At 47.0% G+C, this 72,089-nt stretch overlaps 1 long non-coding RNA gene across 1 annotated transcript; it reads right to left on the reverse strand.

The window, feature by feature from the left end:
* Positions 1-47,274: 47,274 nt before the first annotated feature.
* Positions 47,275-50,782, reverse strand: LOC119288936. Its single transcript, XR_005141363.1, has 6 exons — positions 49,890-50,782; positions 49,608-49,803; positions 48,079-48,171; positions 47,937-48,005; positions 47,796-47,857; positions 47,275-47,686 (listed from the first exon to the last, which is right to left on the reverse strand). It is a non-coding gene; the product is annotated as an uncharacterized LOC119288936 (long non-coding RNA).
* Between the last annotated feature and the right edge of the window lie 21,307 nt (positions 50,783-72,089).

Here is a 72,089-nt window from a genome sequence, read left to right on the forward strand (position 1 = left end):
CTCTGACTCTTGCCATTTTCGGCTTTAAGTTATTAGATTCCTTTCGTGGTTGGGTTTTGTCTTTCGTTTTGCATTTTTTTCATGTCATGCATTTCATATCATGTCATCATGTGCACCGCATTTGCATTCGTGTTCGTTTCATGCATCTGAGCATTTTCCCCGTTGTCCGTTTCACAATCCGATACTCCCACATGCACCGGCTCACCCCTCTTGTCTCTTTTCGTGAGCGGGAGTTAAACGTTCTCGGAATGGGCCGTGATTTGTCAAGTGGCCTTGGTACACCACCGGTAGACCGCCTGTCAAATTTCGTTCCATTTGGAGTCCGTTTGATGCCCCCTCGCGCCCAGCGCCGCCCGATCGCGCCACCGCCCGCCGCCGCCATCCCTCTAGGCCCGCGCAGGGCCCTCCCGGCCCGTGCCTCGCCCGCCACCGCCCGGTCGCGCCCTCCTCCCTGCGCCGCCACCTGCCTCGCCACCGTCCTCCCCTCCGGTGCCGACCCCCGCCGACCACCGTGCCGCAGCGCCATGCCGCCGCGCCGCCGCCTTGCTCCACCACGCCGCGCCGCCGTCCGCCGGCTCCGCGCTCCGCCACCGACGCCTCTAGCCAGATCCGGTCGAGGAGCGACCGGATCCGGCAACCACAAGCTCCGGCCACCTCCTCTACGCTTCTCTGGCGAGTCTCTGGCGAATCTCCGTCCCCGCCCCGATCCATGTGTCCGAAACCCTAGATCTAGGCGAGGTCGAATTTGTCCAAGTCCTTTTTTCTGCATTATTTTTATGCCTCCTTTAACATGTCACATCTCCATGCTCGGTGCTCCTAATCTTGCATATGATATGTCAAATTGTTCGTCTCATTTAGCTCTTCATGTTAGAAGCATTTCCGTGCATGTTTACTGTCCAGTATGATGCCATTTTCATCGATGCAATAGTGCTATAAAATGTTAACTGCTGGTACTTATCAGATCATGGTGATTTGTCATTTTTGTTGTATTTGATGTGTGCATCATATGAGCATGAGGTCTACATGTGTTTTTAACTACAACATGCCATATTTATAGAGGTGCAAGTCTTGTATATTTGTGATCTGTGTGGTTTCTAGAAAAAGCATGCAAACTAGGCTCCGTGATGTTGCTGTTTTCAAGGACTTAGGATTTTGCCAAGTCCTCTTCCTGCTATTATTTTGATGCCATTTAAACTTGATGCTACATTGAGATCCATGCTTATTTCGGGATACTTAAGTAAGGATGTTTTGAACAAGTGGCTATTTTCTATCCATCAATGCCCCTGTTTGCAATTATGGAGGGCCCTAGCATGTCCTTTTCTTGCTCTACTTTTGCTATAAATTGTTCTCGGCAGAATGTTAACATGTTAATCAATATTGCCATTGTTATTGCTAGTGATCCATGCATTCTATGAACTTGGTCTTGCCATGTTTAGCTTCACGAACATGTCCTCTTACTGTTGGTATGCTTATGTGTCATGCAATGCTCTGTGATGAGTGGCATGAGCTCACAAAGTTGCCGTCGCAAATCTGTTTATGTCATGCTCTGTTTTTCTTCAAAGTCCGAAACTATTAATAAAACTTGATATCTTTACATGTGGGCCATCATATCTTCTGTTACTTTTTGGCTCATGTTCACTAAGGGACTGTTGTTCAATGCATGTAGTAGAATCATGCCATGCCTTTGTTTGATATGATATGTTCTTGTAGCATGTTGTTTGCTTGCTCTAAACAGTGCTTCCTGATGTTGTTTTTGACATGTTAGTATTTTCACAGTATCTGAAGCTGATATCTTTTGCACTCTTTCCTTGCTTTTTTGAACCTGTTCTACTGTGATTTAGCCGTAGCTCAGTGTTCATGTTTTGTCGAGCATCTCTTGTACATCACTGCCATATGCTTTGTTGCTATGTTGGAGCGCAGTAGCTTTGTTTCTTGTTGCATTCTAAATCCCATCATGCTGTTAATCGCAGTTTTGCTTCATTCTTGTTTTGCTTGTCATTTGCAAACCGTGCATCCGTTTCCAGTGATCTTTATATCAATTTCAACCGGAATCATCTCATCTTTCCAGAGGCATACTTGGTTTGCCAAGTTGATAAATTGTTCATTATTTCCCTTCCGGAGCACGCATATGCATTGCATATCATATCTTTCATATCATGCCATATATTGCATCATGTTGCTTGTGCATTGCACCGTGATTGATTGTTGTTCCATTGCTTGTGTTCTTGCTTTGGGTAGAGCCAGGAGACGATTTCGCGAACGAGGAACCTTTTGTGTACGCTAACGAGGATCAAGCTTTCGACAACTCTGAGAATTTTGCAGGCAAGATGACCATACCCTCGAAATCACTTCTATCTTTGCTTGCTAGTTGTTCGCTCTATCGAAATGTCACGCTACCTACCACTTGTTATATAATGCCTCACATATTGCCATGTCAAGCCTCTAACCCACCCTCCTAGCAAACCGTTGTTTCGCTTTGTTACCGCTTTTGCTCATCCCCTCTTATAGCGTTGCTAGTTGCAGGTGAAGTTGATGTTTGTTCCATGTTGGAACATGGATATTTTGGGATATCATATTATCTCTTATTTTAATTAATGCATCTATATACTTGGTAAAGGGTGGAAGGCTCGGCCTTGTGCTTGGTGTTTTGTTCCACTCTTGCCGCCCTAGTTTCCGTCATACCGGTGTTATGTTCCTTGATTTTGTGTTCCTTATGCAGTTGGGTGATATGGGAACCCCCTGACAGTTCGCTTTGAATAAAACTCCTCGAGAAAGGCCCAACCTTGGATTTAACATTTGCCACCTAAGCCTTTTTGTTTCACGATGCCAAACACAAGCACAAGTTTAAACGCCTCCGTGAGGCATGGTGCATGTTGCAGGAATAAAATCAAGACGGAAGCCGCGAAAGGATCACTCTCCAGTGGCGCTGCCTCCTGGGGCCACGGAGCTGGCGGCACCGCGCCCGGGCAAGATGCTAAAGGCGCGGAACCTCCCCAGCAAAGCTTCGGCTCGGCCTTTCACGGCCTCAGCGGCAGCGGCGGCAAGGTCGCCGCTCACGGGCTCCAGCAGGCTATCGAGGTCGACGTTGGGGTCGCGCAGGTAGACGTGGCTGAGGACACGCGTCAGCGCCGCCGAAGACAGGGCACGCGGGGCCAAGGCCGTCTACGACATCTTCAAGTGCATGGACCAGGAAGGGAAGCAGCTTGGCAGGGCCGTCCTCCGCGCCGGCCAACGACTCCTCCAAGCCGCTCTCGTAAAGCGTCTTCAGCGCGGCACGAGCCCACTTCTCCATCTTTGCGAAGGCCACCCGATCCTCTGCCATGACCTTCGCCTTGGCGTCCAGCTCGGCCCTCTCCGCCTACAGCGACCGCTCCAGCGTCTCCAGTTCACCGTGGCGGTCATCGAGCTTTGCGTCCCGGTCCTTGACGGCAGCCTCCCGAGCCTTCATCTCCTTCTCTTTCTCCTGGCGGTCGTGGACCTCCTTGGCGAGCTCGTCACGCAGGCCTTGCAGCTTGACCTCCAGCTCCTTGCAGCGAGCCTTGGCAGCCACAGCATCGCCCATGGCAGCATCGCCGGCGGCCTTGGCTTGGTTGGCGGCCAGCTTCTCCCCATCGGAGGCCGCCACGGCCTGGCTCAGCGCTCCTCGGACAGAGGCAGCAGAACGGGCCCAGCTAGAAGCTAGCTCCAGGCGCCCGACCGCTAGGCAAGGGTCCGCGCTCAGAAGATCCTCCCGCAGCTGGCTCAGTTCGCTGGTGACCAGGTATAGGACGGCGGCAGAGGAATCAGAAGAAGCGGGAACCGGCGGAGCGGGCGAAGAAGGCGACAGCATGATCACGGCTTGGCAGGAAGGAATCCCCTGGGCCTTGGATGCCCCGGCTGCACCATCAAGCGCAGTCGACTCCAGGGTCAGCGGGGCCACGGGGGCTGACTCCTCGCTAAGGCGTCCCAGTCGGCCTCATGAGGACGATCGGAACAGGGAGGCGCGAGCCACGCCATCTTCCTCCCCAGCGGATGAAGGCACCGCCCCGGCAGACGGACTCGCCCCAACCAGGGCCGCAGAAGCCCCTCTCAACCTCTTCGCCACAGGCGCCGGCCTGACAAGAGAATATCGATGTCAAGCCACGGCAGCAGAAACCAAGCAAAGCGGGAATCAAGCACTTACTGGTCATCACCCGGGGACCCAAGCAACCTCTGGTCGAACTTGAAGCCCGAGATCCTGCAGCTTGGGTCAGCCTCGGGAGGCCCGGAAGCAGAAGCCACACTGGGAGGGCTGGGGCTGGCTTCAGATCGCCCAGGGATCGGAGCGGACCCTGGGGGAACCAGCACCGACCTACCCTTCCTTGTGACCAAGGGAGAGTCCTCCCCTCCTCGCCTGGCGCCGGCATCGTCGTCATCCGGCATGGAGCAGAGGACCCGAGACTTGAGACGAGGGAAGGACTCCCCCGACTCCTCGCCAGTCGCCTCGAAGACAGACTCTTCCTCCTCCGCCTCTTCTTCCTCCTCACTCTCGCTAGAACTGCCGGAGGACACGTCCACCATCGCCAGTGCCACAAGATCCTCGGGAGCTACCGCGGGCACCAACCCCTCAGCGTTGAAGGCGGGCATGGCGTTCACCACCTACTCCCAGTTGTCGCGAATTAACAGGGGGACGGGGGCGCCCACCGGCTTCGCCACGTCTCCCCAACAAAGGAATGGAGGGCCACGACCAGATTATCATCGGCCAGGGCCTCAGAGCTTAGGTGCAAGGCGGCGTCCGCTTCCCCAAGCCTCCACAACGGGAGCGAGTGCTCCTGGAGTGGAGCCACACGGTGCTCCAGGAACTCCCTCAGGAGCGAGGCCCCGGTAAGCTTCGCTTCCCCCAAGTTGCTTGGCCTCAGGTCCGTGTTCATCCTCTTCAGCACCGCCTTCGCATGGGGGTCGATGAGCTCCACGCGGGACCACGCGTCGACGGCCTTGGGCTGCCCCGTAGGCAGCACCAGACGGGGGTGGAGGCGCCCGACATCCACCATGACCCACTTGCTCCGGAAGCCTTTGATCCTCTTCCCAGGCTTCGAGATAGCATTGGAATTGGAGTACGCGATGAAGCTCGCACATGCGGAGACATGGACACCAGAAACCTGGAGGGAAAAATAGTGACGCAACAAGGCCACCGTGGGCTTTTACACTGACGTGAGCCTCATAGTAGTAAGCAAAAATCGCCAGGAGAAGAACGGAGTTGGGGTGGAGGTGCAGAGCCTGCAAGTTGTACCGGCGGAGAACAGCAAAGAAGAACTCAGAGAAAGGGGGCACCAGACCGGCGACAATGGCGCTCACAAAGAGCGGATAGAAGGTGCTCCCCTTGACTTTAGGCTGGTCGGAGCCGGCCTTGAGCACAGTCGCCCCCTTGCTGCCCTGCGCCACCGTCATCAAGCGCGTAATGGCGGGGTTCTTCTCTGACAGGTTTGGGGAATCTAGGGCCGGCGAGTACTAGGCCTCGGTCGGGGACTTGCGAGGCGCCATGGCGTGCCGGATGAGAAGGATTGAGATAGATCTGGAGGATTTCGGAAGCAAGAAGGAGGAGAGCAAGAAAGGGGATCTGGAGCGAGGCGAAGGAGAACAAAGTAAGTAAGTCTGGCCCGGGCACCTCTTTTGTCAGATGGACAGTTGCCGAGGCGTCGTGGGGAAGCGCAGACATGGTGCCCAAGGCCGCAGGCTGTTGGGGCCCGCGGCGCTTTGCACTTGCCCCTTCGCTTCCCTGCTGGGCCATGCCCGGGCGCGCCTTGGGCCCGGGGTCTACTGTCGGTGTTCTGGGAACGGGGGTCCCCAGACTTGCCTGCCTGCGGCTTGCGATGTGGCTCAAGTGGGGGCCCAGTGCGGACCATCTTCATCAGCTCAACCTCAAGACCCTTGCGAGGGGCCAAGCCTCGCGGGGCGGACGATGGAAAGCTTCCTCAGAGGCAGCCTCATCAGGGAGGCTCGCGAGGAGGCGGAGAGATCAAGGGAGGGGTACCTCACGAGGAACCCGTGACGCCAGCCATGACGACCGAGACCAGGCGGGCGCCGGCCTGCGCAGTGTCCTTGTTTCCCGTTTGGTGCAAAGGGGGCAAGCACAAGCCAAGGCATCGGGCAAAGGGTGCCATTCCGGTGCAACGAGACCAAGACTAGCAGAGCGACAGGACGAAGGTCAACGTGGAGCCCAAGACGGTGTCATCACGAGTGCTTTTGGCAGCCGAAGACCACCTTTGGTCAGGATAACTTGTACTATATGTTCCCCTTCAAAATGGCCAATTGTTGGCGCCCTTCCCGCTCATTATTTGGGGAGAGGCCCAGGGCCTCTATAAATAGAGCTAGCCACCACATAGTAGAGATATCGAGAAGACAACAAGAAAACACCCAAGAAGACATTGAGAGATCTGGTAGAACCCTAGCAGAGAGAGAGAGTGGTGACTGAACTCACCCAAGCAGTTCATCGCACCAGCTCAAGAACACCTCTCGCGAGGCTGTTCCTCCCTTGTACTGTTCGTCATCAGCCCCTGAGGCAATCCACCACACCACACACTAGAGTAGGGTATTACACCACAACAGTGGCCCGAACCAGTATAAACCTTGTGTCCCTTGTGTTGTTCGTTGTTTCTAGCTTAGATCACGCGAGGAGATTGGACGTAGATCGGTAGGGGAGAGATCTCCACTACACCCCAGTGTTCGAACCTCAAGGGTCTGCCGGAACCCAAAATCCGACAGGGTTGAGGAGCTTGACTCCATACTCTGGGGGCTGCGGACCACGCCCAACCGCACTACTGGATATACACCTTTCTTCATGGTGTATGGCGTAGAGGTTGTGTTGCCCTGCGATATTATTCATAACTCACCTCGAGTGTGCATGTACAAAGAGAGAGAGAGAGAGAGGCCAAGCTTGATAGACAGGACAGCCTAGATGCCCTGGAGGAAGAGCGCGATGTTGCAAAAGCCCGTTTTCACATTTTATCAACAACAGGCCCGCAGATATCAAAGCTGAGAAGTATGGGCCAAGACTTATAATGTTGGCGAACTCGTTCTACGCTTGCCGGACAAGAAAAAGGACAAACTCAAGCCCAAGTGGGAAGGTCCCTTCATCATTGACGAAGTTCTCACCGGAGGAGCGTACCGCCTGCGTGCTGCATCAGACAATCGCCTAGAGCCGAACCCCTGGAATGCGGCCAGACTCCGAAGATTCTATGCCTAGCACCGAACTATTTGTTCATCTCCTTCTCCCTGTTGTTTCCATTATTTTCCCCCTCTTTTCATTCATCTTTTTTTGTAAGCCTTAAAGCTTTCGCACGGCTAAACCATGCACCGGTGATGTACACATCCTCAAACATGTACGTCTTATTTTCCGAGCATCAAGCTCATCACATATGCGTTTTTTCCCATATGTACCTTTTCTTCGCCATTATATGCATCGATATGACTTAAGTTTTGGCCAAGATGGGTTACCTGGCTCCTGTGCTTATGCCCTACGTTCCCGTTAGTTTGGCTAGGGCATAAAGGGAGCACCTCTGTGACTGTTACTGCCGGGTCATCCGGATGTGTACCTCAGACTGGGTGTAGCCGAAACCTAGCATTCTTAAGGGAATGTTCGGTCGGCGGACTAAAGATGTTTTATATTCCATCCACTATGAACCCCCGGATGATTACCTATACTGTGATGTTCTCAATCACGGTTCGAACATGCATATTACCGCATGCACACCAAGGGAAAGGAACCCTTAACGGAACTATTCTCTCTGGAAGATGTTTCTTACAATCACAATGTAATATAACATAGCTAGCTGGATACAACTTGTGTGTTCAAGCAACTATGACCCCTACGCCTGGTTTCCACGCATACCCCGGTCTATTTTTACCGCTCGAGTATTTGGAAACACTCAGCACCTTCGGGTCTAGAGGTCGAAGCGAAAAGGTCGGCCATGGCAATCGTTTTACAATCCGACTAGGAAAAAAAATATTGAGGAAAGTACATAGTCACTTGGACTCAAAAACTTCATCCTCTATGCCGTCCAATAGGCTGCCTAGCTTACAATCTTGTTGGCGATATTTGGCAGCTACTTCTACTTGGTCATATACCAAATTAATGGGAATTTCTTTCCCATCTGACCCTAGCGGTCCGACCCAGGCCATATGATTCGGATCAAGCTTGGTATACCGCATTTTTACCATAGCCCAGGCTTCTCGCGCACCTTCCCAGCAGGATGATATCTTCCATAACCGAATACGCCGCCGTATCCCTTTGAACATCTTGACGAGCTCCGCCATACCTCCTAGAGGACATGCGGAGGGCCATAAGGCCTTGGCAAAACTATGCATGGCCTACCGAACTTGCTCGTGCATCTGGGACAGCTCTTGTAGCAGGTCACCTGAAGATCCGGACATCTCTTCCTCGGGATGGCCAATCAGCATACCTGTAGGCATAAATCTGTCAGTTCCGGCCCTCATACTGAATATGCCGCCTTGTAGCCTCTTATTCTCGTTGACGGCGTCAGACAATTGGGCTCGAACATCTTTTAGTTCTTCACCCAATTGGGTATGAGAGTCTTGCAGCTTGTTTCTCTAATCCCTGACACGCGTCAGTACACGCTCTCCTGCCGCATGTTGCATTTTGGCCTCTTGTTCACCAGCCTGGGCTTACTTTAGTTTCTCTATCAGTTGCTCTACTGATTCTGTCAACAGAAACACAACAGTATTAATACAATGGGTGTATGATTATAATTTTTTCTGACGAGGAAAAGCATTACCAGGTGGTGCCTCCTTGGATTTTTCCAATTCGGCGGTAGCCACAGTTAGCCGAGTCTGACACTTTTCCAGCTCTTGAGACAGCAGGCTATTCTTCTCTGTAAGTGCCTGATTATACAATGATCCTTAAATCGGTTGTATCAACTACTTTAAGTCTCGGGGGCTACTGGGCTATCGGTCGACCTGAAGGCATCAAATGCCTCCTTTCAAAAGCCGGGGTCACGAAGAGCGGCCCTCCGACAATGATGATTCATGGCGCTCTCCACTTCAGAGTTCGTGACGGGCATATCGTCTGAATCCTCCGTGGAAGGACAGTTCACCGCCACTCCCGTGTCAGCCCCCTCCTTAGGGCGGGGTCCGGAACCTGACTAGTGGAGGCATGTCCGGCTGGATCCCCGAACATAGTCCGGTGGACACTTTTCCTGATAGAATGCGGCAAATGGAATCACGATTTGATGTGGCGATCAGAAGATGTATTCTTGAAAAGAAAGCCTTACCTCTTTGATGAGGGTTCTACCGTGTTATCATTTGCCTTCCTCTTCAAAGATATGCTCGGCGCGGGTGCCGTCTCCTCGGAGACGCTTTTGGTGCACATTGTGGCATCGAGCACCTCCCCTTTGAGACACGAAATAGCTGGTGGGTGAGGCATAGTAAGGAAACTCTTTCGAAGAAGGTGCCTTTTAACTTTCTCAAATGCGAAGCAGGGAGGAGACCGGGGTAATCGGTGTGATGGGTATGTCCGTACCATCGTAACTCGTATGATAGAATACACCGTCCTCGAGCTCCAAAAATATGTGCGGATCTTCATCGAATCCGGGGTCAAGGTCCCGGTTGTGACCCTCTGGCTGGGGAGCGGGGCTATGGATCCCCTCGATATCCTTCTGCCATTCCTGTAGTGAGTGGATAGGTTACTGTCATCAAAAATGATTCAGGGAGAGGAGTAAAATGGTGGGATTGGAGCTTACCCAGCTAGGAGGATTATACATGGAAAATCCATCCCGACATTGGAGACGAGTGAACTCCTCCTTCTCCTGTTTGTACAGTTTGGGCAATATTTTGACCAAAGCGGCGGGGGTTTTCGGACCCTTCCAACCGTAGTGTGAGGCGTCATCTTCCCCATTATAGTTCCACATGGGAAGCCCTTAGTAGTGGAGTGGTTGGACCCCCCGCACAATGGAAATCGCCATTACCTTGATTATTGACAATCCAGACTGGGCGAGCATCTTAATCTTGCCCATCAACTAACTGACTTCTGCGCTATCCTCCTCCTCCAGGCTCCGAGGATGCCATCAATGGTGTTTGTTCAACGAAGCGCTTGAAAATTCGGGGAGGCCCATTCGGACTGGGTCGGGAAGAGGGACATCATCAATATAGAACCATTTGGAAGGCCACTCTTCAGAAGCCTTCTTCGGCGTGCCGGACAGGTATCCAGTCCCGGCGATATGCCACACTTCGGCTCCTCTCACTTTGAATATTGACCCCCCTTTATTACGAGGGACAAGGCAGAAAAGTTTTCTCCATAATTTAAAATGGGCCTCACAGCCTAGGAATAACTCGCATAGAGTAATATAACCCGCGATGTGCAGGATGGAGGCAGGAGTGAAACTATGCAGTTGGATGCCATAATACTGCAGAAGTCCTCGGAGGAAGGGATGGATTGGAAATTTGACCCCTCTTAGCAAGACGGGAACTAAGCATACTTGTTCCCCCCAGGACGGATTGGGGAAGTTCTCCGCTTGAACCCCACCATTTAAGGACGTCAACCCTGCTCATACGGGGACTAGATCCACGGGAGGAAGAAAGCCATGTTTTTTGCAGCTTCGACAGCTGACTGTGAGATACAAAGCATCTCTCCCAATCACCCTTTTCAGAGCCGTGGGGACGAGAGGAAGAGCTGGAGCATTAGCCATGTTGGGGTGGTCTGCTTAGCAAGCTCTGAGGATTTTTTTTTGTGGGGTGTGGAATGGATCTGAGATCTATTCTCTTTAAATAGGCACCTCTCTTGTATGGTTAGGGTGGTATGTGCAAAAATAACCCGACGTCTTGTATTCACTCGACATGTGGAAGCTGAAGTTACGAAGGTGCGGAAGCCAAGGGGTACGACATTAAATGGAAAACTGAATACATCACTTTGAAGTCATCAGGGGAGGAACCCGCCTTGAAATGCCGAAGACTATTTATGTGCTGGACACCTCATCATTGAAGTCTGGTTCGGGGGACTACTGGGGGTGTCCTGGACTAAGGGGTCCTCAGGTGTCCGACCTATTAGACATGGAACGGACTAATGGGCTGTGAAGATGCAAAGAAGGAAGACTCTACCCGTGTTCGGATGGGACTCTCCTTGACGTGGAAGGCAAGCTTGGTGTCGAATATGAAGATTCCTTTCTCTATAACCGACCTTATGTAACCCTAGATCCCTCCGGTGTCTATATAAACCGGAGGGCTAGTTCCGTAGACAAATATCCTCATAATCATAGTCAGACACGATAGACTTTTAGGGTTTAGCCATTATGATCTCATGGTAGATCAACTCTTGTAATACTCATATTCATCAAGATCAATCAAGCAGGAAGTAGGGTATTACCTCCATAGAGAGGGCCCGAACCAGGGTAAACATTGTGTCCCTTGCCTCCTGTTACCATCGACCGTAGACGCAGAGTTCGGGACCCCCTACCCGAGATCCGCCCGTTTTGACACTGACAGCGAGGGCCTCCGATAGTGCCCCGAGGGCCAGGGAGGTGGTTTTGTTTTCTGCGCGGAGTGCTATGTCCGGATAACTGGTAATAGTGATAACTCCATTGGGCCCAGGCATTTTGAGCTTCATATACCCGTAATTGGGTATAGCTTGAAAGCGTGTGAATGCGTCTCTCCCCAGCAGGGCGTGATACCAGCTGTTGAAAGGTGCCACATGGAAGAGTAACTCTTCGGACCTATAGTTCTCCATCGTGCCGAATACCATGTCGAGTTTGATTTTCTCCGAGCATCTTGCTTCCCGACTGGGTATAATGCCTCAAAAGGTTGTATTACTCTGCTCAATGTGACTCATGTCCACTTGCATTTTATTGAGCGTGTCCTCATAGATGAGGTTCAATCCGCTGCCACTGTCCATTATTACTTTAGTTAGCCGAAAGTCGTCCATGATTGGGTTTAGGACCAAAGCGGCTGGTGCCCGGACTGAGCGGGACCTTGGTTCGTCATCGGCATTGAAAGTAATTGCCGTATCATTCTAAGGGTTTATTGCTACTATTTGGCAGACTTCGGCGAGGTCGCGGAGCGCCCTTTTGCGCCGATTATTTGATGAGAAGGTCTCTAAGACCGTGAGTACATTGAGATCATTGTCCTTCGAAGAGTACTTATCTGGGGTAGTGTTGGTGAGGATACCCTCGCCACTATTGGCCAGTTGTCGGAGTATCCAACATGCCCGTAGGCTGTGCATTGGTTCGGTATTCGGCGTCATATGTATTTGACAGGGCCTATCGAGCCATTCCTCGAAGACAATTCTATGTCCCGTAAAGGGCTTAATTTTCTTGTCCACGAGGTGATGATCAGGTGCCCCAGGAAGGTGCATCCTTTTTGCCTACCCGGGAGGTGGCTTAAAGGTCTGCGGTTCCCAGTGGGCTGTCTGAGTTTTCCAAGCGCTTTCCGTTGCGCAGTACTTCTGCACTATGTGTGCCAAATCTGCAAAGTGCAGTATGCGACGGTGGTTGAGGGCATTAGTGATTCCCTCATCCGTACAGTTGTTGCGACGGCAGTTGAGGGCTGAGATCGCGTTTTCGTTGAAGTAATCTTTAATCTTGTTTTTAACTAGTAGGGATCTAGTCCAAAAGTGATGGACTATTTCATGAGGTTGCTGACGTATATACATTAAATAGCATATGTCCGGCGGACCGGAATTGCTTGGAGAGTATTGCTTGTGGTGGGTGAGGGGGTCCTGGATTAGGGGGTCCTCGGACAGCCGGACTATATACTTTGGCCGGACTGTTGGACTATGAAGATACAAGATTGTAGACTTCGTCCCATGTCCGGAAGGGACTCTCCTTTGCGTGGAAGGCAAGCTTGGAGATTTGGATATGTAGATCTCCGCCCTTGTAACCGACTCTGTATAACTATATCTCCCTCTGGTGTCTATATAAACCGGAGGGTTTAGTCCATAGGACAACAACAATCATACCATAGGTAGCTTCTAGGGTTTAGCCTCTCCAATCTCATGGTAGATCAACTCTTGTAATACTCATATCATCAAGGTCAATCAAGCAGGAAGTAGGGTATTACCTCCATCGAGAGGGCCCAAATCTGGGTAAACATTGTGTCCCCCGCCTCCTGTTACCATCCGCGTTAGACACACAGTTCGGGACCCCCTACCTGAGATCCACCGGTTTTGACACCGACATTGGTGCTTTCATTGAGAGTTCCACTGTGTTGTCACAATCAAGGCTCGATGGCTCCTTCGATCATTGGCAACGATGCGATCTAGGGTGAGGTTTTCCTCCACGGACAGATCTTCGTATTCGGCGCTTTGTACTGCGGGCCAACTCGCTTAGCCATTTGGAGCAGATCGAGAGCTACGCCCCTGGCCATCAGGTCAGGTTTGGAAGCTTAAACTATATCGCCGACAGCCGCGGAGACTTGATCTTTGATGGATTCGAACCCATATCAGGTGCGCCGCACAGTCACGATGGGCACGATTTAGCTCTATCGATGGACAATGTTCGGGAGATTGCACCTATAACTATTCCTGCCCTCAAACCGGAACAGATCGCGCCGTCCAAGGACAGGTGGATGGACCCTGCCACGGAGGTCGCACACTCAGCAGCGATAGAGTCGAATGCTGACTTCATCTCCTATGAGACCTATGTTGCCGGACACTCAGATTCATCCCCGGCCACAGACTCCGAACCGCTCACGTCAGTGCCCATCCAATCTGATTGGGCACCAATCATGGAGTTCACCTCCGTGGATATCTTTCAGCACTCGCCCCTAGGCGACATGCTAAACCCATTATGGTATCTCTCCTTGTCAGGAGACCCTTGGCCAAACTATGTTCGGCTCAAGTGGGAAGCGGACGATGAAGAAATTCGTTCCCCACCCACCACCCACTTAGTAGCCAATGTCGATGACCTAACCGATATGCTCGACTTCGACTCTGAAGAGATAGACGGTATGGACGACGATGCGGGAGACGAACAGGAACCACCGCCCATAGGGCGCTGGACTGCCACCTCATCGTATGATATATACATGGTGGACACCCCCAAAGAAAGCGATGGCAATAAGGCAACGGAGATAATCCCCCCAAGAAGCAATCCAAGAATCGGCGTCATCGGTGCCGCCCTAAGCCCCGCCATAGCAAAAATAGCGATACCGACACAGGAGACAATAACGCTGCAAATAGTGCCGAAGACGAAGACAATCCCCTCCAGCCAGGCTTTGAGCAGGAGGATGGGCAAGCCAGCCCCAAGGAACAGGCAGCAGACGGAGAATCAGAGGATGACAATTACATGCCTCTCTCCTAAGATGAGGTGAACCTCGGCGACGAAGAATTCAAAGTGCCTGAGGATCCCGTTGAACAGGAGCGCTTCAAGCATCGGCTTATTGCCACAACAAAAATCCTAAAGAAAAAGCAACAACATCTTCAAGCTGAGCAAGATCTACTAGCAGATAGATGGACTGAGGTCCTGGCAGCCGATTAACACGAACTCGGGCGCCCAATCAAAAGTTTCCCAAAGCACAGGTTGCTACCCCAACTTGAAGAGGAAGCATTAAAGCCTATGCTTCCAGCATATGATGCGGCAGACTGGCCACCTCGTGGCCAAGACAAGGTGGAATATAAGCACGAAGTCCAGCCCGCATCCCGTCGCTAGTCAAACAAAACGGCAAGGCCCAGGGTAACACACAGGACCTGCGAGACATATTGGAAAACAAAGCAGGACACAAAGATCAATCTTTGGATCACGAGGGCGCGCCCCAACACATGATGATGACCGTCATGCCGGATATACCAAAAGCAAATCCGGTCGGGCCGAACACAGCTAACAAGACTCGTACAAATTGCATCGTGACATAGCCCGGCACAGAGGCCCCGCACACCCCATATGCTTCATTCATGAAGTAATGGATCATGAATTCCCAGAAGGGTTTAAACCCGTGAACATTGAATCATACGAAGGTACTACTGACCCCACAGTATGGATAGAGGATTTCTTCCTCCACATTCACATGGCCCGCGGGCATGATCTACATGCCATCAAGTACCTCCCGTTAAAACTCAAAGGACCAGCTCGACATTGGCTAAATAGCTTGCCAGCAAACTCCATCGGAAGTTGGGAGAACGTGGCAGACGTATTCCTAGAAAACTTCCAGGGCACTTATGTGCGACCACCGGATGCTGATTATTTAAGTCACATAACACAACAGCCCGGAGAGTCAGCCAGGAAATTTTGGACTCGGTTACTAACCAAAAAGAACCAAATTGTGGACTATCCGGATGCCGAAGCCCTAGCGGCCTTTAAACATAACATCCGTGACGAGTTGCTCGCCAGACATCCCGGCCAAGAGAAGCCAAAGTCCATGGCAGCCCTCACAACACTCATGACCCGCTTCTGCGCGGGCGAGGATAGCTAGTTGGCCCGTAGCAACAACATAGCAAGCATTCCTGGCACATCGGAGGCCAGAGACAGCAACAGCTAGCCACATCGCAACAGATACAAGTGCTGCAAAAACGGCAATAACACCGAAGACACGGCAGTCAATGCCGGATTCAGTGGCTCTAAATCCGGTCAGCGGAAAAAGCCGTTCAAAAGAAACAATCCGGGCCCGTCCAGTTTGGACCGTATACTCGACCGCTCATGTCAAATTCACGGCACCCCCGATAAGCCAGCCAACCACACCAGCAGAGAATGTTGGGTGTTCAAACAAGCCGGCAAGTTGAATGCCGAAAGCAAGGAAAAGGGGATGCATAGCGATGATGAGGACGAGCCCCGGTCTCCGAACACAGGAGGACAGAAGAAATTTCCTCCCCAAGTGAAAACTATGAACATGATATATGCAACCCATATCCCTAAGCGGGAACGGAAGCGTGCACTCAGGGACGTCTACGCGATGGAGCCAGTCACCCCAAAGTTTAACCCATATGGTCTTCTTGTCCAATCACTTTTTATCGCAGGGACCACCCCACTAGTATCTGTCATGGCGGTTCTGCCACATTGGTCCTTGATCCTATCATTGACGGATTCCACCTCACTCGAGTCCTTATGGACGGTGGCAGCAGCCTGAACCTGCTTTATCAGGATACGGTGCGCAAAATGGGTATAGACCCCTTGAGGATCAAACCCACAAAAACCACCTTCAAAGGTGTCATACCAGGTGTAGAGGCATGTTGCACGGGCTCAATCACACTAGAAGTGGTCTTCGGATCTCCGGATAACTTCCGAAGCGAAGAGTTAATCTTCGATATCGTCCCCTTCCGCAGTGGCTATCACGCACTACTCGGACGAACCGCATTCGCTAGATTCAATGCGGTACCGCATTATGCATACCTCAAGCTCAAAATGCCAGGACCTCGTGGGGTTATAACAGTTAAGGGAAACACAAAACGCTCGCTCCGCATGGAGGAGCACACTGCGGCCCTTGCAGCAGAAATGCTAAGCAGCCTTTGAGGCAAACCGCCAATTCGGCGACAAGGTCCATAGACACATTCAAGCGATTCCGGAATAACCTGCAACAGAATCGCCACGCGTGTTTAGAGCTCTCCTAGCAATTCGGCCTCCGTCCTAGTCCCAGTCAAGCGACGAAATTTACGCCACGTGGAGGCACGTCTATGGCACATCCCACAATGCGGTTTAACCACCTCAGGACCAGTATTTATTTATCATTTTCTTCCTTTCAGGACCCTATTCTCTAGAGGCCCTCTCCGGTAGCTAGATCATCGGACCCATCACGGGAGGGAAGCCCCAAGGGAGCAAGAAGCTTTGACGTACAAGGGAATACCCAGGTGGTCTTCTCTCATACCGATCGTTATACCTGTTTGACATACCCGCACGCAGCTCGCCCTTGGATCGGACATGTCAGATAGTCCTATTTTTGCTTATTGTACTACTTATACACATACGCTTTGGCGTATCCTATAAATAACAATGCACATCGTCAGCTTATTATTATATTTCTTCATCTTTTTTCCTTGTTTGTCTATTCACGACAAGTTGCTCCCGTCCATTCTGGTACATTCAGTATGCCAGGGGCTTCAGTGTACCCCATAACACGGCAAGAAAAGTCCGAACACTTTCGACAGTGCGGCAGCCCGAACTTATAGCATTATATGCATCAGCTCCGAATCATGTCTTAGGTCAATAGTTGGGTTTGCCTGGCTCCCATGTTTTGGTGCCTTACATTCCACTATATCGGCTAAGGTAGCATTGGGAGAACTACTGCGATTGTATCCTGGTTCTTCCGGACGATCACCTCAGTAGAGAAAGCCGAAAACTGACTGTCATGATGCGGCGAGAGCTGGTCGCTGTTCGAGAGGTCCCAAATCCCTAAATATTTTTTCCGCTTCAGGCAAGGTGTCGGCCTTGTCCGATTTAGGCGTTCATAGCACCCCAAGTTCGGCCTTCTGAATACTAGGGGCTTCGTCAAAATTTAAAATTGTAGAACTCTATGGCTAAGTGAGAGTGATAAAGCCTAATAGTCCGATTGCCTGGTTCGTTGTGCTGAACACCTCCTCCAAAGGACCCAAAACTGGGATAAAGAGTGATCAAATTTATCTTGAACACCTCAGTACTAGCTACATGAGGGCAGAAGCCGATGACTGGCCAACTCTTAAATTTTATAAACAGCCACAGAAAAGGTAATATTTTAAATCAACAAGCGTTATATAGCGCAGACGAACTCGTTTTTATATTACAGGATCACATGAGTACATTCATTCAAATATTACATCCTTAGAATATTCCTTCACCACAAGGCGGGCACCCTTTAGGACGCTTCGTAATAATTTTCGGGGCGGCGATGCTCCTTGCCCTCCGGCGGCCCCTCCTTCACCAGCTTCTTAGTGTCCATCTTAGCCAGTGCAGTTTCGCTTGGGCAAAAGCCCTGCGCGCACCCTCAATGCAGACGGACCGCTTTATGACTTCAAGCCTTGTGCATGCATTCACAAGCCGCCTCACCAGGCCGAAGTAGCTGCCAGGCAGGGGCTCTCCAGGCCACATCCGGACTATGAGGCCCTTCATGGCCTATTCGGCCACCTTATGGAGCTTGACCAATTGCTTCAACTGGTCACTCAAGGGCATCGGATGTTCGGTCCTAGTATACTGAGACCAGAACAACTTCTCTGTCGAGCTCCCTTCCTCGGCCTGGTAAAATTCCGCGGCATCGGACACACTATGGGGAAGATCTGCGAACGCTCCTGGAGAGCTCCGAACTCGGGTAAGTAAAAGGAAAGTTTCCTTCACATGCTTGCTTTGCATAATGAATTCCTTACCCGCCGCTATCTTCTGGACCACCTAAAGCTCCTAGAGGGCCTTGTGGGCTTCAGCCTTGGCATTTTTTGCTTTCTCAAGGGCCTTCGCAAGCTCAGATCCTTGCGTCTTAGAGTCACGCTCCAAGGACTCGTATTTTTTGACGAAATCCTGGAGCTCTTGCTGCACCTCACTGACTCGAGCCTCTTGCTTCTCATGCTCGGTGCGTTCCTTGGCCGCTTTGTCTTCGGCCTCGGACAACGCCTCCTTTAGGGCCGCCACTTCGGTCGTGGCCCCTAGCAAAATTCATGATGATCCTGTGAATTAACAACCACATTCCTTTTTATTCCTTATCAATATACGGACGGGTATTACTTACCTTTGTTCTCTTCGAGCTACCTCTTGGTAAGGCCGAGCACTTTTTCGGACCGCTCAAGGTCCCGCTTCAGTGAGGAGACCTCCGCAGTGCGAGTGGCAGCGGCCAACAGCGAGCCTGCTTATTCACATAAGACACATTCTGATTAGACTCCTGTGTTTATTATTTGATCCTCTGATCGGCCTTTCTTTGCGAATGCCAAACAGAGCATCAGGGGCTACTGTCTATGCTATAGCATTTTCATATAAATTGATTACTTACGTCAAAGCCTGGTAAGAGGCTGGCACGGGCTTCAGTCAGTCCACTTTTAGTGGACTGAACCTTCTCTACCACCGCACTCATGATAGTGCGGTGCTCTTCATCAATGGAAGCGCCACGAAGCGCTTCCAGCAAGTTGTCCGGTGCCTCTGGATGGACAGAGGCCATCGGCACAGATGGCTCGCCCTCCTTTGTGAGGGGTCACCCGACAGAGTCCGGAACCATGGGAGGTTCCGGTGCAGTATTCGGCCGTGGGCCGGACTTGCTGCCCCGTCATTAGGGCCCATGGGAGCCTTGCCTCCCATGCGCCCGATGTCTGGGAGGTCACCTTGGGGCGCCCCCAGAACTACCTTCCCTTGGCTTGGTGCCCTTTGGGACAACACCTCGGCGTCATCCGTAGGGCTGGGGGAGGAGGCGGTCGGGAGCGAATCACGGTTCATCTCCGAAAGGCCCAAAGACCCATTCGAAGAGGATACATCGAGACGGTCCTTGGGTGGGCTGCATGATCATGCCGACATGATAAGAAACAATAAAATGAAATATACCAAAACTGTTATGGTATCCGGATACTTATGACTTCGCCAGGGGCTTGTCCCTCAGCAACCACTCGTCGTTGAACGCGGCCGTGGTGGAGCGGTCCGGAAGGAGGGCTCTTCCCTTCTTGGACCCTTTGGCCTCCCTGGATGGGGCTGCCTTCCTTTTCTTATCCCCCCTGCTGGATGGGGAGAATTTTCCTCTTCCTCCTCCTCGTCTTCGTGGGAGGAGGGCGTCTCGGTGTTATTGGACGATGATTCTGATACCACCTTGCACCGAAGACCTTTCCCGGTCCCCGCGGCCTTCTTCTCCGGCGCCTCATATGGCACCGGAACCAACATCTCTGTCAAGAGAGTACTCGCTGGATCTTCGGGCAGTGGGGCTGGACAGTTGATCCGCTCAGCTGTCGTGATCCATTCCTGTCAAATAATGTGGAGGCTCAGATCCCTCACATAATTATACTAGGGAAAGAAACACCTTATGAGATATAAGGAGCTTACCAAATTAGCAGCGCGCTTTGCGCTGAGTCCGCGGTCCTCGATAAGGGGAGGAGGTACCTCGGCAGACTTGAACAGCACCCTCCAGATGTCCTGGTGCATCATGTCGAAGAGCTCTCGCAGCGTCTGGTGCTTTGCCGAGTCAAACTCCCACATATTGAATGCCCATCTTTGACACAGGAGGATCTGGTGGAAGAGCATGACCTGGACCACGTTGACAAGCTTGATTTTCTTGCTTATCATGTTTTTAACACAGTTCTGGAGTCCGGTCAGCTCCACCGATGAACCCCAAGATAAGCCCTTCTCTTTCCAGGAGGATAGCCGCATGGGGATGCCAGATCGAAATTCGGGGGCCGCCACCAAGTGGGTGTCGCGCGGCTCGGTGATGTAGAACCACGCCAATTGCCACCCCTTCACGGTCTCCACATAGGAGCCTTCGAGCCAGGTGACGTTGGGCATTTTGCCCACCATGGCGCCTCCGCACTCCTCTTGCTGGCCGACCACCACCTTCGGTTTGACATTGAAGGTCTTCAACCATAGGCCGAAGTGGGGCTTGATGTGGAGGAAAGCCTCGCACATGACGATAAACGCCGGGATGTTGAGGATTAAATTGGGGGGCAGATCATGGAAGTCCATCCCGTTGTAGAACATAAGCCCGCGAACAAATGGGTGGAGGGGAAATCCCAGCCTGCCGACGAAATGGGTAAGGAATACAACCCTTTCGTAGGGCTCGGGGATAGGAACAATCTGCCCCGAGCTTGGGAGCTGGTGCGCGATATCCGCGGCCAGGTATCCGGCTTCCCGGAGCTTGGTGATGTTCTCCTCCGTAACTGAGGAGGCCATCCACTTGCCTCCCGATCCGGACATGTTCGGAGTGTTTCTGCGGAGAAGATGCGAACTTGGGTGCTGGAGCTCGAGTGCTGAGAATGGATGGGCAGGGAAGAAGAAGGCGTGGGTAAAAAAGAGGAGTCCTTATCCCTTTATAAGGGTGGTAGAAACTGCGTGCCTCCCCACTTGCCCGGTAAAACTTGCTTATTCCCCAAGCGTTGTGATTGATGGCGCGGTTGGGTTACCCACACCCGTATTGATGAGAATACCATGATAAGGGGACACGATCTCTGCTTCGACAAGACGTGCCAAGAAAACCGTGTAGTAGCTGGTTGAGAAAAACGGTTCGAATAATAACCGGGGCCATGGCGTGATGTCATGTTATGAAAAGTTGTCAGCAGATTAGATTTGTGGAAATATTATACTCTCTATGGTGGTGTGTGGAATTTGTTTTGCAGAGCGGGACACTATTCTCATGTTGAAAATCTTCTATGGAGTATTTGGAGGAGGAACCCGCCTTGCAATGCCGAAGACAATCTGCGCGCCGGACTCATCGGCATTGAAGCCTGGTTCGGGGGCTACTGAGGGAGTCCTAGATTAGGGGGTCCTCGGACAACCGGACTATATACTTTGGCTGGACTGTTGGACTATGAAGTTACAAGATTGAAAACTTCGTCCCGTGTCCAGATGGGACTCTCCTTTGCGTGGAAGGCAAGCTTGGCGATTCGGATATGTAGATCTCCTCCCTTGTAACCGACTCTGTGTAACCCTAGCTCCCTCCGGTGTCTATATAAACCGGAGGGTTTAGTCCATAGGACAACAACAATCATACCATAGGCTAGCTTCTAGGGTTTAGCCTCTCCAATCTCATGGTAGATCAACTCTTGTAATACTCATATCATCAAGATCAATCAAGCAGGAAGTAGGGTATTACCTCCATCAAGAGGGCCCGGACCTGGGTAAACATTGTGTCCCTTGACTCTTGTTAGCATCCGCCTTAGACGCACAATTCAGGACACCCTAACTAAGATCCAGCGGTTTTGACACCGACAGTGGGCTTGTGGGATTAAATCTGACCCATGGCCCATTGTGGAATCCGGGTTTTGAAGAATTTCTGAGTTTAATGGCCCAGGATCCGGAGTGTCATGAGAGTTTTTAGGCTCGATGCCTGGTTCTATGTTCGGAGGACGGAAAGTTTCTCGAAGAGGGCGTCCGGCTTGCGGAGCTCGGAGATCCGAACATAGTTTGTTTTTAGCGTAGGGGGAGTAGTATCCTCACCTTGCTCTTCCACGATAGTCACTAGGTGGGTGACCGGTGGGGATATGATTTCTCTATGGTCAGGTTTAAGCTCGATCAGATCATAATCTGTTAAGACCCCCAGGGCGGCGATGTGATCTAGCATTTCGTTTAAAGATAAAACATTTGTCGGATCCATCTTATCGAAGCTTTCGTGGTTGATGCGGAGAGGATTTTTGGCAATCCGGGGGGCTGCCTCAGGCTTTATGGCCGGGCGGGCGCCTATGGTGAAATTTCCGATCTGGAGGATCTGCCCAGGAACTAAGGATTTTCCAGAGGTGATTTTGTAATTGATGACGAGGCGAGCCAGCGATCCTTCTATCGACAACACGGAGGAACTCTCAATGAAAGCACCAATGTCGGTGTCAAAACCGGCAGATCTCGGGTAGGGGGTCCCGGACTCTGTGTCTAAGGATCGAACGTAACAGGAGACAGGGACACAGTGTTTTACCCAGGTTCAGGCCCTCTTGATGGAGATAATACCTTGCGTCCTGCTTGATTAACTTTGATGAGTATAAGCGTTACAAGAGTTGATCTACCACGAGATCGTAATGGCTAAACCATAGATGTCTAGTCTGTATGATTATGATTGCCTCTATGGACTAAACCCTCTGGTTTATATAGACACCGGAGGGAGCTAGGATTGTACAAAGTCGGTTTACAAAGAGAGGATTCTTCATATCCGTACGCCAAGCTTGCCTTCCACGCCGAGGAGAGTCCCATCCGGACACGGGGGAAAGCCTTCTATCTTTTATCTTCGCAGCCCATTAGTCCACCCATGTTACATAGCCCGGACGCCCGAGGACCCCCTAAACCAGGACTCCCTTAGCGACGCTGTCCATGGAGGAGAGCGGAGAGGTTAGGGAGAGAAACAAAGAAGAGAGAATGGAAGAGGAGAGGGACAGGGCCCGACCTGGCGGCGAGACGAGCCGGGGTCACCAGCGTCGGCTCCGACGAGGTCGCGGCAAGAGGCATAGAGGAGATCGGGAGGAGCAGCCGAGTGGGAGCTAGGCGCTGGGCAACGGTGGCGCGCGGGCTCGCTCGGGCCCCAGATGGGCTAAGGCGGACCTTGCTTGGGTTCCGCGGGCCACGGGAGGTTAGGAGGTTTGCTGGAGGCAGCGATCGGGGACAGGTGGCGCACTAGGATTTGCTGGAGCGCATGGCGGCGGCGGCGACAAGTGGCAGGCGCGTGCTAGCAGTGCAGAGGAAGGCGGCGGCCATGGGAGGTTTGGTGAGGCTGGGGGCTAGGGTTTCCCAAATTTGAAAGGGAGTGTGTATATATAGGGTAGGTGCTAGGGTTAGGGGGTTTTGGGGACTTTCAGAGCTGTGGGCTGCGTGGAGACGCCTTGGGCTGTGTGAGAGAAGAGAGTGAGAGGCCCAGCGACGGTTTTGGAGATCGAAACGTCTGACGAATAAACGGTCAACGGTGTCACTACAGATGACGGTTGCACTATCAAATAGACTCCAAATGCGACGAAATTTGGCAGGCGGTCTACCTACAACACAACAACACCCCACACTAACTTTCATCCCATTCCGAGAACGTTTTTATGCCACTTATAAAATAATATTTCGGAGGTGTCGCGGTCGCGTGCGAGTGTGGTTGGGCTCAGAACGGACAACAGAGAGAACTGGGAGACCCGGACGGATCAAGTGTTGAAAAACATGCAGGTGAAATGCAGATGATGACATGGCAAAGTGCATCACTCAGGCAAATGACATCATAAGGACGACGAATAACTTGAAGACACCTGGCGCATCAGTCTCAGGGTGTTACAACTCTCCTCCACTAACAAAAGATCTCGTCCTGAGATCTTAGGAACGAGACGAAAGAGAAAGAGGATAAGTTGAAATAAGAATGCAAGATGGAAGATGGAGAAAGTCAAGAGCACTCGGGTAGAAAAGAGAAACAACGATTATGACGAGAATCAAAAGCTCAAGGAATAAGATAGACTTTGAAACCACTCTGGTTAGAACAAGATATAAAAGGAATAGGAATGAAGGAATTTGGGTAGCACTCTGGCTGAATATGGAAGGAATAGATCATGAACTTCACAAGATGGGATGATACTAGACGAGAGCGATAACACAATGCCTCCAAAACAATTTAAAGAATGGAATGAAAAGAATGGAGAAGAAAACAGCAACTTCTACCACAATTGAGTTTGAAAAGCATCCTTACAGAGAAGGGTTGAACAAAGTTATTGGAAATTCAACAACGAAAAGAATAAGCTTGTTGTGGGCTTATGGAAATCATCTCGAAATTATGAGGTGATAACAGGCCACAAACGGAAATGATTGAATAGCTGGGAAGAATGAAGAAATGCAAAGCTTCACTTCAAAAGAATACGCAGAATTAATTGCACTTTGAGGCGCAAAGAGGAAAAGATACTTGAGCTCCTCCAACGAGAACCTATGAACACTTGAAGGATGAATTAAATCCTTATGAACCACCGTGAAGAACTCCGGTAACAAAAGGATGATGAGATGGAATTGAAGGATCTAAATAATAAGATTAAAGCCTTGCGATGGTTTATATGGAGCTTCGCGACAAGACACGCGAGAAAACTTGGATCTCCGGAAAAAGAAAAATGAACAACTTAGAACCGAGATATTGCTCATCATGAAAAATCTCTGAAGGAAGGAATTAATTCACCACGATGAAATAAGAATAAGAATTACGTTATGCTTATCCTCATCAATTTTAATTGATGATAAAAGGATTTGGCATGCAACCTATTCCTCTTTAAAAGGATTGAGTTGATATATAGCACAAACTTGGGAATGTCTTCAACGGACCACCGTAAGAAATGAAAACAAATGAAGAGAAGAGAATGAATCGCCAGGAAGAATTAAAAGAACAAATATACTTTAGGGGATTAGATACAAGAGATTGAATAGATCACTAGTTGATTAAAGAAAACTTGAACGAAGCACTGGAAGAATTTGAGAACGCGAAAAGAATGTCATGCGTGAAGAATTCTTCTGAAGTGACGACCTCCGGAGAATCGAAAAGGAAAGAACTCATGAAATGCTGCGGATGAGTATGAAATAATTCCCATAATAGAAAACAATTATGAGGATGGCATGAAGCTAGAACCATGAATCTTCATGTGAACGGAAAAGATTTAGAGGAAAACTCTTCTTCGGTCTTCCAATGTTTAGAATGTCAATGAGGAACACCACCAAAATTGTTGAGATACTCCGGAAAATGAAAATAGGAAAGGTTGAACCAAAGTTCAGAAGAATTTGAAAGCGATCTTGGAGAAGGCATCTGATTGATGAGAATTCATTCTTACATCAAACTTTGACAGAATTGGGAGTAACTCCAGAAAATTAGAAGAGCCAGGTAAGATCTTGGGGATAAACCTGTCGGTTAGGGCCCACTAAAAATTTGAACACCATTGGAACGATTGGAGGAAGATAGAACCTACACCAGAATGATTGAAAGACTTGAATGAGGTGACACTCTTGAATTAATTTGAAAGGAAACACGAATCTTTTGAGATGTCTTTAGTACTCCGAAAGGATAAAATGGCGAGAGGCGAATGAGCAAGGGGAAACACTTGAGTCGAGGAAAATAATATGAACAACAACGAAAAACTTGATTTGGATCCACCGGAAAGACGAATAACTTGAAGAGAAAAGCACCAATTGAAATAATTAAGGAAAGAATGAAGAGGCTTGGCGCGAGTAGGATGGATACTTGATTACTGTCGGGGATATACCCCGCGGTGTAAACCGGCGGGAAGTATAACCCGGCCAGACTACGCGTTTCATTGGTAAACTGCCAGAGGATTGGCGGTTTACGTGATTGGCGGTTTACATGTCTGGCGGTTCACGTGTCTGGCGGTTCACTGGTATGACTATTCATGAGCCTGAAGACTCATTGGTGACCTGGTGCGTATTCCAGATGGATGACAAGGCCCGAGGCCCAGCATGCCGGTTTATGTTAAGGGTGGGCCAGTTTAACAGGAAAGGCATGAGGAACATTTATCTTACAAGGAGTTAAGACCTGGGCTTGTATCCGGTTTGTATTATAGATACACTAGTCTTAATCCTAATAGGACTCTACATGTAACACGCCCCTCCAACATATATAAGGAGGGGCAGGGCTCCCCAAAAGGGAGAAGGAAGACACAAGTTCCACAAGTTGGACAAGTTAGGTTTAGACGATAGCTCTCGAGATAGAGCACACTTGTAACCGTGATCATCATCATCAATATCAATGAAGCAGGATGTAGGCTTTTACCTCCACCGTGAGGGGCCGAACCTGGGTAAAACATCGCGTCTCTCGTCCCGCTCAACCCCTCTCAAGCTACCACATAGATGCGTTGGCCTCACGACTAAGTCCTGACACTAAGGACATCTGCCGTGACAATTCAATGATAGTTGGCGCCCACCGTGGGGCCTGCGCACGGTGGTGTTGAGTTCTTGGAGGGATTTTTCCCAGGGATCGAGAAATTCGCAACTTTCAGGATGAAGAAGAGCCGGTGAGGAAGGATCTACATTAGCGATGAACAGTCGGAATGACATATACAAGATCTGAGATCGAGGCAAGCTAGGGTTGCATAAACGCCGCACCCGCTATGGTGATCCACCAGCCAGATCGTTTCGAAAGGCCGCCACAAGTTGTCGATCAGAGAGGGTCAACAGATTCCGGTGCAGTAGTCTGTATATTACTCTGTATGCCAGAACATACCGGATCAAGTCCCGTGGCGGCGTTCGGTGGCAGCCTGTTTTTTACCGGCGCGTTGACACCCCGTGTTTTTTTGTTGCGGACGCCAGGTGACTCCGTGTGTTTTGGTTGCTTTTGCTCATACAACCTCCACACCATATCAGTGGACTATTATTAGTGGAGACAAGAAAATACTACAGCGTGGAGTTAGGAGATCCAAGGATCACAACTGGGACAGAACCCATGGAGGAAGAATCAGATCAATAGTGCACCAGTGTGCACCGCCCCGTGCAAACTCTAACAAACCGCCCGGCTATGCCAGGATTTGGAACTGGGTCGCGCCAGCAACCACACTAATCAGAATATGAAGTTGGACATTGCCGGCGACTCAACGTAATGGAGGCGACGCAGCGCGTGTTAACAAGTTTCTGTATACTGGAGATGACGCGTACGACCCGGGCGGTGGCTCCATGCAACGGCGAGGCCATGTTTTGTTTTACGCGGCAATCTGCAAGTACTTCTCGGAGGCACCTTTCTGATGGATTTGATGTTGACGCGGAGTACTAGTACTCTTTGACCAATCAATTGGCTGGTATATGTAAAGACCAACTGTCTGAGTCGCTGCCCCATTTTTCCTCCGCTTCCGCGGCGCCTTGAGTCGATGCCTCTGCTATGACCGGTCCTGAGTCACTGCGAGGACACCGCCTTCTGCCGCTTGTGACCCGGTCCGATTCACTCCTGCATGAGGCCGCTTCTGAGTATGGAGCAGTAGAACGAAACGGAGTACTATGCCGAGCATGTCAGCCCGACCAATATGATTTTTCATTATACCGCAGTCAGATTGCGTGTCATCGATCACACAACAATCAAGGTACTAGTTCAAACAGTATTTCTCACACGCTGATATCCTGCTTGAGTGTCCGTCGCTTGTTTCCATGAAGTAGAGTTGCCTTTGAGCTGCTATTTTTAAGTCATTGTGGCAATCTTTTTCCACCGCTGAGGTTCATCTTCCAAATCGTCATGATGTGACCCGCCTTGCTCTGCCGCTGCTCTGAATTGCTGAAGCTACCCCCGCGGGCCCGTTTCCCTCTGCCGCTGGAGAATCCCCCCGCATTAATCTGCCATTGGAGAGCCAAAGTCACACAATGAGCTGTCGCCTGCCCCAGGTCGACTCGCGCCCGTTTCAAGCTGTTCAAGTCGCCGCTGCCGTCGCAAACGTGCTGCCGTTTCGCTGCTATGTTGAGCCGCCGAGGCCGCATTAAGCCACCACTGCCATGTTGAGCCGCCCGGATTATATTGAGTCGTCGGTCTACCTGAGCCGCTACGGCGATCTATGGTTTGCGGTGTTGAACGGGTCTATCGTATGGATGAATCAGGTGATATCCCTCTAACTATATTTTATTAACACATATTTTTTTCATCAAACAACAATTACTTTGGTCATTGTATTTTATATGCAGGACAATTGGTCACTTCAAAGACGATGGCCGGATCATGGATATATAAATCACACAATTATTGTCATGCGCTAGCATATGACCGTGCCATAATGATCAAAGAATATGTGTGCAAGACGCCGCCCTTGTGGCCTGGACTATTTCAAACTCACTGGGACCGTACTTGTGGCCGACTCTCCGTCCGCGCCGGTTTACAACTCCCACGGCCGACTCTCCCATCCGCGCCGACTTACTACGACGCGGCCAACTCATCTGGCTGTGCCATCTCTGAAGCTGCGGCCGTCTTTGTCGTCCGTCTCTCGCGGCCTGGTCTACATCAACATACCGGGCCGCACCTGTCTACATGAGCAGTTTATTGGGCGCACAAGTCGCCGCCACTACAGTTTTGATTAACTTCAAATCGCCAGTTGGAAGGAACCATTGGCCGACTTGCTGACACGGCTCATATGGGATCATTTACAACCCGCCGCAGTCACCTCAACCTTCTATGGATTCACATCATGCTATCAACACCAATGATATACAAGTTATGCCAGTTTATATCACGGTCAAATATGGAGAGTCTCAAGCAAACTCCTCGAGTCACCTTTGAAACTCGGGGGCTACGATGACATGACTCAGCGAATCTTGCCAGTTTTAGCAAATTTAAGAACCCTAGGACGATGGAGGGAAGGATAACCCGGTCCCGGAGGCTACTATTATATTGATGAAAGTTTAAAGGCCGTCAGAAAATTTCCGGCTTAGAAAGAATATGACAGTTATAAGACCCCGGCTTGATGAAGAAGTTCCAGATCATCAGAAATGACTCCGGTTTAGAATCCGGCTCAAGAGACATCTTCCTCCTACAAAGCTCTGAAGCGCTCAAATACGGTTTAACAATGTCCGGTTCAAAAAGGAATTAACTTCTTGCAAGTTCGAGTTTAAAGGCCGTCAGAAAATTTCCGACTGAAAATGAAGATTCCGGTTTAAAATCTGGTTCAAGGAAAGATATCTCCCACAAAGCTTTGAAGCTCACAATATCCGGTTCAAGATCCCGGTTTAAGAAGAATTTATCTCTTGCAAAAAGTTAAAAATTGCCAAAGAGGACCTGCTGCCATGATGCGCGGTTCAAACATGGGTATCCCGCCTTACTGGCCTGACATATTATTGATCACATGGGGGCTTGTGCTTCATAAAGCGGGGTCTCTGTTCTTTTACATCATGTGTGGTTACACGGAGTTGTTCTAAAGCGACCTCTGGTTTACCCCTTGAGTTGGCTTTTTAAAAAAAAGCATCATGTTATATCACTTGGGGGTTTGGTCATGTCCGAACCAATACAATACCTCTTGATAGGCGAGAGCCACTAGATCACTTGGGGACTTGGTCACGTCTGAACCAGTCATGCCTCTTGACCGGCCTAAGGCCACAGAATCACTTGGGGGCTTGGTCGAACCCGAACCATTGCCATGCCACTTGATCGGCATAAATTCCACGGTTTCATTTGGGGACTTGGCTGACTAGAACCATAGTTACACCTATCGGGAGCTTGGTCGTGTTCGGCCATGGTAACGCCATCTGATCAGCTCAAATAAGCCTTTGTTTTCAAACGGTTTTATCATTGCCTTTGCTTGAAATTTTGTTTGATAGATATTTCTTTCTTTTTGTTGCGTTTTTTAACCGGCAAAATTTTAAACCGGTTCACACTGTCAAATTGGCGGAACACGGTCAAATTTTAATCCGGAGACTATCTGCCCGGTTTGATTTTATGTTACCATCTTATTATGGAGTAAACTGGTGTTCGTTAACCCGGCTTGACCTTCAACTACAAGTTGTCAGTACATGACCAATTATAATCCGGCGATTATTAACCCGGTCCGGTTCGACTACAAGTCGCTAGTATTATATATGGATAATCCGGTGTCTATCATAACCCGGTACGGTTTTATCATAAACCGGCACAATAAGGAAAGAGTTATCAGTACTCGAGATTGGGGTTATTACCTTTACTACAAAAAGTTGGTAAAACCAACAATGTGATTCAATGTCACAGGTATGATATATTTCATATTTGATTATTCTTAAGTGCAGCCTTGGTTATAAAACCGCCAGGACACTTTAAACTTGTTGTATGCAGAAACAGGTTGAATAAAGCATAATTACAAATCACCGGTGTTAATTGAACCGGCCTGGCTTTGGACTATAAGTCGCCAGTATATATTGGATTGCGCCATTGGAATTATGCGCTTAAAAATCATTGGGTATATTATTCAAATAGCCAACATGGCTGGATTTGTATTATGGTTATCAGTAACCAGTATTATGATTAAAGTTTTCAAAGTCGCTTTAGCGCAATGTCTATTATTTTATCAAAGGATATGATTTATTCTACAATGGAAGGAATAGTGCCGAGTCACTGCAATCTTACCACCCGGCACTTGGGGGCTACATTATTCAAATTGAGATTACATGCAAGTTTCATGTCGCTGCAAGCATGCATCATGACACTTGGGAGCTAATGCAAAGTCATTTTTACTAGTCTTATTGAAGACCCGACTCATCATATTATAATGAGCCGGCCCTTGGGGGCTACCAATTGCTCCTGTCAACAATTCAAGGTACACAAGTTTTCGTCCATAATATTGAAGGATCCATTGCTCAGTTGGTAAAGTACAAAGCTCTTAACCTTGTGGACGTGGGTTCAAGCCCTATGATGGAAGCTACATTATAAGATGTTATTTTCATTGAACTATATATCAAGTCCCAGTTCAGTATTATCTTACTAAACCGGCCCTTGGGGGCTGCACATCACTGCTAAAATCTACATAATTATATTTACAAAGTTCCTGCTCATTATTGCATAATGACCCGGCCCTTGGGGCTTACACTGATTGAAGTTTTTATAAGAAATTACAAGTCCCAGGTCGCTGCAAGCATGACAACCCGGCACTTGGGGGCTACATATATGGAGTATTCAGTTTTTAGATGAACAAACCAGATTTCTTCAAGGTTGAAACACTTATTGGAGCAAGTCTTAAGTTTTCACTATGTTCTCCTCTTAAGACTTGGGGGCTACAGGTATTATGCATATAAAGGAGGAACATCTTCATTTTATCAGTTTTGAGCAAATCAGGCAGATCAATTACATGACCCGGTGTCGACAACACTTATGACCCGGTGCCGTCAATATTTGTAAACCGGTAATGATAAACCGGCAAGCTCAAGTCTTATACCGGCACAGTTTAACATTCTCAAACCAGCAAGTTTTACATCTTCAAACTGGCTGAATATCAGATAAGTATTTCAAGACCCATATTTCTTAAGCCGGCGCTTTGGGAGCTGAATCAAAGGAGTTATTCTTCACAATATTTCTGTGACAAACCAATGTCGGCAAATTGATTATGAAGCTGGTCTGTTGACCCGGACTTCCCAGAAGGAGGAAATAACAAGGACTTAAGGGTGATCAGGTACCGGTTTACAAGAATTCTTAACCCGGAGCACAACCTGTCAAATTTGTTCTTGTGTTTATTTTTGCAGCATAAGTTTACCATGGATAAATCCAAGCTAAACTTGGGGGCTAATGTCGGGGATATACCCCGCGGCATAAACCGGCCGGAAGTATAACCCGGCCAGACTAGGCGTTTCATTGGTAAACCGCCAGAGGATTGGCGGTTTACATGATTGGCGGTTTACATGTCTGGCGGTTCACTGGTATGACGATTCACGAGCCTGAAGACTCATTGGTGACCCGGCGCATATTCCAGATGGATGACAAGGCCCAAGGCCCAGCATGCCGGTTTATGTTAATGGTGGGCCGTTTTAAGAGGAAAGGCATGAGGAACATTTATCTTACAAGGAGTTAAGACCTGGACTTGTATCCGGTTTGTATTAGAGATAGACTAGTCTTAATCCTAATAGGACTCTACATGTAACCCGCCCTTCCAACATATATAAGGAGGGGCAGGGCTCCCCAAAAGGGAGAAGGAAGATTCACAAGTTCCACAAGTTGGACAAGTTAGGTTTATACAATAGCTCTCGAGATAGAGCACTCTTGTAACCGTGATCATCATCATCAATATCAATGAAGCAGGATGTAGGCTTTTACCTCCACCGTGAGGGGCCGAACCTAGGTAAAAAATCATGTCTCTTGTCCCGCTCAACCCTTCTCAAGCTACCACATAGATGCGTTGGCCTCACGAGTAAGTCCTGACACTAAGGACATCTGCCGTGACAATTCCACGACAATTATGGACTTCGGTTCTGAGAAGAAAAGGGTGGGTGGGTGGGGAAAGAAAGACTACTTCATACAGGGGAACTACGTCGTTGAGAAAGAACTGAGGATTAATCTTGAGAAAGATGAAGAGGATCAAGTGAAGTTGACAAGAAATGCACCAGATGAAAACAGCGGACAACACAACGATCGGAAAAATTAATTGCGTGATCCTAAAAAAAATCAAGGGGAAGAGGAGTAAGTCAAAACACCTACGTCAATATTTCTCACCAGAGTGTCGAAGGGACTGAAGAGTAAAAAGAATTCCTACTCTTCGATATAACGTGACTCCGAAAACAATTTTATTCTAGACTCGACAACGGCCAGCTACGAACAATCAATGGGGGCTCTTCTGGTCGGTCGAGGCTCTGATACCAACTTGTCAGCCCCAATATGCGATCCTATCCAAGAGGAACTCGAAGGTCCCACCAAGGATAGATTCGCATATTGAAGAAACTTTTCCAAGGTGGATATCATTACATCGTACCATTACATAATAGTTGGGATACATGCAAAGGGCATACAAATTACACATGAATACATCAAACATCATACATAAGATCAACATCTAACTATAGATGAAACACAAACAGAAACTCAAATGACATCCACCCCGCTAGCCCAGGCTGCCGACTACAAACCTATCCGAAGATCAACGAATAAGAAGATGAACTCCAAAACAAGTAAACATCACTCTCACGTCATGATTGTCACATTACAAGTACCTTCAACTATGGTTGTAGTAATCAGTGAGCCACTAGGACTCAGCAATCCCATTACCATGGGTATCAAGACTAGCAAAGCTTAATGGGAATGGAAAGGAAAAGTGGTGAGGTTGCAGCAATCAACGAAGCATTGTATGATGGCTAACTTACGAGTACAAGGATAAGATGAGAAGCTACGCAAACGGTCGCGAACTAGCAATGATCAAGAAGTGATCCTGAACTACTTACGTTCAAACATAACCCCACCGTGTTATCTTGTCTAACTAACATGAAAAGAGACGGTCACGGTTACACACGCAGTTGTTTTATTTTAATTCGAATCTGGTGTCAAGTTCTCTACAACTAGAAATTAAAAATTCCCATCTGCCACATAACTGCGGGCACGACTCTCGAAAGTTTAAACCCTGCGGGGGTGTCCCAACTTAGCCCATGACAAGCTCACGATCCACGGAGACAATCTGCCATCTTGGGACCCTCCGATCAGACTCGGAATCCCGGTCACAAGACATTTCGACAATGGTAAAACAAGTCCAGCAAGACCTCCCAGTGTGCCGACACCTTGTTAGTAGCCACGGTATCTCATCTCAGGCCACGACCGGATGGGACAAGCTACGAGTAAAACCAAATCCTCGGGTTTCCCCGTGGTGGCCCCGCAGGCTGTTCGTTTGGGACCAAAACTATCAGCACTAGCCCCCGTGTATTATGTTAAATTACTCCTCGGGTATCGCTAATTCCCTATGCGTCAAATTTAATATCAAGTTTAGTTATTATGTGGAGCAAATGGTAAAACCAATGTTGGGCCTTGCTGGAAGAGTTTTATTCAAAGCGAACTGTCAAGAGGGGCCCATAAACCCTCACCGTGTTAGGGACGCAAAATCAAGGAACATAATACTGGTATGACAGAAACTAAGGTGGCAAGAGTGGAACAAAACACCAGGAAAACGGCCGAGCCTTCCACCCTTTACCAAGTATATAAGTGCATTAATTAAGTAAGAGATATTGTGATATCCCATGATTTCCATGTCGCAACATGGATCAACATGAAAATGCACCTGCAACTAGCAATGCTATAAGAGGGGCTGAGCAAAACGGTAAAATAGCCAAACAATGGTTTGCTAGGATGGTGGAAAAGGTTAGAGGTTGACATGACAACTTGGGGGGCTTAATAAACAAGTGGTAGGTAGCGCGACATAGCGATGGCATCGAGACAACTAGCATAGCAAAGATAGTAGTGAGATCCAAGGTGACGGTCATCTTGCCTTAAATCCCGCTAGGAAGAGAACGAGTCCATGAAAAAGATGAACGGGTGTAGTCGAATGCTTCCTCACGATCGCAACGAAACAAGAACTATCGAGAAGAAGCACAACCGGAAAGAAGCAAACAACATGGTAAACACATAACACATAAACATGACATGATGCTCAACCAAGTATGATGCATGACAAGGCTACATGATTATACACATGTCAAGAGATGATGCATACAAGAATGTCACATCAAAGCGAGTTTAATTGAGGCCAGAAACAACATACAACAATTCCGGAAATTCCCCATATGCAAATTTCGAAATTGGTCCAGATCTGAATAACACATTATGTTGAAGTTGTTAAACAGCAAGTTAAAGTGCACCATGATGATCTACACATTTTTCTAATCATGTTACATATAAAGTTCATTTAATTCAGAGCTACGGCCTAGAAGATATGAGCAAATCAAGTTAAACATGACATTGATGCAAACGCAAGCAAAATACAATCACAAACACTCCAAAACATGGATACAAAATGGCATGATGAAACTACATGCTAAACCAAGCAAGATTCATATAGAGCATGCTAGAGACGGAGCAACGGTTCAACACATACACTCAGGACAAGATATAACACCAATCTGCCTAAACAACAACCAGGCACATTGCAACCATCAAAACAACATGATATAGGAACCATATGAGCACAAACTTGATATGCACATAAATTAAAGATGACATGCTTCAAATAACATTAAGGTTAAGGTTCATAAGCATCAATATTAATCCAACATGATCAATGCAAAAAGCAACTTTATAACACAGATTATAACTTAGTGAAAAACAGGGCATGCATATGAGCAGAAATTACATGTTGACATGTTGGAGGCATGGAACAATGATGCTACAGTGCAAGATCATAGCAACCACAAGAATGGCATTGAATTACAGGTTATACATGGCAAAATATGATTACTAAGCATCTCCATATAACACCTAGATCAATGGAAATCATTAAGACAATTAAGCAAGTCATAACCGATTCTCAGACTTGGTGAAAAACAAAGCAAGGCTGAAAACATATTCATGATGCATACTTTGAGACAACAAAAATATATGCTACAGGAACATTTGATGGAATCATATGGCATGGTAAGCATGTACATGTCAAGCACTAAAAAATATGAACAGTGAGCTACTGCTAGAAAAATACTAGAACGTGCTCAAAACATCATGCAAGATTGCAAATGATAACAAATTCACAGACTGAAATAAATTGAACATGGCAGGAACAGCGACAAGTAGGCATGTTTGCAACCTTGTGCAACTCATCTCAAAGCATATCATGGCATGTGAATATAACCAACAACAAGAAGACATGTTTATACAACTACTCATGGCAAGAACATGGTCATAGGATGCATAGAACACTAGATATTCCCATGGAAAAACTGAGCTTACTAATAACTGGCTGACAGAAACATTATTTAGCAACTTTAGAGCATGGTAATGACAAGCTACAGCAGGCCATAATTGCAAACAAGGGAATGGATAGATAGAGAAGAACAAGATCTACAAAACAGCCTTATTGAGCATCTCCCAAATATGCATGGATTCACTAGTAGCCTCAAGTTAACATGGCAACATAATACATCAGATTCAGACTTGTCAGAAATCACAGTCACTGAAATCAGCAATAGCAAGTACCCTACTTTGCATGCTTGTGCTGGTCACCACAGGGCATATCAAAATACATAGATTGCACCAGTGTAAAGTGATACGTCCATATTGCATCATGCTTATATATCGATATTTATTACATTATGGGATGTTATTACACATTATGCCACAATACTTATGCCTATTCTCTCTTATTTTACAAGGTTTATATAAAGAGGGAGAATGTCGGCAGCTGGGATTTTGGGCTGGAAAAGGAGCAAATATTAGAGACCTATTCTGCACAGCTCCAAAAGTCCTGAAACTCCACAGAAGATGTTTTCCAAATATATAAAAAATACTGAGAACAAGAACCTCACCAGGGGGGGCACACCCTGCCCACGAGGGTGGGGGCGCCCCTACCCCCTGGGCGCGCCCCCTACCTCGTGGGCCCCCTGGTGGCCCACCGGTGACCATCTTCTGCTATATGAAGTCTTCGATGGGAAAAAATAACAAGCCATCTTCTCGGATGAAACTCTGCCGCCACGAGGCGGAACCAATCTAGGGCTCTGGCGAAGCTGTTCTGCTAGGGAAACTTCCCTCCCAGAGGGGGAAATCATCGCCATCGTCGTCACCAACGCTCCTCTCATTAGGAGACGGCAATCTCCCTCAACATCTTCATCAGCACCATCTCCTCTCAAAACCCTAGTTCATCTCTTGTATCCAATTCTTGTCTCCAAGTCCGGGATTGGTGCTAGTAGGTTGCTAGTAGTGTTAATTACTCCTTGTAGTTTATGCTAGTTGGTTTAATTGGTGGAAGATCATATGTTCAGATCCTATATGCATATTAATACCCCTATGATTATGAACATGTTTATGCTTTGTGAGTAGTTACGTTTGTTCCTGAGGACATGGGAGAAGTCTTGCTATTGGTAGTCATGTGAATTTGGTATTCGTTCAATATTTTGATGAGATGTATGTTGTCTCTCCTCTAGTGGTGTTATGTGAACGTCGACTACATGACACTTCACCATTATCTGGGCCTAGAGGAAGGCATTGGGAAGTAATAAGTAGATGATGGGTTGCTAGAGTGACAGAAGCTTAAAACCCTCTGTTGCGGATGGGGCTGATTTGGATCCATATGTTTCATGGTATGGTTAGGTTTACCTTAATACTTTTGTTGTAGTTGCGGATGCTTGCAATAGAGGTTAATCATAAGTGGGATGCTTGTCCAAGTAAGGGCAGCACCCAAGCACCGGTCCACCCACATGCCAAATTATCAAAGTACCGAACGCGAATCATATGAGCGTGATGAAAACTAGCTTGACGATATTCCCATGTGTCCTCGGGACCACTAATCTTTACATAAGAGTTTTTCCAGGCTTGTCCTTTGCTACAAAAAGGATTGGGCCACCTTGCTGCACTTTATTTACTTTTGTTACTTGTTGCTCGTTACAAACTATCCTATCACAAAACTATCTGTTACCACTTATTTCAGTACCTGCAGAGAATACCTTGCTGGAAACTGCTTATCATTTCCTTCTACTCCTCGTTGGGTTCGACATTCTTACTTATCTAAAGGACTAAGATAGATCCCCTATACTTGTGGGTCATCAAGAATCTTTTGTGGCGCCATTACCGGGGAGTGAAGCGCGTCTGGTAGGTGGAATTTGGTAAGGAAAAATTTATATAGTGTGCTGAAATTTACTGTCACTTGTTACTATGGAAAGTAATCATTTGAGGGGCTTGTTCGGGGTATCTTCACCCCGACCAGTAGAGTAAAGAGTTGCTCCTCAACCTACTCAACCTACTGAAAATTAATATGAAAATGAAAATGTTTGCTTTGAAATTGCTTCGGCTATGATAGAAAAACTGCTAGCTAATCCTTTTATAGGAGATGGAACAAAACATCCTTATGAGCATCTAATATATGTGGATGAAGGTTGTGGATTATTTAAGCTTGCAGGTGTACCCGGAGATGTTGTTGAGAAGAAGGTCTTCCCTTTATCTTTGAAGGGAGACGCATCGACATGGTATAGGCTATGTGATGATATGGGGTCTTGGAATTACAAACGTTTGAAATTGGAATTTCATCAAAAGTTTTATCCTATGCATCTTGTTCATCGTGATCGCAATTACGTATATATTTTTTGGCCTCGCGAAGGAGAAAGCATCGCTCAAGCTTGGGGGAGGCTTAAATCAATGTTATATTTGTCAGGACCCCGATCCTAAGTCACACCGATCTAGCAGGTAACACATCATATCACTTTGCGGCCTCACACACGGTATTCCCATGGGTGCCACCTTACCTAGCCCAGGACCGTTTGCACCTTTTGGCTCATGTATATGATAGTGTCGCTAGCATCCATATGACAAAGAACCCGGGACGATATGACTAGTCCTGAACCCAAAGTGGCACTAACTCACGGGGACAGGCATACATGAATCAACATCGAGCATATCGGTCAGCAGCGTGCGAATTCGGGCTGTAGCACTGGGCTACCAGGACTCCGGTGAACCGCGCTGTAGCAGGCTAGGCAGGACTCCGGATGTCACCGCGTGACATTTCCCCGAAGGGACAGACACAAGAACGAAGTGAATCACATGTCGGCCAGTCAAGTGTTCCAGAGCAGTAGTGCTGGGCTACCAGGACTCCGGTGAACCGGGCTGTAGCGGACTACTATGGATCATGGAAGCACAAGACTGCATTTCCCCATAAGAGAGGCCACCAAGGATAAACAACTAGGTTGTCGGATCCCACACATGCCAAGCATTTAAAATCATACACACAATATGCTCGATATGTGTAAATACAACATGGCATCACAAGAAGACTCTATGACTCAAAGTATTTATTCATTAGACTCCGAGGAGCCAAGCATTACAAACATGGGTCTCATGACCCCAACATACAGAGCATACAAGCAACAAGCACATGTAGAAGCTTAACTTGTCTTGGTAAAGACATCTACAAATGAAGAAGGCTGAGAAGCCTGACTATCTGCTAGATCCTGCTGAGGGCACAAGATCATAGCCGAGGTATCAAGGTAAACGTCGAAGTCCACACAGAACTACTAGTGAGACTGACGTATCTCTGCAAAACATAAAATAGGCAAACGTGAGTACAAATGTACCCAGGAAGACTTACATCAGAACTAACTACATATGCATCCTTTTCAACAAAGGGATGGTGGGGTTTAACTGCAGCAAGCCAGCTTTGACTCAGTGGCTATCCTAAACTACGACTGCAAGTAACTCTTTTGAGGTGGCACACACGAGTCCACACATTCACCATATTAATACACCACTATCGATCCGCTTCCGTCTCCCTACAAGTACGCCATCCATAGCACTCACGCTTATATTGCGCATTTTAGAGTATCCACTTTCACTTGTCTATGAATTGTACAGGCAACCAAGTAGTCCTTTACCGCGGACGCGGCTATTCGAATAGATGATGTTAACCCTGCAGGGGTGTACTTCTTCATACACGCTCTCACCACTTACCGTTGTTTACATGACATGTACTCGGCAACCTTCAAGCAGAAGCCCAACGAGGGTGTCGGCCATGGCATACCTAAACACTCAAGTCTCTACTCCAGGTTTATCGCCTATCCAGGTTCCATCCGCAGGGAGTCCGGCTGAGGTTTCCACATACGGCCCCGAACAATGTGTACAGGGTTCCGAGACACCAAACGGGCGCCCGGCATGCCCGGCCACGGTGTATCTACCGCATCATAGCCCACCCCTGGGGTCAGTGCTACGCACGGCCGCCAACACATATCCTACAAACACCAGAAACTAGTTGCAACTCCTGGATAGAGGACTAGGGTGGTTAAGAAGCCGAGAGGGTCAATTAAGGATCCCAATGCATGGTAGTAATTTGTTCTTAAATCACACATACAGATCTCGGTGCTTAAGGACGGTTCCAATGAAACAACCCACCATGTACTCCTACATGGCCTCTCATCGATACCTTTACCAAATCGTGTTCAACACACTTAGCTCACACACCGTAGGACATGTTCACAACTTTCCAATTCATCCTCGATGAATCAGACCTAACTCAAATTTAAGTAGTAGCAGGCATGACAAACCAGCATGAATGAGTAGGCACATCAGGGCTCAAACAACTCCTACTCATACTAGTGGGTTTCATCTATTTACTGTGGCAATGACAGGTCATGCAAAGGAAAGGGGTTCAACTACCACAGCATGTAACAGTTGAATCGTTGTTGTCCTAATGCAGTAAAAGAGAGCAGAAGCGAGAGAGTGGGATTGTATCGGAATGAACAAGGCGGTTTTTCTTGACTAGCACTTCTGAAGAAATTATAACTCTTCATCGGTGTCATTGATCACATCATCGAAACATACGTCTAGCGAGGGAGAACAATCACTGGCAAACACAGAAAGAATACAATCAATGCAATGCACGATATGATGCATGATCATGACATATCAATATGCTATGATTTGAGCTAATGTAGCTAAGAATAGAAGGGTTTGAGTTTATTTGAACTCAAGGTTCAAATTCAGATTCAAACTATGAATTCAAATAGTGCATGATCATGTTTTGAACTAAACAGTGAGGCTAAGTTGTTTAAACATGCATGAAACCAGTACAGATGGATAGATTGGATTTTTCTGATCATTTTTCATATATAACTTGTCTTATTTGGAGTTACAGATAATTTCCTATGAATTTTAGAAGTTCTGGGCATTTTCTGGAATTTCCTGAATAAGAATAAATCCAGAAAATAATTAACTACGTCAGCATGACGTCATTGTGATGTCAGCAGTCAACAGGGCCGGTCCAGGTCAAACCTGACATGCGGGTCCCACTGGTCAGTGACTCAGGGTTAGTCATTCTCACAGACAGGTGGGACCAGTCAAACGCCATGTCAGCAAAGTCAATGCTGACCCGTGGGTCCATCGGATTAGATTAAATCTAACTAATTTAGTTAGCCTGTTAATTGAACCGGTGGGTCCCGGCTATAATTGTCTAGGGGTTAAACTAATATGGTTAGTTAGTCCCTAATCTAATGACGGCCACGTCGGCTAACCGGCGATTAGCCGCCGGCGCTAAGCAGGACACGACAGAGGTCCTCGTCCGGCCGTTCCGACGACGAGATGCTATGCGGACGGGTTCTGCGAGATCGGCGCGACGAGGCGCGCCGGACAGTGGTAACGGCGGTTGGTGGGGTGGCCGGATTTGACGCCGGCGAGCTTGGCTGCAGCGGCCGGAGCTCGGGTGCAAGCGGGGATGGGGCAGTGGTGCGCAAATGAGCCAAGCGAGGTGCTATGAAGGCTCTATGCGATGCGGGGAGCACGTTGGTCGCACGCCCGGGACCAAATGGTCACCGGAGCGTCGTCGGCGATGAGCGCAGGCGGTGGTGGGTGCGGCCGAGCTTGCTACAGTCGCTACGGCGCACGAGGAAGAGAACAGAGAGGGGGAGAAACGACGATGCAGCTCACAATGATCACGATGATGGGTCCGGCTTGCTCGGGGATGTCCTGTGGCCGGCGAATCAACGACGGCGGTGGTCGGCTCCCGAGGATGAGGACGACGGTGATGGCAAGGCTGAGGGGCTCCCGGGGCTTGTTTTGTTCTTCTCATCGACGTGCAGAGCCGCGGCGGAGCCTAGGGATACGGTGGGGAGGTCAGGCGAGCTCGGTGGGTGCGTTGGCAGCGAGCGGCAGCGATGGTGGTGTTCGGTCGCGGGAGGGAGAGAGAGCAGAGGAGGATAGGGTCAGAGGGAGAAGTGGATGTGGCGCTAGGGAGGTGCGTGGCATCTCCAGGGGGTTGGGGAAGGGGCAAGCAGGAGGTGGCCGGGGCGCATGTGCGCGCACGGCGACCACACGCCCATCCTCCTAGCAAAGGAGGAAGACGACAGGGGAGGGGGCCAGGTGGGCTGGGCCGGCCACTTGGGCCACCAGGTAAGGTCCAGGTGGGCTTCTCTCTCTCTGCTTTCCTTTTTTATTTGTTTCTGTTTTCTATTTCTCTCTTTGTTTTCTGATTTAGCAAAAATACTAAACCACTTCAAAACTTCATGAAAATAGTTGTGCGAACTAAGTGGTCTTTAACCCAAACCACACAACAATTTCCAGAATTATTGAACATATATTTATTATATAATAAATATAAGTCCAATTCAAATTTTTATTGGATTAATTCAAGGGCCCAAAATAAATATTCCTGAGATTCTAAAAATATTGGTTTGAATTTTATATCTTGCCAATTTTTCCAGATATTAACAGGAACATTTTCTTGGGCTTGTTTGAAGAGATTTTTTTAATGTTGATTGTTTGTGAGGTGATATCTGAGGGTTGAGAATTCCCTCAATCCAATTTAATGGAATTTAAGATGATGCATGGATGCATATGCAATGACAAGCAAAGGCCAGAGCTAGGGCTGTGACAACTACAGCCAAATTCCAGGCCAAAAGGGATTTTGGTCATAGGAACAAGGGAGCACGGTGGCACGGGATCGAGCGAAGCTTCGTACGTTCAAGTTCCATATGGAAGTACATAGCTGGGGAAAAAGACTTATCTGAATCTGTTGCCCCCGGCAGCCTTGGCTTGCCGGGGTCGGAGTGTTAGTTCGCCTCCTTTCTTCCAAAAAGTTCCGCTGAAGCGCTCGTGTGGGCTGTGAAACAAAAAGGACTGGAAGGGACAAAAAGACGCATACTCAACCTCTATGCCAGGGGTTAGTTGCTTCTAAGCACTATCAACCGTACCAGAGAGAGACTCAACCTAACATGCATGCTAATTCTTAGGGCGCCAGCGCTTCATTTATTCATCTGTTGCTTAGGATCTGCGTCTGCCTTTGTACAAAGGGTCACATGCCTTGCTGACAAGGCTTGTACAAAAGGTGGTCTGTAGGGGGGCCCGGCAACTGTGCCTTACGGGTAAAACTTAAGAAGATCTTCGATGTTCCGGCAGTTGCTCACGGGGATACCATCTTTGGTCTCCAAGCATACTGTGCCGGGCCTGGTGACTCGTATTATCCGATAAGGGCCTTCCCACTTTGGCGTCAACTTGTTAGAATTCTTGGCCGACCGACCGCGCCGAAGAACAAGGTCGCCTTCCTCAAAGCTTCGGGCATGAACCTTGCGGCTATGGTAGCGGCGCAAGGCTTGCTGGTAGCGCGTAGCTCGCACAGCAGCCTGAAGAAGATCTTCCTCAAGGAGCGTAGCGTCATCTTGCCGCAACTGCTCTTGCTCAAGCTCATCATAAGCGAGTACTCGACGTGACCCGTATGCGAGTTCTATGGGGAGAACTACTTCTACCTCATATACAAGGGAGAAGGGCATCTGGCCGGTGGCTCGATTTGGTATTGTTGTGATTGACCAAAGAACCGCCGGCAACACGTCAATCTAGCGTCTTCTGCACTTGTGCGGCCTGTCAAAAGTCCTCGTCCTGAGGTCTCGCAACACTTCAGCATTTTCCCTTTCCGCCTGGCCATTGCTTTGTGGATGTACAACAGAAGCAAAACATATCTTGCTGCCGAGGTCTTGGACGTATTGCATTAAGGTGCGGCTTGTGAACTGCGTGCCGTTGTCGGTGATGACTCTGTTTGGCACACCAAAACGGCAAACTAGTCCTTTGAAGAACATCATGGCTGATTGTGTTGTTACCTTTCTCACTGCTTCCACTTCTGGCCACTTTGTGAACTTGTTGATCGCAATGTACAAGTACTCAAAGCCCCCGACAACATGGGGAAAAGGGCCCAGTATGTCGAGCCCCAGATCGAGAATGGCCAGGAAAGAGCGATTGTCTGGAGAGCTTGAGCTGGTTGATGGAGTTTCATCGAATGGAGCTGGCACGCTTCACACTGGTTTACTAGTGCAGTCGCATTCTGGAGAGCGGTGGGCCAAAAGAAACCTTGTCGGAATGCATTTCCGGCAAGGGCTCTTGATCCTATGTGAGATCCAAATATGCCTCCATGTATCTCTGCCAACAGCTCCAGTCCATCCTCCTAGGGAATGTAGTTCAATTTCACACTCTTCGGTCTTTTCCTATAAAAGACGTCGTCCAGAAACTAGTACATGGTAGACCGATGGGCTACTTTCTCCACTTCTACTTGTTCCTCAGGGAGTTCCCCTGTTTGGAGGAACTGAATGGTGTGTCGCGGCCATGCCAGAACTTGAGGCTCGACGGTAAGGACTAGAGGCATATCCTCTGCCGTGGGAGTGGTTGTCTCAACGGAAAGGGCTTGAGGCCCTGCCGGAGCCTGTCGCTCCCCGGCAAGCTTGGCGTGCCTGGCAACATCCTTGCCGACGGCTCCTGGGAGCCCAGCAGGAAAGTACTTACCGAGGCCTAATTTTTTCTCTTATTCTGTCCTGCCGATGGTTCAACGGATGTCTGAGTCAATTGGAGCACAAAGGTCGCTGGATCCACAGGTAACTTGAGGGCAACACGTTTTGACAGGTCATCAGCAACACTATTCTCAACTTGAGGAACATGCTCTGCTTGTAGACCATCAAAACGCTCGTCCAACTTTCTCACTCCATCTACATAAGCTTCCATCAGCGGGCTCTGATAATCCTTGTTCACTTGCTTCACTATGAGTTGCGAATCCCCATTGATGATCAACTTTTTGATCCCATGGTCTACCACGATCCTGAGGCCGGCAAGCAGCCCCTCATACTCCACGGTGTTGGTCATCAATCTCTCCCGAGGAAAGTGCATTTGGACTACCTACTTGAGGAGCTATCCTGTGGGCGCGACAAGCAGCACGCCGGCACCGGCGCCGTGCAGCAAGAAACCCCATTAAAGTACATAATCCAGTTGTGGCTTGTTTCCTTGCCGGGGAGAGTGGTCTCTTGAAATTCTTCATTAGGCGTTGAGGTCCATTCTGCAATGAACTCCTCCAAAACCCTACTCTGGATTGTCAAAGTGCTTTCAAACCTGAGACGAAAGCTTGACAGTTCCAACGCCCATTCCACAATCCTTCCGGATGCATCTGGGTTGTCCAAGATCCGTTGCAATGGGAAGCGAGTGATGACCGTGATCTCATGTGCTTGAAAATAATGACGCAATTTCCTCAAGGCCATAAGGAGGACGAAGATCAACTTCTGCACACTAGAGTACCTAGATCTAGCCCCCTGCAAGAGGTATCTGACAAAGTAGACTGGGTGCTACATCATCTTCTTCCTTTGTATCACTTCGTTTGCTTGTGCGGATCCTGCCTTGCCGGCACCAGACTCTGCCGGGGGTCTGGCCTTGGCGGCACCAGACTCTGTCGGGGTTTGGCCTTGGCGGCACCAGACCCTGTCGGGGGACCTCTGGCTCGTCATCCAACAGCCTTGCCACCGCTACCGCCTCTTCGCCCGCTTCCCTCTACGCCACTAGTGCAACACTAACCACTTGATTCGTTGCCTCTAGATATAGAAGCAACAACTCTTACGCTTTAGGCACAACTAGTATTGGCATAGACGAGAGGTACCTCTCCACATCCTGCAGCACTGCCTCGACCTCCGGGGTCCATTTCGTCACCCCTGCCTTTTTCAAAATCTTGAGAAAGGGGAGGGTGTGCTCACCAGATTTGGAGATGAACCTAATTAGAGTAGTAACGCAGCCAGCAAGCCGACGCACATCTTTGACTCGCCTTGGTGTCTCAATCTGCTCAATTGCCTTGATCTTGTTGGGGTCCGCCTCAATCCCTTGTTGAGACACAAAGAACCCGAGAAGCTTGCCAGATGGGACACCGAACACACACTTCTTAGGGTTGATCTTGAGGTTGATCTTGCACAAATTTGCAAATGTTTCTTCCAAATCATGTACAAGTGTCGCCCTGTCCTTGGTTTTGACCACTATGTCATCCATGTAAGCCTACATATTTCTATGGAGCTGGGGCTCAAAACCAATCTAAACTGTTCTTGCAAATGTCGAACCAACACTTTTCAACCCGAAAGGCATTCGTATAAAACAATACGTACCACACGAGGTGATGAAGGCGGTCTTCTCTTTATCTTCCTTCGTCATAAAGATTTGGTGGTATCCCGAATAGGCATCAAGGAATGACAAACAGGTCGCACCCGGCAGTGGAGTCCACGATCTGGTCAATGCGCGGCAAAGGGATAGGATCTTTTGGGCAGGCTTTATTGTTATCTGTATAATCAATGCACAGCCTCCACTTTCCATTCACCTTGCGCACCACCACCGGATTAGCCACCCATATAGGGTGGAGCACTCCTCTGACCAAGCCTGCAGCTTCCAACTTCCTAATCTCCTCAATGATGAATTCTTGCCGCTCCAAAGCTTGCTTCCTGACCTTCTGCTTGATGGGTCGTGCATGAAGACGGACATCAAGGTGGTGCTCAATCACCTCCCTGGGAACACCGGGGATGTCATATGCTTTCCATGCAAACACATTGACATTCGCCTGCAGGAAGGCGACAGGCGCTTTCCAATTTCCTATCGAGGGTGGAGCTTATAGTAAAATCTCCGCCCGTGTCGTCGTCCTTGATGGGCACCTTCTTGGTTTTCGGTGGTGCAGCCTTGGCTTTCTTGCTCTTGCCGGTGGAGCTCCGTGGCACGTCCTCAATGGAAACGCACAACCCCGAGGAGGCGCACTTGCCAGAGTGGGTGCAAGAGGCTTGGCCGGGGCCAGAAGTCTTGCCGGTGACTGAGGTCTTGCCGGTCCTCTTCCCCTTGGGGGCTCCAGTGGTAGGAGCAAGTGCCTTGGCAGCAATTGCCACCACCGCCTCCTGGTAGAGCTCGTCGGCATAGATGAGCGCATCCTTCTTGTCGGAGCCGACAGTGATGATGCTCATTGGGTTGGGCATCTTCAATGTGTTGTAGGCGTAATGTGATGCTGCCATAAATATGGGAGAGAATTCCTTATTTGGCCCTTTCTTAAATTTTGGTTCCCTTTCTGGCCCTAGTAAAAAAATTCTTCCTGTTCTGGCACTCAAACTTCAGTTTGTTCCCTCTATGATATTTCTGTCAGTTTTGGCAACTAACACCGTTAAATCTGACATGAAAAGTCCTTTTTACCCTTGGTGTAGTTTCTGACCAAAATTGTGAACTAGAAGTCAAAAGCAATGGTGATGTGATTTGTTTGTCTTGAATACATTACCAAATGAAACCTAATCTGCTATTTAGCACATCTTTAATTTTAATTGGATAATTGGACAACACCTCCCTTGTATTTTGATGATATATCCCCTGTAAGTTCATATATGCACAAATTATAATATACTTGGAGCAGATTCACATGTATGCAAATTAAAAGTTCATAGAAACTTGGTCCAGGTTCACATATACGGAAACAGTCCACATATTTAGTCCTCTACACACATTCAGGTTCACATAGAGTTCACATATAATAGTCCAGGTTCACATCATGTCAAATACAAGACATGAAGGTCACATATAGCACGTACAAAAGCCCAGGTTCACATATATATTACATAAACAGCTCAAAAGTTTCCCAAATGAACCATGATATGGAAAGGGGTCCAATGAGAATCACAAGCTAAGCCTCCTTTTGCTTCGTGTGCTCATTGCAGGGCTGGCAGGATTCATTTTTTTGCAATGTGTGCCCATTGCAGGGCTATCATGTGGCACCATAGGAAGGTGTGGCAAATTATCATCAACCTCTTTGCCTTTTATTTTGGCATGTAATTTCAAAGCAATAGATGCTTTCTTGTTGGCCACTTAAATGGGCTAAGTTCTTGATCTACACATACACATTCATGGCAGCACATCATACATCTCATATAGTAGCCCAGGTTAACAATAGAACAATGCATAACATAACATAAAATTCGGAAACAACCATAGGTTACCTTTTTGCTACTCTAGATCCAGATTTAGTCCCTTTCCCTTAGTTGTTTTCTCCAACATTTGGCTATAGTGAGAAGAATGCAATTAGAATGCAAAACCAAGCTTTCATCTAATCTACTACAAAATTCAAAACTAGTTCTTACCTTTTTGATGCTCCAGTAATTGAGTTATCATGTTTTCTCTTTTTCGTAGTTGTAGGTTCCAAGCTTTGGCTATTGTGAGAAGTTACTAAGAACTCAAACACAGATTTCATATAATTATGAGCATGAGTGTAAAGTGGCTAACCTTGGCAGAAAGCACATAGAGGATGCTGGAGCATCATCCTCGTAAGGCACAATTGATGCTTTGGTGGTCTTTTCCCTCTTCTTTGGTGGTCCTCTACATGAGCAACAAAAAAATAGTTAACATCTATGGCTGCTTACAAAAAAATGCAAGTGAGGCAAGTTACACAGTTAAATTTAGTACGTCACAGCTAAAATAGTAGCAATGTCAGCTGGGTTACCCTTCTTGCATTTATGCCAATGATGCCCATAGTCCTTACAAATAGGGCATAAGTGTTGGCCGCTTTTTCTTTTCTTCTCACTGCAGCCTTTATACCTCTTAGTTTTATGCCTACCCTCCATGGATTTTAGTAGTGGTGGAAACATGAAGAATCCATGGTCAGATTTAGGCCATTGGTTCTTGTCAACCATGGCAGGAATTAGTTGGTCATAGGCTGCCCTAAATTTGTCAATGGAGTAATACAAGTCCACATAATTCTGTATGTGTGCATTGATAAGAGATGTGATAAATGCTAGACCATGCTTGCAAGGAAGGCCAGAAACTTGCCATTGTCTATAAGAACATGTCCTATCAAGCAAGTTGACCACAAACCTAAAGCCGCTGCCTCCTAATGTTGTCACTTTAGCGACTTCTTCTGAGCTTTCTACCACCTCCAAGTTTAATTCTCTACATTCAACTTCTTAATTATGTGGGGAAGAATCAACCCAACCAACTTCCTTGCTACTTTCCTCCTTTGGTTCAACATGATCATAATCATTTGCCTAACCTTATCAAAGAAGTCATCCAAGTTCAAGGACTTGTGATGCTTAATCCAATTATTGAAGCACTCAGCCAAGTTGTTTGTAACATAATCCACCTTGGAAATTGTGGAGAACTGACTCCTAGACCACAACCTAGTGTGCCACCTCCTAAGATATGCAGTTGCCGCTGGCTTTGCTATGTCCATTGCAGCCCATTTTTTTGAAATATATAGGGGTTCCATGAATAAGCAGCAGCCCAAACGTGGTGATCAAACACCTTCCCATGAAACTTCTTCTTGAAGTTGGACATCAAGTGAAACATACATTCCCTATGTTCAGCCTCTAGGAACACTTCTTTTACACCTGTCATCATTGGTTGCCCAGCATCAGTGCATATGGTTAAACCCCTTGGGGATCCAATGGCTTGTCGAACCATTTGCATGAACCAGGTCCAATTCTCATTAGTTTCAGAATCGAAAACACCCATACAAACTGGATACATCCAACTATGGCCATCAACGGCGGTAGCACTAGCCAGCTGCGCCTTGAACCTGCCTGTCAAGAAGGTGCTATCTACTGCCAAGTATGGCCTGCGTCCATTAAGGAACCCATCGATGCAAGGCTTCAAAGGAATAAAAATTCTTTTATATCTGATTTTATCTTTTATTGTGTGATGATCAATGATCATTATGCTACCGGGGCAGCAACTTTCAATTTGCGCCTTGAAACTATACAAATTAACAAAGCTTGTATCCCAATCACCATATAGTTCCTTCAAGCCTAATAGCTTACCCATATAGACTCTCTTAGAGTTGATGTCGATTCCATGATGCTCTTTAAGCTTCTTTCGCAATGCCTTTGGTCTTGGAGTTGCATCCTCAATTATCTAGTCCTTCACGTGCTCACATATCCACCGCTTGTTTGCATTCTTCAACTTATTTTTTCTTTTTGTACTAGAGCAATCATGACCACAAGGGTTCTTTCTCACCTACAAAAGATGAACATAGAAAATTAGTACTAGAGTAAAGACCATGACCACAAATTAAGCACACATGAGTAAAGTTAGAAAATTACCATTACTCTGCACTCATCTTCCATTGTAGAAGCATATATCCTCCATGGACAATTATCTTCATCCCTTCTTTAACAATAAGCTCTGAACCTATGTGCTGCACTCTTTTCGGTGTCAAACTCAAATTCATGTTTGATTGCATGTTGAGAAAGCGCCAATTTAAACTCTGCCATATTGGGATATTTTCTTCCTTCGTTCATTGGAGGATCTAATTTATTATATTCATTGGAGGATCTGCCTCGTGATATTCCTCATCTTCCTCTACTTCAACCTCTGACATGCTCTCATCCTCATTCTCATCCTCGCTTTCAACCTCGCTCTCAGCCACGCTCTCATGATCAGGAACATAGTCTTTGTCCTGTTCTTTGTTGGAACAAGGAACCATGATAAGAGGTACAGGTTCATCCTCTAAATAAATATTTTCCTCATCAACACCAAGATGCTCACTCTCAGGTATTGGGTTGTGAAGATAATCATCATCATCTTGTTCTATGTTGTTAGGTTGGCTATGCGCATCACTATGCCACTCCGTTATAAGCTCATATGGTTCCGATGGATCACAATATGCAACAAACATGTGCACAACCTTTGTCTTAGAGTTTTTCTCAAACATCGACACCAATTCTTGGTCAGATGTTACTTCAGGGTAGATTTTAAGAACATCATCATAGTACTAAACATGTGCAACTTCCAAATAACGAGCCGAGTAGTGCACTACGATTGAATCAACCAAGTCCTTATAATTTGTTAAGTCAGAATAAATAACCTTATCAAAACAAAAGCATTTGATATCCTTTCTAGCCTTTTTTGGGTTGGCAAGAAAATTGATTTTCAGCACATAAGTTGAATTTTGATCCATCCTATAAACACCAAATAAACTTAATCATGAGTTGAATTTGGGATCCATCTCTAAGTTCATATTTTGCACCAAGTTATCATCTCTAAATGAAACTCCTAAGTAATCTGTTGCATTTTGACAAATCTAGAAGAGAGGTGCAGCAAATATGTTGCATTTGGGATCCATCTCTAAGTAATCTTCAAAGCCATCTCTAAGTACTCTGTCAAATTTAAAGAAGAGATGACTCACCCATCTAGACAAGCCGATGTAGCCGCATCCCTTGGTGATACTTGGCCCCCTGCCTCCCCACCATGGCCGCCTTTCCCGTCCTCCAGGGGTTGGCCGCCCCCTGCCTCCCGACCATGGCCGCCTCTCCCGTCCTCTAGGAGTTGGCCGCCACCCGCCTCCCCACCATGGTCGCCTCGCCCGTCCTCCATGGACGCCTCGCGCATGGCCCTCTTCCACCTCGCCCTCCTCCATGCGTCGCCGCTGGGTGCCTCGCTAGCGCCGCCACCGCTGGGTGCCTCGCTCGCGCCGCCGCCACTAGGTGCAGCGCTAGGTTTAGGTCTCGGGGAGGAGAAGGGGAATCGGGGCCAGAAGGGGGGTTCGTTTTTCTTTTTTTAGCGTGCTATGAAGAAGGGGTAAAAACGACTTTTCCTATCATAGTTGACAGTGTTAACGGCAAAGAGCGACAGAAGTGTCATGGAAGGAAGAAAAATAAAGTTATGGTGTCAAAGAAGGAAAAAATAAATTTTTAGGGCCAAAAAGGGAACCAAAATTTAAGAAAGGGCTAAATAAGGAATTCTATATAAATTTGGCCGGTGCTGGATGGCCAAGGATCCCATTATATGGCAACGGGATCTTGGCTACATCAAAAACGATCTTCTCTATCCTGTAGTTTAGCTCGCCACAAAAACATAACTGGTAATGTGAGCTTACCCTTGGGCTGGCTTCTCCCTAGGTTGATACCTTGAAAAGTGCCCACCTCCTCGAGATCTCCCTTGGGAATTTGCACCCTCTTAATCACTTGTGGCGAGATCAAGTTCAGACTGGCCCAACCGTCCACTAGAATTTTCGTCACCTTGAGGTTGCGAATTTTTTGCGAAACCAACAATGGCAAGCACCCGACCGCAGTTGTGGGATCAAGGTGATCCTCAGCGTCGAAAATCATAGGCGTGTTGGACCATTTCAGTGCCTTCTGGGTGTCGATCGATGGCTTTGTCGCATTGATCTCGCGTGCCCACTGTTTAAGCTGGCGGTGAGAAGAATGCAATGAGGTGCCACCATCGATGCACATGGCTTCTGTGGCCTTCTAAAATTCTTGGTCACTAGACTCATCTTCCTCTTCGCAGTCATCATCCCCCTCTTTCTTGTCGCGGCCTCGAGTAGGCCTCTCTTGCTGCTTTTCCTTGCTGTGTCGACCCTCTCGGCCACCACGCTTCCTGCCGGAGCCCTTAGCACCATCCTAGCCCTTCTCCTTATCCCGTCTTTCATACTCAGCTTTCTACCTCTCCACAAGTTGCTCAACTTGCCGGTAGTTTTGGACATCATGGCCCTTGGTGCGATGGATCTTGCAGTATTGCTTGTCGGAGCCCTTCGGATTGTTGGCGGCCGCGAAGGCCTGGCAGGCGGCACACCCGGCAACCTCTTTGCCAGGGTTGTCGACCTTGGCCTTCTTGGTGATGTCGGGGTTGCCGGATTCCTTGACGGCAAGCAAGGTCTTGCCCCTGCGCTTCCTATTACACCGTCGGCCCTTCCTTGCCGGGGCGACGGCGTGTTCGTCTCCAGAATCGCTTCCCGTGCTGGCATCTGTGCTGGGGTACTTCCTTCCTTCTTCAGCACGAGCACATCTGTCGGCCAAAACATACAGTTCGGCAACATCCCTAACCTTGTTCGTGGCCAGCTCTTCATGCATCTTGTGGTTGCGCATGTTCTGATGGAACGCGCTAATGACAGCGAGAGGATGAACATCTGGGATGGTGTACTGCACATGGCTAAATATCTGAATGTACTTGCGCAAGGATTCGCCATCCTTTTGGGGGATGAGATGCAAATCACTTGCCTGGCCAGGAGTTTGATGGCCTCCGGTAAAGGCGCCAACAAACTCGTGGCACAGGTCCGACCAAGAGGAGATGGAATCCACCGGCAGGTTGATACGTCTCCAATGTATCTATAATTATTGATTTCTCCATGCTATATTTCTACTGTTTTTAATGTTTATGGGCTTTATTATACACTTTTATATCATTTTTGGGACTAACCTATTAACCCAGAGCCTAGTGCCAGTTTCTGTTTTTACCCTATTTTAGGGTTTCGAAGAAAAGCAAAATCAAATGGAATCCAATTGATCTGAAACTTCACGGAACTCATTTTTTTAAGGAAAGAAGCCCAGAAGACTTGGAGTGCACGTCGAGGAACCTACGAGGAGGTCACGAGGCAGGGGGCGCGCCCACCCCCCTGGGCGCGCCCTCCACCCTCGTGAGCCCCTCGTGGCCCCCCTGACGTACTTCTTCTGCCTATATATCTCCATATACCCTAAAAACATCCGTGAGCATAATAGATCGGGAGTTCTGCCGCCAGAAGCCTCCGTAGCCACCGAAAACCAATCTAGACCCCTTCCGGCACTCTGTCGGAGGGGGCAATCCTTCTCCGGTGGCCATCTTCATCATCCCGGTGCTCCCCATGATGAGGAGGGAGTAGTTCTGCCTCGGGGCTGAGGGTATGTACCAGTAGCTTTGTGTTTGATCTCTCTCTCTCTCTCGTGTTCTTGAGATGATATGATCTTGATGTATCGTGAGATTTGCTATTATATTTGGATCCTATGATGTTTCTTCCCCCCCCTCTTCTCTCTTGTAATGAATCGAGTTTCTCCTTTGAAGTAATCTTATCGGATTGAGTCTTTAAAGATTTGAGAACACTTGATGTATGTCTTGCCGTGGATATCTGTGGGGACAATGGGATATCACGTGATTCACTTGATGTATGTTTTGGTGATCAACTTGCGGGTTCCGCCCATGAACCTATGCATAGGGGTTGGCACACGTTTTTGTCGTGATTCTCTGGTAGAACTTTGGGGCACTCTTTGAGGTCCTTTGTGTTGGTTGAATAGATGAATCTAAGATTGTGTGATGCATATCGTATAATCATGCCCACGGATACATGAGGTGACATTGGAGTATCTAGGTGACATTAGGGTTTTGGTTGATTTGTATCTTAAGGTGTAATTCTAGTACGAACTCTAGGGCTGTTTGTGACACTTATAGGAATAGCCCAACGGATTGATTGCAAAGAATAACTTTGAGGTGGTTTCGTATCCTACCATAATTTCTTCATTCGTTCTCCGCTATTAGTGACTTTGGAGTGACGCTTTGTTGCATGTTGAGGGATAGTTATGTGATCCAATTATGTTAGTATTGTTGAGAGGACTTGCACTAGTGAAAGCATGAACCCTAGGCCTTGTTTCAACACATTGCAATACCGTTTACGCTCACTTTTATCACTTGTTACCTTGCTGTTTTTATAATTTCAGATTACAAATACCTTTATCTACTATCCATATACCACTTGTTTCACCATCTCTTCGCTGAACTAGTGCACCTATACAATTTACCGTTGTATTGGGTGTGCTGGGGACACAAGAGACTTTTTGTTATTTGGTTGCAGGGTTGCTTGAGAGAGACCATCTTCGTCCTACGCTTCCTACGGATTGATAAACCTTAGGTCATCCACTTGAGGGAAATTTGCTACTATCCCACAAACCTCTACACTTGGAGGCCCAACAACGTCTACAAGAAGAAGGTTGTGTAGTAGACATCAAGCTCTTTTCTGGCGCCGTTGTCGGGGAGGTTAGCGCTTGAAGGTATATCTTTAGATCTTGCAATCGAGTCTTTTAGTTTCTTGTTTTATCACTAGTTTAGTTTATAAAATAAAATTACAAAAAAATGGAATTGAGTTTGTCTCATACGCTTCACCTTTTTAATATCTTTCGTGAGTATGATGGAAAGGATAATTGTGCTCAAGTGCTAGAAGAAGAAATCTATAAAATGTTTGGCACTAAATATTTGAATGATGAGCATGATTGCAATGTTGTTAGCATGAACTCCTTGAATATCCATGATGCTAATGATATGCAAAGCCACAAGCTTGGGGAAGCTATGTTCGATGAAGATGATATTTTTTGTCCCCCATGTTTTGATGAGCAAATTTATTATGATGAAAGCATGCCTCCTATTTATGATGATTATATTGATGAAAGTGGATTTGGAGAGGTCATGACTTTATTTTATGATGAATCCACTATTCCGGAAGAGGTTCCAATTGATTATGAGAACAAGGTTGCTATCTATGATGATTATTGTGATGACTTGTATGCTATAAAAAATAACAATATCCATGAAACTTGTCATCATTATTTTAGTTTTCAATTGGATTATACCTCACATGATAATTATTTTGTTGAGTTTGCTCCCACTATTATTCATGAGAAGAATTTTGCTTGTGTGGAGAGTAATAAAATTTCTATGCTTGTAGATCATGAAAAGAATGCTTTAGGTGCTGGTTATATTGTTTAATTCATTCATGATGCTACTGAAAATTATTATGAGGGAGGAATATATGCTTGTAGGAATTGCAATAATATCAAGTTTCCTCTCTATGTGCTTAAAATTTTGAAGTTATGCTTGTTTTACCGTCCTATGCAAGTTGATTCTTGTTCGCATAAGTTGTTTGCTCACAAAATCCCTATGCATAGGAAGTGGGTTAGACTTAAATGTTCTAGTCATATTCTTCATGATGCTCTCTTTATGTTACAATTCTTATCCTTCATGTGAGCATCATTGAAATCATCATGCCTAGCTAGGGGCATTAAACGATAGCGCTTGTTGGGAGGCAACCCAATTTTATTTTTGTTCCTTGATCTTGTTCCTGTTTAGTAATAAATAATTCATCTATCCTCTGTTTATATGTGGTTTTATGCTTTTAATTAGTGTTTGTGCCAAGTAGAACCTTTGGGAAGACTTGGGGAAAGTCTTGTTGATCATGCTGTAAAAAACAGAAACTTTAGCGCTCACGAGAATTGCTTCCATTTTTATTTGGAAAGTGTTATTTAGTTAATTATTTTTTCAGGTGATTAATAAATAAATTTCTCAGGTCCAGAAATTTATTTGAGAATTTTATGAGTTTCAGAAGTATACGTTTGATCCAGATTACTACAGACTGTTCTGTTTTTGACAGATTCTGTTTTTCATGTGTTGTCTACTTATTTTGATGAATCTATGGACAGTAAAATAGTTTATAAACCATAGAGAAGTTGGAATACAGTAAGTTTAACACCAATATAAATAAATAATGAGTTCATTACAGTACTTTGAAGTGGTTATTTAGTTTCTTATACTAACGGAGCTTACGAGTTTTCTGTTAAGTTTTGTGCTGTGAAGTTTCCAAGTTTTGGGTAAGGATTCGATGGACTATGGAATAAGGAGTGGCAAGAGCCTAAGCTTGGGGATGCCCAAGGCACCCCAAGGTAATATTCAAGTATATCCAAGAGCCTAAGCTTGGGTATGCCCCGGAAGGCATCCCCTCTTTCGTCTTCGTTCATCGGTAACTTTACATGGAGCTATATTTTTATTCGCCACACGATATGTGTTTTGCTTGGAGCGTCAATTTATTTTGTTAGGATTTGCTTGATGTTATTTAGAACAATGTTTTTCATATTTTATTTCAATAAAAGTGGCATTGATAGCCTTTACTATGCCTATTTTAGAAGTCCACATGTTGCTGTTTAAAAACAGAAAGTTTACCGCTGTTGCAATAATTCCCTAGAAAAGTCAGAATGTGCTAAAATGTTGAAACCTTTTGCATATTAAGCTCTGATAAATTTACTACAGTGGGAATTTTATTTCATAATTTTTGTAGCTAGTGAAGTATGTATGTTGCTGCATTCTTTACAGACTGTCCTGTTTAGGCAGATTGCTGTTATGTTTGCATTGTTTGCATATGTTTGCTTCTTTAATGATTCTATTTGAGGATAGGACTATTAAATATGCAGAGGCATTTAGTATGCAATGTTGAATAATAATTTTAGTGATTTGCTACAGTAGAGTATGATAAGTTTTTTGCAATGGTTTATACTAACTTATCTCACGAGTCCTTGTTGAGTTTTGTGTGGATGAAGCTTTTGAGATTTAGGGAGACCGTGATTTGAGAGGAATTAAGGAGACACAAAAGCTCAAGCTTGGGGATGCCCAAGGCACTCCAAGATAATATTTCAAGAAGTCTCAAGCATCTAAGCTTGGGGATGCCCCGTTTGGCATCCCACCTTTCTTCTTCAACAATTATCGGTTAGTATCGGTTGATCCTAAGTTTTTGCTTCTTCACATGATGTGTGCTATTCTTAGATGTCATTTTATTTTGCTTTTCTTGCTGTTTGAATAGAGTACCAAGATCTCAAATTATTAAATGTTATAGAGTCTTCACATAGTTGCATAATTATTAAACTACTCATTGATCTTCACTTATATCTTTCGGAGTAGTTTGTCATTTGCTCTAGTGCTTCACTTATATCTTTTAGAGCATGGTGGTAGTGTTATTTTGAGGAAATAGATGAACTCTCATGCTTCACTTAGATTATTTCGAGAGTCTTAAATAGCATGGTAATTTGCTTAAAATCATAATATGCTAGGTATTCAAGAATAATAAAATTCTCTTATGAGTGTGTTGAATACTATGAGAAGTTTGATACTTGATAATTGTTTTTAGATATGGAGATGGTGATATTAGAGTCATTCTTGTTGAGTGGTTATGAATTTGAGAAGTACTTGTGTTGAAGTTTGTGATTCCTGTAGCATGCACGTATGGTGAACCGCTATGTGATGAAGTCGGAGCATGATTTATTTATTGATTGTCTTCCTTATGAGTGGCGGTCGGGGATGAGCGATGGTCATTTCCTACCAATCTATCCCCCTAGGAACATGCGCGTAATACTTTGCTTTGATAACTTGTAGATTTTTGCAATAAGTATATGAGTTCTTTATGACTAATGTTGAGTTCATGGATTATAGGCTCTCTCACCCTTCCACCTTTGCTAGCCTCTCTAGTACCGCGCAACTTTTGCCGGTACCATAAACCCACCATATACCTTCCTCAAAACAGCCACCATACCTACCTATTATGGCATTTCCATAGCCATTCCGAGATATATTGCCATGCAACTTTCCACCGTTCCGTTTATTATGACACGCTTCATCATTGTCATATTGCTTTGCATGATCATGTAGTTGACATCGTATTTGTGGGAAAGCCACCGTTCATAATTCTTTCATACATGTCACTCATGCATCATTGCACATCCCGATACACCGCCGGAGGCATTCATATAGAGTCATATCTTGTTCTAAGTATCGATTTGTAATTCTTGAGTTGTAAGAAAAATAAAATTGTGATGATCAACATTATTAGAGCATTTTCATAGTGAGGAAAAGATGATGGAGACTATGATTCCCCCACAAGTCGGGATGAGACTCCGGATGAAAATAAATAAATAAAAGAGGCCAAAGAAGCCCAAATAAAAAAATAGAAAAGAGGCCATAAAAAAGGAGAAGGCCCAAATAATAAAATAAAAAAATGAGAGAAAAAGAGAGAAGGGGCAATGCTACTATCCTTTTACCACACTTGTGCTTCAAAGTAGCACCATGATCTTCATGATAGAGAGTCTCCTATGTTGTCACTTTCATATACTAGTGGGAATCTTTCATTATAGAACTTGGCTTGTATATTCCAATGATGGGCTTCCTCAAAATGCCCTAGGTCTTCATGAGCATGCAGGTTGGATGCACACCCACTTAGTTTCTTTTTGAGCTTTCATACACTTATAGCTCTAGTGCATCCGTTGCATGGTAATCCCTACTCACTCACATTGATATCTATTGATGGGCATCTCCATAGCCCATTGATACGCCTAGTTGATGTGAGACTATCTTCTCCTTTTTGTCTTCTCCACAACTACCATTCTATTCCACCTATAGTGCTATATCCATGGCTCACGCTCATCTATTGCGTGATGATTGAAAAAGTTTGAGAATATCAAAAGTATGAAACAATTTCTTGGCTTGTCATCGGGGTTGTGCATGATTTAAATATTTTGTGTGGTGAAGATGGATCATAGCCAGACTATATGATTTTGTAGGGATAGCTTTCTTTGGCCATGTTATTTTGAGAAGACATGATTGCTTAGTTAGTATGCTTGAAGTATTATTATTTCTATGCCAATATGAACTTTTATCTTGAATCTTTCAGATCTGAATATTCATGCCACAATTAAGAAGAATTACATTGAAATTATGCCAAGTAGCAGTCCGCATAAAATATTCTATTTTTATCATTTACCTACTCGAGGACAAGCAGGAATTAAGCTTGGGGATGCTGATAGGTCTTCAACGTATCTATAATTTTTGATTGCTCCATGCTATATTATCTACTGTTTTGATTATGGGCTTTATTATACACTTTTATATCATTTTTGGGACTAACCTATTAACCCAGAGCCCAGTGCCAGTTTCTGTTTTTACCCTATTTTAGGGTTTCGAAGAAAGGAAAATCAAACGGAGTCCAGTTGATCTGAAACGGAGTCCAATCGAAGAAAACAAAAGGAAAATCAAACGGAGTCCATTTTAGGAGGTCACGAGGGAGGGGGGCGCGCCCACCCCCCTGGGCGCGCCCTCCACCCTCGTGAGCCCCTCGTGGCCCCCTGACATACTTCTTCCGCCTATATATATCTCCATATACCCTAAAAACATCCGTGAGCACAATATATCGGGAGTTCCACTGCCATAAGCCTCCGTAGCCACCGAAAACCAATCTAGACCCGTTCCGGCACCCTGCCGGAGGGGGCAATCCTTCTCCGGTGGCCATCTTCATCATCACGGTGCTCCCCATGACGAGGAGGGAGTAGTTCTCCCTCGGGGCTGAGGGTATGTACCAGTAGCTATGTGTTTGATCTCTCTCTCTCGTGTTCTTGAGATGATACAATCTTGATGTATCGCGAGCTTTCCTATGATGTTTATATCCCCCTCTTCTCTCTTATAATGAATCGAGTTTCCCCTTTGAAGTAATCTTATTGGATTGAGTCTTTAAAGATTTGAGAACACTTGATGTATGTCTTGCCGTCGATATCTGTGGTGACAATGGGGTATCACGTGATTCACTTGATGTATGTTCCGCCCATGAACCTATGCATAGGGGTTGGCACACGTTTTCGTCGTGATTCTTCGGTAGAACTTTGGGGCACTCTTTGAGGTCCTTTGTGTTGATTGAATAGATGAATCTGAGATTGTGTGATGCATATCGTATAATGATGCCCAGGGATACTTGAGGTGACATTGGAGTATCTAGGTGACATTAGGGTTTTGGTTGATTTGTATCTTAAGGTGTTATTCTAGTATGAACTCTAGGGCTGTTTGTGACACTTATAGGAATAGCCCAACGGATTGATTGGAAAGATTAACTTTGAGGTGGTTTCATACCCTACCATAATCTCTTCATTCGTTCTCCGCTATTAGTGACTTTGGAGTGAATCTTTGTTGCATGTTGAGGGATAGTTATGTGATCCAATTATGTTAGTATTGTTGAGAGGACTTGCACTAGTGAAAGTATGAACCCTAGGCCTTGTTTCAACGCATTGCAATACCTTTTACGCTCACTTTTATCACTTGTTACCTTTCTGTTTTTATAATTTCATATTACAAATACCTTTATCTACTATCCACATACCACTTGTTTCACCATCTCTTCGCCGAACTAGTGCAACTATACAATTTACCGTTGTATTGGGTGTGTCGGGGACACATGAGACTTTTTGTTATTTGGTTGCAGGGTTGCTTGAGAGAGACCATCTTCATCCTACGCCTCCTACGGATTGATAAACCTTAGGTCATCCACTTGAGGGAAATTTGCTACTGTCCTACAAACCTCTACACTTGGAGGCCCAACAACGTCTACAAGAAGAAGGTTGTGTAGTAGACATCACAGGTGCATCAACCATGACCTGACATTAGGCTTGAGCAGCAACAAGAAGTAGTTCGCGAGCACCTTGCCATCCCGAGCCCCGACTTCTTTCATCACAATAGTGTATACACTCAGGAACTCGGATGGATAGGTTTGGTCGTCGTACTTCTCCGGGACCTCAGGCTTGAACGTGTGGGTAGTGGGCCACTGGAACTGCCGCAGCTCATGAGTAAAAGCTGGACAACCTACCTTGTAAGGCAGGTCACCAGAATCCCCCAGCGCAGGCTTGTACGCAGTGGGCCCTGCACGCCTATCAGACTGATGACGCGCCTCCCGTCACCCCATGATGGCGGTTCGAGCGTCCTCTTTAACCCGCTCCCAAAGAACTTGACGTTGGTCGTAGCGAGCTCGTGGATCGGACGAAGCCATGGATCCTTCATCACAGGCGTCAACCCGCCGAGCTAGCAACCTTTGTTGTCTTGGTGGAGTGGAGTGCACCGTTGTTGCGGCGCCTCCGGCCCTTCCACTATCGGCACACGCCGGCTCGGGGGACCGATGTCGCGAGGGGCCTGCCTCCTGGTGTTGATCTTTATTGGCACGGCCAATGAGGCTCTGGATAACAGCCCTCCACGCTTCTTGCTTCTCCACAACAGGAGGGAAGTCGAGGAGTAGCTCCACTCGCGCTAATGCTTTGTCGGGACCACGATCCTAAGTCACACCGATCTAGCATGTAACACATCATATTACTTTTCAGCCTCATGCAGGGTATTCCCACGGGTGCCACCTTACCTGGCCCGAGACTGTTTTGCGCCTTTTGGCTCACGTATATGATAGTGTCACTAGCATCCATATGACAGAGAACCTGGGCCGACATGGCTAGTCGTAAACCCAAAGTGGCACTAACTTACAGGGACAGGCATACATGACCCAGCAACGAACGTGTCGGTCATCAGCGAGTGAATCCTGGTTGTAGCAATTGGGCTAACAGGACTCCAGGAAACCGGCTATAGCAGGCTAGCAGGACTCTGGTAGACACCGCGTGACATTTCCCCGAAGGGACAGACACATGACTGAAGAAGGACACATGTCAGCCAGTCTAATTGTTCCGGAGCAGTAGCAACTAGGCTAACAGGACTCCGGTAATCTGGGCTGTAGCAGACTACCATGGCTTAGTGGAAGCACTAGACTACATTTCCCCATAAGAAAGTCTACTAAGGAAAGACAACTAGGTCGTCGGATCCCACACATAGCAGTACACGTCACATGTACGCATAACATGCAAGTATGTGTTGTACAACATGGCATCACAACACAACTCAAACTCATATAGATAATGGCCCAGAAGAGCCACATAGCATTTAATACAAACATGGGTCTCATGACCCATCATTTAGAGCATACAAGCAATGGAAGCATTACATGTCTGAGTATAGACAACTACGAAAGGAAAAGGCTGAGAAGCCTGACTATCTACAAGACCCTCCCAAGGGTACAAGATCGTAGCTAAGGTAACAAGCTAGTCGCCGAAGTCCACGCAGAACTACTACTGAGACAGAAGTCTCATCTGCACAAACATAAATTAAGCAACGTGAGTACAAAGGTACTCAGCAAGACTTACATCAGATCCTATCATGCATGCATTAGTATCAAGGAGGAAATGTGGGGTTCAGTTGCAGCAAGCCAGCTTTGACTCAGTGGCTAACCTATTCTATGACTACGAGTAACTTCTTTGAGGTAAGAAAGCGCACATGAGTCCACTAATCACCACATCAGTACACCACTATGGATTAATTCCCGTCTCCCTATGAGAAGGCCATCCATAGTACTCACACTTGTCTTGAGCATTTTAGAGTAACCACTTCAAGTTGTCTATGTACCACGTAAGCATCCAAGAAGTCCATAACCGCGGACCCGACTATTCGAATAGATCATGTTAACCCTGCAGGGGTGTACTTCTTCACACATTCTCTCGCCACTTACCGCCATGTACACGTTATGTATCTCGGCAACCTTCAAGCGGAAGCCTAGCAAGGGTGTCGGCCACAGCCTAAATAACCACACAAGACTCTAGTCCAAGTTCATCGCCTATTCGGGTTCCATCCGCAAGGAGATCCGGCCGGGGTTTCACTCACGGCCCTAAACGATGTGTGCAGGGTTCCCGAGCCCACCTCGCTGGATGGATCTACGCTTGGTACACCATGCCACTTGTGCCTAGTTTGTCCCAAGCCCACCTGACCGGGTGCCACTTGGTAGACTACTAACACTACCTACAAACACCAGAAACTATTTGCAACTCCTGGACCGAGATCAAGTTGGTTAATAAGTCGAGAGGGGCACTTAAGCATTCCAATGCATGGTAGTAGCCATTCATAGGACAACATACACAGAACTCGGTGCTTAAGGATGGTTCCAGTGAGACAACCCACCATGTACTCCTACATGTCCTCTCACCGCTACCTTTACCAAATCGTGTTCACACACTTAACTCTCAACACCAGAACATATCATAACACTCCAATTCATTCCCAATGAATCAGACCTGGCACAACTCTAAGCAATAGCAGGCATGGCATGGTAGGAACACAACATGGCTCAATCAACTCCTACACATGCTAGTGGGTTTCAACTATTTACTATGGGAATGACAGGTCATGCAGAGGAATGGGTTCAACTACTGCAACATAAAGTAGAAGTTGAAGCGTTGTTGTCCTAATGCATTAAAAGAGAGCAGTAGCGAGAGAGTGGGATTGTATCGGAATGAACAAGGGGGTTTTCTTTCCTGATAAATTGACAATAGAGCACTGCTCTTCAGACAGGTACTCTCGAACACTCTCCAGAGCAGGACCTATCGAGAAGAATGGTGCCGCAATCAATATGAAAGCATATGCAACAATATGATGCATGATCATGCCAAGTAGATGTGAAGTGGTTTGTGCTAATGTAACCAGCAACAAGTTCAATGGAGCTCATTTGAATCAAGGATTCAAATGCAACTCCAAACTTAAGCATTTGAAATGCCCTTTATGTGTTTTCACTTATACAACATGTATAAGTTGGTTTGACATGCATGAAACTAGTACAGATGGATAGATTGAATTTTCCTGATAATTCTTCATATATAGATTATTTCAATCTGAGCTACAGTTGAATTTATATGAATTTTAGAAGTTTTGCTAATTTTCTGGAATTTCCAAAATAGAAATAATCCACAAAATGATTAACTATATTAGCATGGCTTCATCACTATGTCAGCGAGTCAACAGGGCTGACCAAAGTCAAACCTGATGTGTGGGGTCCACACGTCAGTGACACAGTGTTAAACAGGGGGGTTATTTCTAATCGAATTAAGAGATTAGGGCACAGGGGCCCACTGTCAGTGTCAGGGTTTAGTTAAATGGTGATTAGCCTTAAGCTAATCACCTGGCAGGCTGGGCCCGCACGTTAGGCTGATGAGGTCACCGCTGCTATAGGGCGCGGGGGCGGCGGCTGAGAGCACCGGGGCGTAGCCCATGCTCTCCCGCATCCAGTGGGGCAGGTGAGAGGAGCTAGGGAGGCCGGAGCTCACCGGAGCGGATCTCGTGGCGACGGCCGGAGCATGGCTCCGAGCGGGCGCAAGCTAAGGGGCACGGTGGAGCGAGCTGAGGGGCTCTGCGGCCTCCTCGAGTTGCAAGGAAGATGGTGAGCTGCTCGGAAGCGAGCTGCGGTGGCTCTGGCCACAGCAGCGACATGATCGGCGGTGAGGAGCTATGGCCCTGGCGGGGAACGGAGCTGGAGCGCACAAAAACGAGGGGGAGAAGAGGGGTTCGGTAGAGGAGCTCACGGCGAGGCCGTCGGTGATCTTAGCTCACTCGGGGACGGCTTGGAGGCGACGGGATGTCGGTGGCGATCTCCGGTGGCCGATGATGAAGACGACCGCAGTGGCGGCTCCACGGGGCGTCCGGCGATGCGTGGCTTGACAAAGAGGACGAGTACGATGGCGCGGAGCTTTTGGACTTGTCAGAGAGGTGAGGCCGTGGCGGTGGGCGAGGCAACAGTGAGCAGCGACGATGGGCGCGTTCGGTCCAGAGAGAGAGAGACCGGAGGAGGCAAGGAACGGGCTGAGAGTGAGAGGGTGGGGCTCAGGGACGTGTGTGGCGTCCTCAGCCAACTCCGGGCGATCGACGGCAAGCAGGAGGTGAAGATGCACATGTGTGTGCACCGCGGGCACACGCCCCTGTCCTCCTAGCGTGATGGAGACGATGAATGGCGTCGGCCAGTCAGCTGGGCCGAACTGCTGGGACGATCTGGTAATTGGCCCAGGTAAGTCTATCTCCCTTTTCAGTTTTCATTTCTGACATTTGTTTCTGATTTAGTAAAATACTAAACCAATTTATTTTCTTCTGAAAATTATTGTAGGAACTAATTGGATTATTCCAAAGCCCCACAGTAAAAATCAGAATTATTGGACATATATAATATATATAACATATATATATATCCTATGCAAATATTTACTGGATTAACTCACATGGCCAAAAATAAATACTTCTGAGCTCCCAAAAATATTGGTTGGAATTTTACCTCTGTCCAATATTTTTAGAGAAAAACAGGAACATTTTCTTGGGCCAAATTGAAGCAATTTTTATCTTGATCATTTTCAAAAAGATTTCTGAGGCTTTCACATGTCCCCAATTCAAATTCATTTGGATTTTAAACATGATGCACACATGAAGGGCTAGCCTTGGTCATACCAGAAATAGGCATGTGACATGCTTCCACTGGCATAGGCAGTAGTGACAAGCGCGAGGAACGGGAGGTGCTTGGACTTCTAACCATGTTAGAAGGAGCGCCGTCACGGTTCTGCGGCCGTGTGTCGTCTTGACCTGCATCTTGGCGTGCATGTCGGCCCTGCGCATCACGCGAATGATGCAGAGGGCTCTTTCTGCGGCTGTGCCCGGGGTCACCAACATCGCCGCGCTGCGCGTCACGCGCGGCACGGGCAACGACGGGGGTGTCTTGGAGTTTGCCGCGCCGCCCGTGGGCGGCACGGCTCCGTTCTTGGACGCGGCGGCGTGCGGCTCATCATCTTGGGTGTGAATGACACCACTCGCGTGGCTTCGATTGCCAAAGTGTTATGCATGCTCGTGAGCCACAGCTCCACCACCATCTGCGACTACCCCGTCGCCCGTCCGTGCTGGCACGGGCGGATCCCCATCTTCTTGGGAGCCAATGTGATCGAGGAAATGACATGCCAACCGCTAGATCAAGTTTGCCAAACCCTCCTCCCATGCTTGGCTGTAACACCCACAATGCGGCTATATCTCCCATGTGTTGGGGCATGACTTAGAGGCATAGCAACATGGTAGTTTTGTCGCAAGAGGGGTAATCTTCACACAATCCCATGTACTGAATAAGAAAGGGATAAAGAGTTGGCTTACAATCGCCACTTCACACAATGCATAAATAATTCACACATCAACCAAATACACTCAGAGACCGACTACGGCCAAATCCAAATAAAAAGGAAGATGAACCCCAAATGCTAGATCCCCGATCGTCCCAACTGGGCTCCACTACTGATCATCAGGAAACAAAACGTAGTAACGACCCAAATCCTCGTAGAACTCCCACTTGAGTTCAGTAGCATCACTTGCACTGGTATCCTCGGCACCTGCAACTGTTTGGAAGTATCCGTGAGTCACGAGGACTCAGCAATCTCACACCCGTGAGATAAAGACTATTTAAGCTTATGGGTAGGAGAAGGTAGTGAGGTGGAGCTGCAGCAAGCACTAAGCATATATGGTGACAAACATACGCAAATAAGAGCGAGAAAAGAAGCAACGCAACGGGCAAGAAGCTAGAAGTGATCAAGAAGTGATCCTGAAGCTACTTACTTTCAATCATAACACAAGACCGTGTTCTCTTCCCGGACTTCGCCGAAAAGAGACCATCACGGCTAAACACGCGGTTGATGCATTTTAATTAAGTCAAGTGTCAAATTCTCTACAAACGGATATTAACAAATTCCCCTCTGCCACATAACCATGGGCATGGCTCTCGAAAGTTTAAACCCTGCAGCGGTGTCCCAACTTAGCCCATCACAAGCTCTCACGGTCACCGAAGGATATTCCTTCGCCCGGAAAGACCCGATCAGTCTCGGAATCCTGGTTACAAGACATTTCGACAATGGTAAAATAAGACCAGCAAAACCACCCGACTGCGCCGCCAAATCCCGATAGGAGCTACACATATCTCATTCTAAGGGCACACCGGATTGTCCAAACTTCCGGTAGGCCAGTCCAGAGCTGCCCCTGGTGGCCACCGGCGGCTGACAGGTTGGACCAAAACTCAGAGGAGCACTGGCGCGGGGGTTTAAAATAAAGATGACCCTTGAGTCCGCGGAACCCAAGGGAAAAGTCTTAGGTGGCAAATGTTAAAACCAAGGTTGGGCCTTGCTGGAGGAGTTCTATTCAAGGCGAACTGTCAAGGGGTTCCCATAACACCCAATCGCGCAAGGAACGCAAAATCAAGGAACATAACACCGATATGACGGAAATTAAGGCGGCAAGAGTGGAACAAAACACTAGGCAAAAGGCCGAGCCTTCCACCGTTTACCAAGTATATAGATGCATTAATTAAAATAAGAGATATTGTGATATCCCAACATATCCATGTTCCAACATGGAACAAACTTCAGCTTCACCTACAACTAGCAACGCTATAAGAGGGGCTGAGCAAAAGTGGTAACATAGCCAAACAATGGTTTGCTAGGAAGGTGGGTTAGAGGCTTGACATGGCAGCATGGAAGGCATGATATAACAAGTGGTAGGTAGCGTGACATAGCGATAGAATGAACAACTAGCAAGCAAAGATAGAAGTGACTTCGAGGGTATGGTCATCTTGCCTGCAAAGTTCTCATAGTTGTCGAAAGCTTGATCCTCGTTAGCGTACTCAATAGGTTCCTCATTCACGTACTCGTCTCCCAGCTCTACCCGAAGCAAGAACACAAGCAATGGAACAACAATCCATCACGGCGCAATGCACAAGAAACATGATGCAATACATGGCATGATATGCAATGCATGTGCATGCTCCGGAAGGTAAATAATGATCAAGGCATCAACTTGGCAAACCAAGTATGCCGCTGGAAAGATGAGATAATTTCAGTTGAAATCGATATAAAGATCACCGGAAATGGATGCACGGTTTGCAAATGGCATGCAAAACAAGAATGACGCAAATCTACAATTAACAGCATGATAGCACTTAGGATGCAACAAGAAATTAAGCTACTGCACTCCAACATAGCAACAAAGCATATGGCAGTGATGTACAAGAGATTTTTGTCAAAACATGAACACTAAGCTACGGCTAAATCACACTAGAACGGGTTCAAACAAGCATGACAAAAGTGCAAAAGATATCAGCTTCACAGAGATAGTGAAAATACTAATATGTCAAAAACAACAATAGGAAGCACTGTTTAGAGCTAGCAAACACCATGCTACATGAACATATCATGGCAAATAAATCCATGGAATGATTCTACTAAAAGCATAGGGAAAAAGTCCCTTACTGAACATGATCCAAAAAGGCACAAAAGATATGATGGCACACATGTAAACATAGCAAGTTTTATTAACAGTTTCAGACTTTGGGAAAAACAGAGCATGGCATAAACAGATTTATGGAAGCAACTTTGCGAGCTCATGCCACTCACCAAAAGCATTAAATGACAATATAAGCAAACCAACAACAAGATGAAATGTTGATGAATCTAACCATGGAAAGAGCAAGTTAATAGGATGCATGAATCACTAGCAACAATCATGGCAATATGGATTAACATTTTAATGATTTGCCAGGAATAATTTATAGCAAAAATAGAGCAAGGAAATGACATGCTAGAGCACTCCATAATAACAACGGGGGGGATTAATGGATATAGCATAACCACATGTTCAAAACATCTTTACTGAAGTATCACAAAATAAGCATGGATCTCATGGTATCATCAAGTTTACATGGAATTAAAATAACAGCAGGAAAAGGACTGCAAAATCCAAAGTCTCTGAAAACAACAACATTGTGGAGCCTACTTTGCATGCTTGTGCTAGTCACCACTTGGATCACAAAAATACAAGACTTGCACCTCTGTAAAGATGGTCTGTTGTAGTTCAAAACACATGTAGACCACATGCTCATATAATGCACACATCAAATCCAACAAAAATGACAAATCACCATGATCTGGTAAGCACCAGCAATTAACATTTTGTAGCACTCTTGCATCGATGAAAATGGCATCATAAAGGACATTAACATGCATGGAAATACAGTTAACATTAAGAGATCAACGCAACGAGCATTTTGACATATCATATGCAAGATTTGGAGCCACGGTTGTCAAGATACGGCATGGTAAAGTAGGCTTGAAAATATTACAGAGATTCGGAACTTAGTGGAATATTACCCTCCTAAATCCCAGATCTAGGGTTCGGGGCATGGAAACCGAGGTCCACCATATCGGAGTTCGTCGGAGATGCTCGGCGAGGAGGTTGCCGGCCGGATTCGCGGTGTGGAGGAGGAAGACGTCGGCGATGAGGGAGAGGCGGCGGGGTCCGGCATCGGCGGGCGGCGGGGCGGCGTGGTGGAGCAAGTCGGCAGCGCGGCGCTGCAGCAAGGAGAGGCGGGCGGCGGCGGGCGAGGCGCGGGCCTGGTGGGCCGGCGGCGGTGGGAGCTGGCAGAGGCCACGTGGCGCGACGGGGTTGGCCTGAGGCAGCGGCTGGACGCGTCCGACGCCGGCGGATGTGTCCGGCGCGGAGGGAAATGGTGGAACTAGGGTTTGGACCCGAAATTTTGGGAGAAGGCACGTATTTATAGGTAGGTGGAGTTTGGAGTGCCCAAATGAGGTGCGGTTTTCGCCCACACGATCGTGATCCGACGGCGAAGAACATGGAGATGGTTTAGATGGGTTATTAGGCTGTTTTGGAGGGGTGTTGGGCTGCAACACACAAGGGGCTTTTGCGGTTACCCGGTTAACCGTTGGGGTATCAAACGGCCCCCAAATGAAATGAAATTTGACAGGCGGTCTACCGGTGATGTATCAAGGCCACTTGATAAATCTTGACCCATTCCGAGAATGTTTAACTCCCGCTCACGAAAATAGACAAGAGGGGTGCATCGGGTGCATGTGGGAATGTCGGATTGCGAAACGGACAACGGGGAAAATGATCGGATGCATGAGAAGAACACGAATGCAAATGCGATGCACATGATGACATGATATGAAATGCATGACATGAACAAAATGCAAAATGAAGACAAAAACCCAACCACAAAGGGAATCTCATAACTTGAAGCCGAAAATAGCAAGAGTCGGAGTTAAAAATAAGGAAAGTTACATCCGAGGTGTTACAACACTCAACCACTACAAGATGATCTCGTCCCGAGATCTAGGACTGAAAGAACTCCGGATATTCGGAAAGGAGGTGATCCTCGTGCTCCCAGGTGGCTTCTCGGTCGGAATGGTGGCACCACTTCACTTTCAGGAATTTGATTGACTTGTTGCGAGTCTTGCGCTCGGTTTCTTCAAGAATAGCAATGGGATGCGCATAATAAGACATATCTTCTTGGTGATCAATCTCTTCGATGTTAATGGTGTGCTCAGGAGTCTTGAAGCACTTGCGAAGCTGTGACACGTGAAAGACATCATGCATATTTGCGAAGTTGGACGGAAGCTCAAGTTGATAGGAGAGGTGGCCTCTTTTGCCAATGATCTTGAAAGAACCCACGTATCTAGGGGAAAGCTTCCCTTTGATACCGAAGTGACGAGTACCTTTCATTGGTGAGACCCGGAGGTAGACATGGTCTCCGATCTCGAAAGCCAAGTAACGGTGCTTGCCATCATAGTAACTCTTCTGGCGTGATTGCACGGCTTTGAGATTTTTACTGATGAATTTACACATTTCTTCATCTTCTGTGATTAAGTCATTGCCAAGAAGTTGGCGTTCACCAGTCTCTGACCAATTGAGAGGAGTACGACACTTTCTGCCATAGAGAATTTCGAATGGGGCCTTGCCAGAAATCTCTTGGAAGCTGTTGTTGTAGGAGAACTCGGCATATGGAAGACAATCTTCCCACTTCATATCAAAGGAGATGACACAAGCCCTGAGCATATCTTCAAGAATTTGATTTACTTGCTCGACTTGGCCACTTGTTTGAGGATGGAAAGCTGTGCTGAGGAGAATGTTGGTGCCCATGGCTTCTAGAAGGAGTCCTAGAACTTGGAGGTGAAAATGCTTCCACGATCAGAAGATATCAATTGTGGAATGCCGTGCAAAGAGAAAATCCTGGAGGTGTATAGCTCTGCTAGCTGAGCTGCTGTGATAGATTCTTTGATTGGAAGTAAATGAGTCACTTTTGTAAGCTTGTAAATGACAACGAAGATAGCATCATTTCCACGCTTGGACTTGGGAAATCCAGTCACGAAGTCCATTTCAATATGGTCAAACATCCATTCTGGAATAGCAAGAGGTTGGAGGAGACCAGCTGGTCGTTCGTGTTCTACTTTCACTCCTCGGCAGACATCACATTCATTCATGAATTAAGCAATTTCTTGCTTCATTCGAGTCCACCAATACCACTACTTGAGGTCATGGTACATCTTCATACTTCCAGGATGAATGGACAAAACAGAATTGTGCGCCTCGTTCATTATGACCTTCCTTAGATCACCTTTAGGAACCACAATCTCGTCCTCGAAGAATAGAGTGTCTTTGTCATCAATGCGATAGCACTTGTATTTGGTTTGGCTCTTGGCAATTCCATGTTACACCTTCTTCACCATGGTATCCAGGAGTTGTGCCTCACGAATTTGATCTTCCAAAGTAGGAGAGACTTGGAGGTTGGCAAGAAAGCCTTGAGGAACAACTTGGAGGTTCAGTTTGCACAAAGCTTCACAAAGGTCCGGTTGGAAGGGCTTGAGAATTAAGCTATCGTAGTAAGTCTTGCTGCTCAAAGCATCTGCAATGACATTGGCCTTGCCTAGAGTATATTCAATACTCGGATTGTATTCTTGAATCATTTCGACCCATCGAGTCTACCTGAGGTTGAGGTTGGGTTGAGTGAAGATGTACTTGAGGCTCTCATGATCTACTAAGATGTCCACTTTCATTCCCAACAAGAGATGTCTCCACATTAATAATGCATGGAAAACTACCAGCAACTCAAGATTGTGAGTGTGGTAGTTCCTTTCGTTGGGCTTCAGCTGACGAGAACTGAACTAAATAGATATCTTGGTCAAGTATTGGGAAAAGGAAAGAGGCCCTTTTCTTTTTCAAAACTAAGAAGGAGATGTGCATGGCATTGTAAAGATCGGCAGAGG

Source organism: Triticum dicoccoides, chromosome 4A, assembly GCF_002162155.2.
Source record: "Triticum dicoccoides isolate Atlit2015 ecotype Zavitan chromosome 4A, WEW_v2.0, whole genome shotgun sequence".
NCBI lineage: Eukaryota > Viridiplantae > Streptophyta > Magnoliopsida > Poales > Poaceae > Triticum > Triticum dicoccoides.